The following is a 72089-nucleotide window of genomic DNA, read 5'->3' on the forward strand; positions in this document are numbered from 1 at the left end:
CTATCAAGGGGTCAAAGTTCAACGATTTGATCTTTGAAGACTCTACCAAACTCCTCCGCTAATTTTCGATCTAAACACTCAAAATTTTAAATGTAGATTACTTGGACATGGATCAAACTTTTTAATTTGATTTAAGCCCAAAAAATAAATGGTAAGGGGGGTCAAAATTGACCTCTGCAGTCTCTACCAAATTACTCAGCCAATTTCTGGTCTAAACATTTGAAATTTTACATAAAGGGTATTCAAAGATAGGGCAAGCTTTTTAATCGGTTTGGGTAAAAAAAAATTGAGCTGCTAAGGGGTCAAAGTTCAAAAGATTTGACCGTTGCGGTGTCTAGCAACTACTCAGCCAATTTTGGGTCTAAACATTTAAAATTTATACATAACGGTATTCACACATGCGGCAAGCATTCTAATCAGCTTTGGAGGCGAAAATTTGGCTGCCAAAAGGTCAAAGTTGAAAGAGTTGACCATTGCAGATTCTACCAAAATCCTCTGCAAATTTTGGATCTAAAGACTTGAAATTTTAGACGTAGTAACTTGGACATGTCAAAATACAAAATTTTGCCTGGAGACCAAAATAATAAATGTATAGGAGTCAAAGTTTTAAAAAATTGACCTCTGCGGTCTCTACAAAATTACTCAGACAAATTTTGGTCTAAACATTTAAAATCTCACATAAAGTGTATTCACACAGAGGGCAAGTTATGAACAGTACATAGGGCCCGAGCAAAGCTGGGCTGAACTGCTAGTATATATATATATATATATATATATATATGAGAGAGATAGATAGATAGATAGATTAGAGAATACACCTTTCATTAAAAAGGACAAAAAACAAATCCTTAGTTTGCGTTCCCATTCACTACTTATCTAGATATATCCAAGTTGCTGGAATCCATATTAAATAGAGAAATAGTCAACCACCTCAGCAGGAATAGCCTTCTTAGTGACACTCAATATGGTTTCCGCTCTGCAAGATCTACCGCAGATGTGCTGACGGTTATATCCCACAGGATAAGTGAATCTCTTGACAAAGGCTTCCTTTCTAGGGCAATTGCTCTTGAAATATCAAAGGCCTTTGACAAGGTATGGCATAAGGGTCTACTTCACAAGATTTCCAGCTATGGTATAACGGGAAATGTTTTCTCAATCATTAAATCATTTCTCTCCGATAGGCTCATAAGAGTAGTGGTCGATGGACAAAAATCGGAGGCCTGCAATATAAATGCTGGAGTCCCCCAAGGGTCAATCCTGGGCCCAACTCTCTTCCTGATCTACATCAATGACCTCCCTAAACACATACTTAAATCATTCGTTGACATCTATGCTGATGACACAACCATCTACGGCAACACATCAAAGGCTGTAAATGACAAAGTTCTCTCTGATTCTCTATCCTCTGATCTCGAGCGCGTGGTTCAGTGGGGGAAGATGTGGCTGGTTACCTTTAATGCATCCACAACCAAACTCCTATCCTTACATCATCAACGCTCTGATCCCCAGCTGGCATCAATTGTGATGGATGGCTCTCGTCTGGGTGAGGCTCCGTGTTTTGATAAGCTTCTGGGTTTGACCTTTACTCCTGATCTGAAATGGAACACGTACATCAAGTCTGTTGCCAAGGTCGCTGGAAAGATGGTGGGATCCTTCTACCGCTCCAGAAGATATCTCACTACTGATGCAATTCTCTATCTATATAAAAGCCAAGTACGTCCAAGGATGGAATACTGTTGCCATATCTGGGCAGGAGCTGCTAAAAACAGCCTATCCTGCCTTGATAGAGTACAAAACAGACTTCGTGGCTTAGTGGGGGATGCCCTTTTCTCTACCCTGCAACCTCTCTCCCACAGAAGAGACGTTGCGAGCCTGTCCTTGTTTTATCGTTATTTCCATGGCAGATGCTCGTCTGAATTCCAGTCTCTGGTTCCCCCTCGCCAATCTTTCACGAAAAACACCAGTCTAGCTGAATCCACTGTGAAAAATTTCCCCCACTCTTTATCTGTGCCTAAATCAAAACGCGGATTCCATGAACAAAGCTTCTTTCCTAGAACTGCACGTCTGTGGAACTCTGTTCCGTCTGCCTGCTTCCCTCCGGACTACAACTTGGATGTCTTCAAGTCCAATGTTAACAAATTCCTAATGAACCGCCCCCTTAAGTAAACACTTCAGCAAATCTCCTCACTAAATTAATGTACTTGCAATAACCCTTATCCCTGAGTGGCTTCCGGGCCTTGATAAGTGGTGATCACTGTGTAAAAAAAAAAAAAAAAAAAAAAAAAAATCATTAAAGTATTCAAGTTAAATCATAGAATCACAGTAATTTTTCATTTTAGGTGACAGATCAAGTTTGAGGTGGTTGTCTGACTTGTTTTCTTGTTTTCTCTCATCACTTAAAATATTTTCATCAAGGGGCTAGAAAAAGCATGTGTTTTACTCATTTTTTATGTGATGAGATAGAAGTATATATACAAATAAATATATATTGTTTTGTTTTTTCAGAGAGCGGGAAAATATTTTTTTAAGTTTCACTTGAAGAAGGTTAAAGGTCAGATTGGCCGAAACATTAATATACCAACTAAGATGACAATATAAGTTTGAAACAATTCAAATCATCTGAAAAGTTCTGAAACATGAAAAAAAAAAAAAACTTCAGTGCTTATTTAGAAATTCACTTTATAAAAAGAAAAAAAATATGGATAAATCTTTATAATGCACATATTCATCATGGAATGAACATGTCATAATCCAAAAATCACGTTTTTATTTGTCTTTTTTTAAAAGAAAATCAAATTTTATTAAGATGGTGAAGAGGGGGCCGGGAAACGTCATGTTTTCTAGAATGTGTTAAAATTCAAAGTTTGACAACGCAATTTGACTACTGAAGTCTACAGACCATGTTATTTTATTAATTGCTAAAAATTGGAAAAAAAAATTTAATTAAAAAAAACAAAAAACTACTTGATCAATTTATGTGATTTTTGGTATATGACATCATATTCCATGAGGAGTATGTAGATCATAAAGATTTTTTCATATTTTTTAATTACAGTAGAACCCCAGGATACAGCATTAAAAATTAGTAACAAAATACAGTACAGTATATAATACCCATGTTTATTAATCAAATAACATTATAAATAACACAGTAAGGCAGGGCAAATACGATAACCAGGGGGCCAGAAATACATCATATTCCACATCGTAACCTGAAAAAAAAAAAAAAAAAAAAAAAAAAACGTATCCTAAGGTCACCATATCCTGTATAGTGTAATTCTAAATAAGCACAAAAACTTTGTAAGAATTCAAGCACAGTTAATAAAGAACTTCTTTTTTTTTTTTAAAAAGCCATCTCATGTCCCTTTACTCGTTACCAACAAACTGAATAGTTAACAGTTCCATGGATATCCTTTTTTCTGCATATATACCAATAGGTGAAACAATTTAGATTTTGTTACTTATACAGAATGTCTCAACTAAATGTAAAAATGTACTCACACTTCAAATGGTGATAAAATCTTTATAAACATAGAGTGAAATGGAATAGCTTTGAATACAGAAGACAAACATAATTGAAGAAATATGGTACAACCATACTATCAGAGCAAAATTCGAAATTTTTAATATTGAATTTCAATGTAAGCCAATGGTTTCTACTTAATTCTAGTGTTACAGCAATGAATATATCCAAAAATTATGAAAAACGATAAGATAGAAAAAAAATGATTAAAGAAAATATTTTTTGATTAAAATTAGCAAAAATACAATGTTTGACTAAAAAAGTACCAGCGAGTTCCAAAGGGAGGTAAATACCGTGTAACTATTGCCAATTTTTAATAAATTACATTTTTAGCATAACTTAGTTACTTTTCATTGTTATATTATTTTTTTGTAAGAAGTCGTTGCCATATTTCTTTGGTAATAACCAAAGAAATATGGCAACGACTTCTTACAAAAAAAATTAAAAACTCATTTTTTTTTTTAAATAATGTGGTAATATTTACGTTCTTCTTACATGCCAATTAAGTAGATATTGCTTTTAGTTGAAATTGGTACAAAATATCTGTAGATACCATTTTTTTTTTTTTTTTTTTAAATCGATTTTTTCGTTTTTCTAAATTTTGTTATTATAATATAGGTGCACTGAATTATCTTTGCAAATGTTCCAAGTGATGACAATGATTGTCTAGACAATGCTGATAACAGTTGAAGTGTGAGTACATTTTTTGGGGGTGGGGGGGGAACCCTGTACATTTTCACTTTTTAAAACTAATTTGATTGTGTTAACTTCCACTTTTAAATGCTGAGGTTACGGGTTCAGATCCTAAAAGAAGATTTAAAAAAAAGAAGTTGCATTTATTTTTTAAAGTTTTATTAGTATCAATTTACAATACAATTTACGTACGTAGGAACAGTGTTAATGTAGCCATAGTTTCCTTTGTATTAAAATTCTTTGATTTTTTTATATCTGTTAAAAAAAAAAAAAAAAAATTAAAAATCAATAAGCACAGACAACTTTTGAAAAATATAAGGCAAGAGAAAAAAAAAGACATTTTTTTGCCCATTTCCCCCACCCCACACTTTAATATTTTTATTTTAAACAACTTAAAAAATCCGCTCTTGATTGGGATAATATTTCAGTGGTAGTACCATGACATCATATGCTAATTCAGCCCACTCTCCCCCAAAAATATTTAATTAGATTCTACTTTTTTTTTCTTTTTGATACATGTAAGCAGCCTGAAAAAACTGGACAGTAAAGATAAATTAAAATAGAGTTTAGAATAGGGGGATCAGTTTAGCATATAAATTTTATGGTTAAATGATCACCCAACTTCTGACCAAATAGCATTTTAAGGACATGTAACCAGTTTTCATTTTTGTTAAATCTTGGCTATTTTTTGTAATTTCTTAGAAATCAATTGTGTGTGTGTGTGTGTGTGTGTCAGAACTTTTGTATATTTTTTGTCACTTGCCACCTGGACTTAAAGAGTTAGTGACGATTATTCCAAAAAATTTTTTGTTTTTAAACCGCTCAAACTTATGCTTGTTCATTTATTTAATGCCAATTTTTTCTATTCCTATATCATAAACATTAAATTTCTTGCAAATGGCTAGTTTGCAGTTCTTAATTTTATGTCCTTAAATGCTATCCAGTTAGAAACTGCTAGTCCACAAATCAGCGATCATTTTACATAAGATTTATATGGAAAACTTATCGCCACTTTAGATTCTAGAATAACAATTTTTTGTTTTTAATTTTGGTCGCCAAATTTTTCAAAGTGTTTACATGTAAGTGCCTAAAAAAAGTATAATCTCATTTATATGTTTTAGCCAATTAGCATATATGATGTATGCGTACAAAGTGTTTTAGTTTAGTTTGGGTGTAGATCTTTTCCTTTATTTGGAGCATGCATTCGGAGTAGGGCCGACTGCGTAGACAACTTCTGCAACTCCTCTACTGCGCGGTTTGCTGCTGTAGACGTCTCACATGAAAGCCGTTGCAATTCCTCAATTGAACGCCGGGCTGACGAATGTGACATGCGGTGTTGTTCTTCTATTAACCGTCGAGATGTTGGTGACAGCCTCTGTTGGTCGCAAAGTAACCGAGTAGTAGAGGTTGTTGCGGATGGTGTTGACCCCGAGGAACCTAGAGACGTTGGCAGATCCTGTGGCAACTGCTCAGGGGAGCCAGAATTTAGTGAGGACAGCTTCTGTAGTTCTTCAACCGTGCGCGTCGCCGTCGAATTAACGGTCGTAGCAGTCGTCACCGCCAGTAACATCCGCTGTGCATCTTCCAGCAGTTGGACATTGGTTGATGAAAGCCGCTGTAATTCTTCTACTGTATGCAGCGCCGAGTTTGACGACTGCAGGAGTGCACCGGCAGCTGCTGCAGACAATCTCTGCAGTTCGTTCACGTTGTCGATATAGTTTTGGTTTTCAACGTTGTTGTGCGTCTTCTGGTGGTTTTTTAAGTTGGTTTGGTGGCCAAATGCCTTTCCACAGTGACCACAAACAAAGGGTTTCTCACCCGTGTGTACCCGGCGGTGGTTCTTTAAATTTGTGATGTGACCGAAACCCTTGTTGCAATGTCCGCAGACATAAGGCTTGATACCGGTATGGGTTCTCTCATGGTTACGCAAGTTCGTCTGGTGGCTAAACCTTTTACCACACATCGAGCAGGCAAAGGGACGCTCACCAGAATGTACCCGCAAGTGATTTTTAAGGTTTGTCTGATGACTGAATGCCTTCGGACATAGCTGGCACTTATGAGGCTTCTCGCCAGTGTGTGACCTCTCATGATCACGCAGTCGGGCTCGCACAGGGAACGCCTTGCAGCAGTAAGTGCAATGAAAATGCTTGCGTTCTGAAGGTGTATCTTCGTGGTGGGTCAAGTTCGATTGACGGGAAAATGCTTTACGGCATGTTTCACATTTGAAGGGCTTGTCTTTTGTCTTGCTTGTATCGGTAGGGAGCAGAGTCATACTCATCGTGGGTTGATCAGTTAGGGTTATTGGGGTGCAAAATCCAGTGACTGGTCTTTTTATATCGATGCCGTTGGGATTGTTGTTGATGTTAATGGTAGAGGTGGAGGTATCATTGGAGACGATTGGGATTGTTGTTGGAGTCGTGATGGTGGTAGTTGTGGTGGTGGTGAGAATAATGTTGGAGGTATTGTTGGTGTTGTTATTCTGGTGGACTTGCTCATGATTCTGCTGAGGATGAGGGGGTTTAGAAGTGTGCATATGAAAAGTAGTGTTTCGAGGTTGTTGTTGTTGTTGTTGGAGAGTGTTTGCTGTTATTGTGGTGGTGGTTTTATTGTGGCCACTGCTGCAAAGATCAAAGGTCATTGTGTGACCTCCGGCCGGATTGTAAATTGGTTGAGTTGTCTCCATGCTATCAGTCTGTTGATTTTTTTTTTTTTTTTTAATTTAAGAAGACCTTAGATTAACTATAAAAATTTTAAAAATAAATAACTAAGGCTCCTGCATTAACAAAATATCATGTTCTGCGATATCATTTTTTAGGGTTTCCTTCTTTAAGATTTTTTATTTAGATTTCTCAAAGAATTTTATGTTTCTTTTTTATTGCATTTATCTGAAAAAGAAAAGAAAAAATCTTTAAGCATTTGGTAAGATGACAGAGTAAAAAAGTCAGAACAAAGACTTAATTGGTAAGTAGGAATCACAGACCAAAATTTTACTTTCATTATATCTAAAAACTTTTGGTACTTGTGCAGATTCTGAAACGGATGTATCTAAGCATTCGTTCGACTTTACCTGAAACATGTTGTCAACTGCCAGATTATGCCGAGCGTTGCTGATGATCAAATCTTAACAATCGTACAAAACAGAAAAATAAAATAAATGGAAATCGTAGAAATAAAAACAGAAAAAAAAAAAAAACCCACACACACTGTAATTTTGTTTTTTTATTCTAATACGGTTTCATAGCAAACCTTTTTTATGCAGAAGGAGGGGGAGGGAGGAATTTACTATAATCATTTTTTTTTTTTTTTCATTTTTGAGATAATGTTTAGCAAACAAAAGTTTTTTCATTTTTCTTTTCAAAACAAATTATGTATGTTTTTTTTGTCTTTCAAAAAGTTTTAAAGAGTTAAAAAAAAATTATTTTCAAGTATTCTTTTTGTTCTGTTCAATTTTTTCTTTTCAAAGAAAATTGCAAAAAAAAATAAAAAAAAAAAAGGCTCAATTGTCAAAAATTTTTTTCTTCTTTGCTAAAGAAAATTGTAAAAGGTTTGAACACCTTCCATCACTTACAGAGCCTCTCTTTGCCATGATGCATCTAACAGCACATGTAAAGTAATTCTTTAAGAGATTCAATTAATTTCTTATTTTGACAAAAAAAACAAAAAAAAGCAAAAAAAAAAAAACTAAAAGAAAAGAAACAAAAGAAAAAAACAAAAGAAAAAAAACAAAAAGCTAAAAAAACAAAAAAAAAACAAAAAGAAAAAACAGCAAAAAAAAAAAAAACAACTACTTCTTTAGGTGTCTGCAGTTGTTTGTCTAACAGTAATAAATTCATAGTGCTGTTAGTCTCCATGCTTTCATGTAATATTTAGTTTTTTTCTCTTCCAATGTTTATCCAAAAGTCATCTGCTCATTATTGTGCATTGTGATTGGCTGATCAGCGTCTTATGTGAGATTACAGGCAAACATTAATGGCTGACATAATATTCCAAGCAAAGCCAGGCAGACGCTTAGATACGTCCAGTTCGAAATCTGCACAAGTACAAAACTTTTAATGTAGTTACATAAATTGTTGCAAAACAAATGGTACAAAATTTATTTTGGTAGCACAATTAGTCATGAAAATATTGTTCTTATAGTGTTTTTGAAATTAGAAAAATTTTCTGTCTTGTATGATAATACTCTCGAATCCATCCTTAATATTATGTTAATTCTCCCTTTGAAATTTCTTAATATTACTTGTGTATCTCTTAAACAGTTTAAATTACTATCTATTATATAAATCTCACCTATCTGTTTAAATGTATGTATGTCTACCTAAAACTTCCGACAGAGGCAACAAATTTTCACAAGATCGGTATCGTTTCGAAGCTCGACCCTTCGGACAACAAATATAGAAAAATTAGTTAAAAATATTAATTCCTCAACCCTCAACTAGGCACTTTTCTACAAGAGGGGTTCGCTTTTTTTGCTGATATTTTTGACAGTCATCGCCTCTTTTCAATTGACTAGTCATAATTTAAATCTTCGCCACTTCTTTTTTTTTTTTCACATTTTTTTCCTTCTTCGCGGTACGGGTTTGAGCCTGCCTGCCGATTACCACTTTTTTTTTCTTTTGCTCAACACACACCTACAAACACCCAGGCAATGCCGGGCATCCAGACTAGTTTCATCTAAACCAAATTATAAAACACTAGTTTGCTCCCCATGCTCTATATTTACATAATTTTTTTAACATATTATGAGAGGGGAACTTCTCCTTAATCTAATTTAAACTTCTTTAGAAGACAGAAGAACATTCTTTAAGTACTTATTATTTTGCTCAACCTCCAAACTAAAATAATAAAAAAATAATCAAATTCACAAATATCTATGCGCTTAGAAGTAATATAGATGATGTAGTCTCAGCAGGCTTCACTTCTAGACCTATTTCTCACCACAGTACTTGAGGATTGTGTGACTAATGCCCACAGTCCACTTGAAAATGCAGACCACCTAGTGGTATCAGTTGACATCACATTTAAATCCCAACCTCAAGGTGAGAAACCATTGCTCAAAACAACAAGGTCCTACTACTCTTCCCTACAACCTCTCTCCCACAGAAGAGACGTTGCAAGCCTGTCTTTGTTTTATCGTTACTTCCATGGCAAGTGCTCGTCTGAGCTCCACTCTCTGGTCCCCCCCCCTCGCCAATCTTTCACGATAAACACCCGTCTGGCTGAAACTACCGTCAATAATTTTCCCCACTCTTTATCTGTGCCAAAATCAAAACGTACCAAGAGTAAGAAGAAGGCCGATGCACATGACAGTGTGACGTCATTGTCAGATCGACTTGTAGGTATATGGTCTAGGCTAAAGGTCCTTATCAGCAGCAGTTTTGTCTACAGTTTTCAGTTTGGTGTCCAACATGGTTTATTCTTGCGTTGTTCCAAATTGCTGAGGAAACTATCCAAAAGGCCCCAAAGTACATATATTTTCTTTTCCTAAAGAGAAGGAGCAAATCTCAATTTGAATACGTGCCATTAGAAGGGAAAATTTTATTCCAACCAAATATAGTAAAGTAAGTAATGTTATTTGTTAATTGTTTGATAACATTGTTAATATAAATTAAATAAACAATACTATTTATTGCTAATACAGCAAATATTATGTTGATATTTTTAACTTTATTTTCTTATAAGGTTAAAAAGTCTATCAGGAAGGTTGAAAATTTAATTAAATTTTATTTAATTTTAAAAATTATGAACAAATAGTTTTACATGAGAATATTTGTCAAAATGTCTTTTTAATAATAAATAAAATCTTTCACTGAGTATTTCCAAATATTTTAAAGTTCTATATTTTTTTCTAAAGTCAGTTTGAAAATTATTCACCATTAATAAAATTAGCTGTGACTGAACGTTATATATTAAATTTGATTGTTTCTTTTTAGAATTATAAACAAATAATTTTTACATTTTTTTTAATTTTTGAAAAATTTATTTACTTGCCTTCCCACGAGGGCACAGTTAGACACAAGGTCGGTTTTTAATGTGGGAAAGTCTAGCTCCCCAAAAGGGCGCACTTTGGATAGGAATAAAAATAAGATAAAAATTGTCTCAGTCATGAAGGATTATTCCTCCACTGACCAAAAACAGAACAAATGAAGTGTAGCATCAGAACAGATACTACACTGTGATCCTGTGCCGAAGATAAATGTTACCAAAGACAAGATAAGTTACTAATGTTCCAACTGTGTTTTAACTTACGTTTCTCTTTACTTCAAACAAAAGTGGTGTCAAGTATATTAGAATGAAAACAAATATCGTTTGTTTTCATTCTTAAAATTATTTATTGTTTGTTTGCACTTTTAAAATTATTTATCGTTGGTGTTTAATATGTTTTTTTAATTCTTTGTTTCCTAAATTCATAATTCAGTTTTATCAGTATTAAATTGTATATTGCTTTAAAATTACTTAATTTTACATAGATAATGTTTATATTTTATATTGAATAAAGTTCAGTCTAAGTAGTAATCGAACTGTGTTCCTTTTTCTTTTTAAAAATGTTTTATTGCTCTTTTTCAAATAGCCCTCATATAGTACTGACAGTCTTACCTACATTGCCTGCAAACATTTTTCAGTTAACAGGCCTTCTTCTTACTCTCGGTGGCCGTGACTGAATGGTGCAAAGTGAGCATTGAAGCACGTTTCCACACGAAAGTATTATAGCAAGCCCCACTCACCCCAATGATTGTACAGGTGCTATTGCACAAAGACAGCATGCATTCCGCCAGTTTGTACGTCATAAGTCAAATACAAATAGGCAAAAATTTGTAGATGTTAGAAATCATTGTAAGAGTGAAATAGCGACAGCCAAAAGAAAGCATGCTGAAATAATCAGGAAATGCATAGAATCGCACAGAATAGGAACTCGTGATTTCTGGAAAATCTATGATAAAGTAATGAATAAACGGCAATCAGTGATTCCTCCACTGAGCAACAACAAGAAGGTTGTATGCACGGCAATGGAGAAGGCGGAACTGCTTGCCCAGAGATTTGCCTTCAACTCCACCTTAGAGCCAACAAACAACTCCCTCCCAAATTTCACTATCCGGATTGAAGACAGATTACATGATGTAAAAAATCACCCCTTCTCATGTCTGCGATATCATAAAAAACTTAGACACCTCAATATCGTGTGGGCCTGATCTCATCCTGCTATACTAATTAAGAAATGTTCAGCCGAGCTAGTCCCCATACTTTCTAAGCTCTATAATAAATGCCTTGCTGAATTTTGCTTCCCTAATAGCAGGAAGATGGCCTCTGTGGTACCAGTGTACAAGAATTCTGGTGAAGGAACAGACCCTCTCAATTATCGGCCCATTAGTCTCTTTCCCCTCTTCACTGAAATCTTTGAAACCTTAATTAATCAAACATCAGTTCACCACATCTCCTTGCAAAAGCTAATCTTCTCTCTGACAAACAGTATGGATTCAGGCAATGTTGTTCTACTGCAGATATTTTAACAGTCATCTCTGAACGCATTTACCATGTACTGGATAAGGCGGGCGAAGACAGGGATGTAGCCCTTGATATCTCCAAAGCCTTTTACAAAGTCTGACACAAAGGGCTACTAATAAAAATTAAAATGTACAGTATAAGTGGATATATACTGAATATAATTAGATTCTTCTTAGACAATAGAAGCATACAGGTTGTCATTAACAGACGTACATTCAAGCAGCATAACATTAATGCGGAAGTGCCTCAGAGGTTGATCCTTGGACCATTATTATTTCTGATATTCATAAACGACCTCTGATAATAATGTGTCCGAGATGGGTATATTTGCTGATGATACAACGCTCTATAATATGCATGAGGGAAGAACAGATGTACATAAATCTAAGAAAATGGCAGATTCGTTAGAAAATGACCTCCAAACTATAGTGGAATGGGGCTGCAAATGGATGGTAACATTTAATGCTAGTAAAACTAAGCTGCTCTCCTTTAACAATTACAAGACGCCTCTCCAACTGCCTATATCCATGACAAATAGCACCCTACCTGAGAATTCTACCTTCAAACTCCTCGGCCTAACATTTGCAGGCAATATGAACTGGAACAAATACATAGAGGACATTGCAAAGGCTGCTGCAAAGAAGGTGGATTTCCTTTATCGAGCTAGAAGATTACTCACACCCGAGAGTATCCTGTACATCTACAAGGCCACCATTCACCCATGCATGGAGTATTGTTGCCACATCTAGGCTAGTATATCTACCACTAGTCTCTGCCTCTTTGATAGGGTCCAAAAAAGTGTTGTCAACCTAATCAGACCCACTTTATCAACTAATCTCCAGCCCCTGTCCCATCGCCGCAGTGTTGCATCACTGTGCCTGTTTTACAAATATTTTAATGGAATGTGTTCTGATGAACTTGTTGCACTTGTACCCCCTCGACATACATATCCCGACAAACCCGCTTAGCAATAAGATCTCACCTCTTCTCTTCACTGTTGATGTCTCTAAATGCCAGAAAGCTTTCTATTCTAATAGTTTCTTCCCTCGAACAGCTAGACTTTGGAATTCCCTTCCTGCTTCCTTGACTGTACCCATATGCAGAAGTTTAAATGTAATATAAACAAATATCTTGTTACTCTTTCCTAGACATGGCCCCAAATAGTAGCCCCTTACGTCCAAGTGGCGATATTCTTTGTAAGGGATGAACACGAGTAAAAAAAATGTAATTCTTAAATACTGTCATAATAAATGCTCGAAAATTCTTGGAATTGCTTCTTGTTATTATACAAACACCGTGACAGCGAATTAGTAAAATCTTTTACGTAGTATTCTGTTACGTTTCGGTGTGCTGAACACGAATCTGAAAACTGGGTTAGGGTTAGGGTACATTTTTGGTATTATTATACAAACACCGTGACAGCGTTAGGGTTAGGGTTAGGGTTTAGGGTTAGGGTTAGGGGTTAGGGGTAGGGTTAATTCGCTGTCACGGTGTTTGTATAGTTTTACCACATTTTTTTCTACTAATTCGCTGTCACGGTATTTGTATAAATTTACCGTTTTTCTTCTAACTTATCTTGCCTTTAGTAGCAATTATTTGTTGTATGTTACATTGTTACACCTTTTCCGTTTTTCTGTTGTCCGAAGTTAACAACTGGGCACTTTATTCAAAGAGGTTAGGTTCTCCCTCGACACCGGGAACAGAGTACCACGTAATGCACCTTTCCACGAACTCAGAACGAGGCTTGATTTTCGGACCCAATCTTTGTACCATAACCGAAAAAGGAACTGGTAAACGAAAGAAAACCCAATAAAATTTTTTTTTTTTTTAAAGAATTGCTAGTCAAAAGTGCAAACAAGTAAATAGTTGCCATGTCCAACTCTAAAACGAATCCTTTTTTTTTTTTTAGATGTTTACTATTAATAAATTGCAGAACGAAATAAACTGAACGTTTTCACAAAAATACAAATAAATTAAGAAAAATTAGATAAATTTAAAATTCATGCTTACAGATTAAAAAACCCGAGTTGTTTTTTATCTCTTAAAAATAAAAGTAATGCTAAATGATTTTATAAAAACATTCATTTTTTTTTGTAGTACGGATGATCAATCAGACCATAAATGTTCAGTACGATTAGAGCTATTTTTTAATGAATTTATCCATTCCAACCGACTCCAAATAAGTTATTTTTGTCTAAAATGAATGGATACAATAATGGCCAGAAATAAACTAAAATTATAAATAAATATTGATAAAATATAAATTTAATGCGTATAGAGAGTCGATTAAAAAAAAAAAAAAACTTTAAAAAAAGATAAACAAAATAACAATTCAATTGTTGTACGTATTGCCATCCGTATCTTCAGGAAGTGGGTCAATCATGATTTTTTTAGAGCCACCAGGAAATTAAATTAAAAAATTAATTTAATGGTAAACTTACCAATAATGATTTTATCGGATTTAAAATTAATTTAAGATAAAGAAAAATGATTTTTAAATTTAAACTATAAACTTTTTATTTTTAATAAAAAGCATTGTTTTTGTTTTGTTTTTCAACTCGTTATTTGCTTTAGTTATTTTTAATAACACAATAGTTAAAGAACATTATTTTGTTATATATAAATAAAAATGAATATTTTTTCCACTTCGTTTTTTTTTATTAGATTGAAAACAATTAAAAAAAATAATAATGAACCAATGATACTTGCCATTATGTCGTTTTTCATTCGCATTTACACAAATAACGCAACCAACTAATAATTAAATAATATACTTTTTTAAATACACAGGACAAGCGCTCTGAAATAGCCTGGAGTAGAGATCGCAGAAAAAAACAAAACAAAGGAGAAACAGCCGAGATTATGATATTAATTATCCAGTAGGTTTCTGTAGAGAAACGTCCATTATTATTTACGAACAAGAATTTTTCACGAATGGTTTGCCTTGTAATTATCTCCCCTTGAGAAATCACAAGTTATCTGCCCTTTATTTAAAACACTCAGGTTACAGTGACTTGGCGGCGTTCTGCAGGTTTTCCCAAAGTGGGAGGCGAGATCCCTATGAATAGCGGGAGATTGATTAAAAATAAATGAATAAAATTAAAAAATTGGTAAAATAAGACTCCTGCAAACTATGCTATTTTACTATCTTTCCCCTTGACTCCAAAATGAATATATTTCACTGATTTCGATGACAATGAATGTATTGGAAGTGTGTGTAGCAGTGTAGCAGTAGCACATCCGTTGATCCTCATTAAATCCCGGGTAACGTCGATCTCTCTGTTAATAGCTTATATTAAATATATGGTGCTCATTCAGATTGGCACTTATGACACCAATTAAAATTAAAGAAAATACAGAAAAGTCTGTATGATGTACGTACCAACCACGGAACGAAGATGAAATATTCCAAAAATCACATAATTTGATCAAGTACTTTTTTTTTATTTATTCAAGCAAATCAAATTTTACGATTAAGCGAGTCGTAGTGTTTTCGTCGGCCATGATTAAATCCAGTGAAATAAAAAAAGGGGGGGACAACTCAAATCAAAGTTGTGGGATAAAAAAATAAGCCTTATGTTTAATATAGTTTAGTAGTAAAGTCGGTAAAAATCGGAGATTTTGATTTTCTTACTTTTTAAATAAAACTACTTCATAGATTTACGCGATTTTTGGAATATGACATCTTCGTTCTGTAATGAGTCCATACATCATAGAGACTTTCCTGTATTTTCTTTATTTTTAAATGCCGCCGTAAGTGTCAAGGGAGACCCGACGTTGCCTGGAATTTAATGAGGATCGACAATACTGTAGTAATTTTTTACTTACCAGAACTTGATGTGGAATTCAGTATGGCAGTCATTCAAGAAAGAAATATGTACCTGCTTGATCGCCTGACTTTATAGTGTCGTTTTGTTGTCATGTGGAATGGATGAGACAACATTTGCATAAAATCGACTAGACGATTATAAAAAAACACCTTATAGTCGATCCATAGTTGTTAGTTGGTCAGTTTTAGTTTGTGCGTTCACTGATGATTTTATTCTTTGTTACAATCACAAGATCGAGTTGTCATTGTAAGCAACGAGGCAATTTGTTGCAACTCTCAGATAAGTTTACCCAAAAGTCGGAAAAGAAGTTACCACACAAGAAGGCGATTTCATTGTTTTTTCCTTTTCATGATGAGTTCAGGTTTTGGTTTTCTGAGTTGCTTAACTCCCCCCCCCTTCCATTTCGTTGGCTAAAAATCTGACACTTTGCAACAAATTTCAAAAAGAAAAAAAAAAAAAAATGGATGACCCTGTTACCTGTAAAAGAATTAAAAAGAAAGTTATTCCTTTTCCAGAGAAAAATAAGGTCGACCGTAGAGGGTCTGTAAGAGGAATATTTGTCTTTAAATGTGTTTTTTTTTCTTTTGAAAAGGATATAGAAGGATTGCTAGAATAGCTAGAGAGTGTGTCATGAAGTATGGAAGAATAAGTGGCTGCCGAGGAAAAACCTAAATCGTTAGCTCAATTATTTCGAGCTTCTTTCAGATTTAAGAGAGAAATGCGACATCAACTGGGAGTTTTACAAAGAGTCAGTTAGAGAAATACATCCGAGATCCATATGGAAGACCAGAGTTCCCCTACTGTTGAGCAAACTATCAACCCTCAGAGTCAAAAAGCAGCTAGTATCTCAGAACCAACTAGCCTATTCAAACCCTAAATATAACATGGCTATATATATATATATATATATATATATATATATATATATATATATATATCAATGAATTAATTCAGAAATCATGTATAAAAGTAACATATGTGAGAAAACGATATTGTTTTTGCACCAATCTAATAGCTTAAACAGCTCAGAATAAATGCCACATCAATTACCATATATGGCACCACTTGTACTTATGCATGTTGGCAACCTTCACATAATACCTTCTGTAACTACCTTATTCTACAAAGAATCAGGGGAACTAATGCCAATAGCAGTTGATAAAAAAAAATGTCCAATACGAACTCATAGAAATTTACTTTCTTTTATTTAGCAAAAAAGAAAAAAAAAATGACAAAACTTCAAATTATGATTTGTATGATAACTTAATTGACTAAGCATAGTTTTTATTTTGAAGAAAACAACTTAAGTTGGTAGTAAGATGCCAATTAAGGAGTTACTGCCAGTTCTCGGAGTGAAAGTACGTTTCCTCCTGTCTTCTCTGTCTTATTCTTTTTTGTGTGATATAACAGAAGGATTCAAACTTATAAACCATCAAAAAATCTAAAGCGTTATTCAAGAATTAAAACAAGAAAAAATTTATGGAAAACTTTAGAATCTGATAGAATTTCTAAAACAGCAAGAGAAATTATGCTCGGGCGAAGCAGAAAAGTTGGAAAAAAGATTGAAACTACAGGAAAAAAAGATCTGAGAAATTGCTAGAACAGTTTAGTTAAAAAAAGGGAGATAATTTTGAAAATTAAAATACTTTTACATAGGAGTCAATAAAAAATTCAGTTGGTTATTTTATTTATGGACCAGGAGAAGAAATGACATTCGACGCATACTTTCACAGGTCCCAATAAATTTTTGGGATAAATACTGTAAAAACTGAGCTACATAGAAAAATGTAAGATTCCTAATAGGAATATTCGGACCAGTAAAATATGAAAAGTATGCAAACTTTATTCTCCCAAAGTATCCCAATGAAGTTGTAGCGAGCTGCTACTACTACGAGACTAGGCTGTATTCTCACCTTAGTTCTCTCTTTCTCCCTACTCTTTTCTCTTTTCCTTCCTTTCTTCTTATACGTCATCAGAGGTTCCAGCCAATGAAAAGCGAGAACAGTTTACGTGGTACATTCGAGTGAAGGAAACGTCCTAACTTCCATGGCGACTAGAGACAGAACACACGCCTCACTCCTCAGCTCCCGTTAGGTAGCCAAGAGGAGCATTGAACATTAATACAGACTTTACAAAATGCACTGTCTTTCTTTGTAAACCGAGTTTCGGGAAAACACACATATATATTGGATATATAGAACCTCATGAATTCATAACAAAGTCGCGTTACACGCCCTCATTTTTATAAGAAGACAATGTCTTCTTTTACCAGTATTTATTTCTATTTCAGCGCTCCAGTTCTCCCTGTTATCGGAGGCGTCCCGAAGTGGGAGCTTACCGAAATAGTGACCTCTAATTAGTACCCATATTAATGTGGTAATAATACCATAAAATGACATTCAAAGAAACAATACAAATATTAATCAAAACTAGTGAGATCTGTGGAAATTCCACAGCGGTATTTGTCATATGTAATATATTGTTGCTGAGCATTCTGTGGACATTCAGTATGAATGGAGACTCTTTGATATTATTGTAACTCTTTTGTTAAAACTGTAAAATTATTTATCTAAGTAATCTGATTAAGGTAGTGTAAGAATGTCTGGTTATTACGGTTTATCTCTAATATCCTTATAGGAGTCTGTGACATATTTCCACTGTATGGACTCCTGGCATGAACTCACGATATCATTATACCATCTTTAGACAAAACAGATACTACTCTTGGATTTTAGCCAGAAGACCAACAAGGTATATTTTAGTTTCCCATATGGCCCAAAAGCAATATCATTTTTTTTTATTAATTTTTTTTCTTTTACATTGCGATATCTTATTTATTAAAAAAGGAGGATAGAATGTGTTACTAGGAACATTAAATTAGCATGACTATATACTAATTTAATGTTCATTGTATGTTATTACCTTCTATTGTCCTTTTTAATAAATAGGATTTCCCGATCGAATAATGTATAATCTGGAAACCGTGACACACGTATGTACGTACGTATGTACGTCAAAGATACTATAGTATTAATATATAGATATTTGGCAAACAAAGCTCACTTTTTAATTATCGATGGCAATGTCTAAACCTGACAGAAATAAAAATTCAGAGGATTGTACAATGTATACCAGTTCAGTAAATAAATACTGTGAAAAGTTCCTGTAAAACAAGATAATGTCTGACATGTTTAAATGTCTAATATTCATACAAGGCTTAACCTCCATTTCAGAAAAAGAAATGAAGACCCAATTATTAACAATCAAACAGAATCAAAACGTTACTCTCCAAAAATTTCACAGAAGATTGCAAGTGGGTAACACAGAAACCGAAGAACGTGATATAACAAATATTAATGCGATAAAGAACAAGGCAAAAAGGTAACAAAGACCTTATTTTAAAATGAATCCATATTATAGCTGTGGAGAATTACATTTATATCGAAACTTTCTATTTAAAAACGAAAAATACCATGCTTGTAGATTCAAAGATTAAAAATTCTCCCAGTGTAAGTGCAAAACCAAAAGATTTTTTTTTTTAAATTGTGAAGGAGTAAAATTAAAATAAAAAATAAAAATGTCATACAGTACACACCTACCTTCTTTAATGCTGTAGGATGAGTCTCCTTGCTGCTTTGGCTGCTTACAGACTTGGGTAGAAAAGCACCAGTCAAAAATCCATTCTTCACAATCAGCCCGACAAGTGCAGGGCCAGGAACTAGCCCAGTATGTCGGACTGAGGTATGCCACCTAAGTATTACCTAAGAGGTCCACTCTCTCAAACCTTACCACCCGGCTTTTAGGTAAGAAAAGTTTATTGCCTATATTTCCTGAGATGCCTCTACCAGGAAATGCCGACGAGGATACCCAAGCAATTTTTGTTAGGCCAGAGTGCTCCTCCTTTATGGGTGCTGGTTGGATATCCCAACTTTTTGACCTTGTGTCACATCATGCTGAGGTGGGCAGCATGTAAATATCTACAGTACATGGCTGAACAAACAACAGCTGAGAAAGTTCAAAGAAAATGTATTAATATTAATAATAAAAAAAACATAAAATTTCAGGTTGATACTGAGTCGAACTTAATGATAATGAATGCTGAGACTTGGAAAAACAAGTTTAACACTAAAGATCTAAAAAAAAGTTTAACACTAATAAACTATAAACTTAAACACTAATAAACTATAAACTTAAACACTAATAAACTATGAACTTAAACACTAATAAACTATAAACTTTAACACTAATAAACTAAAAAAAGTTTACCACTTATTAATTAAAAAAAAGTCAAGACTTAATTGATTAAAAATGTATAACACTAATTAGCTAAAAAAAGGTTTGACATTAATTAACTAAAAGTTTAACACGAATAACCTAAAAAATGTTTAACACTAATAAACTAAAAAGGTTTAACACTAAGTAACTAAAAACGTTTAGCATTAATTAACTAAAAATAGTTTAACACTGATTAACTAAAAAAGGTTTAACACAAAAAACTTTTAAAAGTTTAAAAGTTATAAGCTAAAAAGTTTAACACTAATTAACTAAAAAAAATTATACCCTAATTACCTAAACAAAGTTTTAAACTAATTAATAAAAGAATAGTTTTACACTAATTAAGTAAAAAATTTAACACTAATTAACTAAAACATTTTAACACTAATTAACTAAAAAGTTTAACATTAATTAATTAAAAAAGGTTAACACTTATTAACTAAAAAGTTTTATATTTAAAAAAGTTAATACTAATTAATTAAAAAATTTAAAAAGTTAATATTAATTAATTAAAAATAGTTTAACACTAATTACCTAAAAAATAGTTTAACACTAATTAACAAAAAATAGTTGAATACTAATTAACTAAATAAAAACAGTTTGACACTAATTAACTAAAAAAGTTTGACACTAATAACTAAAAAAGTTTAACACCTATTAACTATAACTAAAAGATTTTAAAACTAATTAACTAAAAAGTTTTACAAGAATTAGCTAAAAAAGTTTAACACTAATTAACTATAAAGTTTAAAACTAATTAACAAAATGCTTACCCCTAATTAACCAAAAACGTTTTATACTAATTAACTAAAAAAGTGTTACACTAATTTACAAAAAATTTTTATCATTAATTACTAAAAAATAGTTTTATACTAATTAACAAAATAAAAAGTTTCACATAAATTAACTTAAAAAGTTTGACTTTAATTAACTAAAAAAGTTTAACACTAACTTACTAAAAAAAATTTACACTAATTAACTAAAAATGTTTGACACAAATTAACGAAAAGGTTTAAGATTTATTAAAACTAAAAAAAAATTAATACCAATTAGCTGAAAATAGTTTAACACGAATTAACTAAAAAATTAACACTAATTAACTAAAAAAGTTTAAAACTAATTACCTAAAAAGTTTAACATTAATTAAGTAAAAAATAGTTTTACACTAAATAACTAAAATGTTTAACACAAATTAACTCAAAAGTGTTTAACACTAATTAACTAAAAAAATGTTTAACACTAATTAACTTAACAGTTGAACATTAATTAACTAAAAAAGTTTAACTCTTATTAACTAAAAAAGTTTTACACTAATTAGTTAAAAATGTTTAACACTAATTAACTAAAAAATAGTTTAACACTAATTAGCTAAAAACATGGTATAGCTGGAAATGTCTTTTCAGTTACTAAATCATTTCTCTCTGATAGATTCATAAGCATAGTAGTTGATGGGCAAAAATCAGAAGCTCACAGTATTAACACTGGAGTCCCTCAGGGGTCCATCCTGGGCCCAACTCTCTTCCTGATTTACATTAATGATCTTCCAAATCACATCCTTACATCATTCATAGACATTTATGCTGATGACACTACCATCTATGATAGCACGTCTAAGACCGTAAATGACCAAGTTCTCTCCGATTCTCTCTCCTCTGATCTTAAGCACGTGGTACAATGGGGAAAGGAGTGGCTGGTTACTTTTAATGCATCTAAAACCAAGCTTCTATCTTTACATCATCAACGTTCTGATCCCTATCTAGCATCAATTGAAATGAATGGCTCTCGTCTTGGGAAGGCCTCATGTTTTGACAAACTTCTGGGCTTGACCTTTACTCCTGATCTGAAATGGAACACATACATTAAATCTGTTGCCAAGGCCGCTGGAAAAATGGTGGGATCCTTCTATGGATCCGGTAAATATCTCACTGCTGATGCAATTCTCTATCTATATAAGAGCCAAGTATGTCCAGGGATGGAGTACTCTTGCCACATTTGGGCAGGAGCTGCTAGAAAGGACTTGTCTCGCCTTGATAGAGTTCAAAATAGACTTCATAGGAGATGTCCTTTTCTCTTCTCTGCAACCTCTATCTCACAGAAGAGATGTTGCGAGCTTGTGTCTGCTTTATCGTTATTTTCATGTCAAGTGCTCGACTGAGCTTCAATCCATGGTCCCCCCTCCCTAAAATTTCACAAGAAACACTCATCTAGCTGAAAACACTATCAATAATTTCCCCCACTCTTTATCTGTGCTTAAAACTAAATGTAGATTCCATGAACAAAGCTTCTTTCTTATAACTGCACGCCTGTGGAACTGTCTTCCGTTTTCCTGCTTTCCAGCTGACTACAATCTGATTGTCTTCAAGTCCAACATAAACAAGTTCTTGATGAGCCGTTCCACTTAAGTTAACAAATTTACCGAATTTCCATTACTAACAATTACTATATTGTTCAATTGACTACTGTACACTCTTTATCTTGACCCTTATCCTCGAGTGGTCTTTGGGCCTTGATAAGTGGTGATGCCTATGTAAAAAAAACCAAAAAACACATAGTTCAGCACTAATTAACTTAAAAAAGTTTAGCACTAATTAACTAAAAAAAAATGTAACACTAACTAACTAACTAAAAAAAATTGCAAGAAGTGCTACCGGTAACAGATAAAAATTTATGCATGAAACTTGCTTAAATGTTTCCTTCTATGGAAAGCAAAATAAAATAAAAGTTTTTGTCATGTGAAATTCACAGAATTTATTGAGAACAAACTGGATGGAAGAAAATGATCTATTTAACATTCCAATAAGTAATTTCTACAATAAAATAGATCGTATGATGACAAATTCAGATAAGCCAAAAACAAAGTTAAAAGAAAACTTCTCAGAGATTTTTACAGGACTTTGATTTTGTTATAAAAAAAAAAAAGCCTTTCTGAATTTTTGAGATGAGGATTTGTTATTTGTGTTTTCGTGTTATTTGGATTCATCGGACTACTGTTCACACTGAAGATGAAAACTAATGATGAGAACCAATTAATCCTTATACTATGAATAAAAAGCCTTTGAATTATTGATCAGTCAGTCAAACCTCTGTTATCTGCAAGGTGATAGAAACCATTCTCAAGCAGACAATCATCGACAAACTGTTTGATTCCAATGCTATTTCTGCATCACAACATGGATTTGTGTCTATAGTGGGGTAGGCTATCTCAATATTTCATAAGAATCTTTCATTTAGTGATACAAGCACCAAAATTGGCAGAAATGACGTTCAGAATATATATTTTAAGAAAAGATTTTAGCCATAAAAAAATTCAAGATGGTTGCCAGTTTTCAAGATGGCTGCAGAAGCAAACCTGACAAACTTCAATTTTGGTGCTTGTATCACCAAGTGAAAGATTGTTTCAGCAATCTGTCCCACTACTAGAAAATTCTGTTTAACTAATCTGATCCTTATGGAAGAGTGTGTTACCACGATTATGATTATGATCTGTCAGATGAATTCACTGAAAAAGTACTATTCCCTGCAGATGATGTAAAGCTGGTATCAACCAGAAAGACACTGATCAACTTCAGAATCATCTCGACAGAATCTGATCTTGGTCTTTATTCTAGAACTTACCTCTTAATTCTTGTTGAATCATTTCTCTCATTATCTCAGGTCATGGTTGAAAGGAAAATCTGATACAAAGACACAAGTTGTATATCGCAGTAAATATCAAGTGGGTTACAACGAGAAGCAACTATGATCAACTTTCAGATCATCTCAACAGAATTTGATCCTGGACACCAAGCTTAAATTTAACTCTGACCTCTGCAAAATTCTGTCATCCTCTCTGCCTACTACTTAACCAATCATTGGTTTTTAACCTAAAGCACTCAATGTGAAAACTTTAAACACTTAACAAATAATGACTTGGTACCTTGGTACTGTTGTGGATGACTCTTTCAAACCAACACAACACTGTATGAAGATGACTAACGAAGTCAGGTTTTTAACCTGATAAAGAAATCCTTTATTAGCTTAACAGCAAACATTTTCTGTCCCTTGTGCATAACTCTGGTTTTAAGTAGGAGTATGAGTGACAAATCGTTATGTTAAAAAAGACATCACATGCGTATTCAACAGTTGTAAATCAGGATGGTGATGGGATTCTCTATGATTATCTACAAATAGGGATTCAAAAACTAAATCTGCAAAGGTTGCAAGAGGACCTAATTCTTGCATACAGCATCAGCAACAGGAATGTAAATCTACCTTTAGAGGGTTTTCTAACCAAACATTTAGTCATAATCTTCGCTGTTACTCACAGAAGATGTCTCATTGTCATTTTTGTCTCAACAGAAGAAAGACAGTATTCCTCGTAGCCTAGTAGGGGATGCCCTTTTCTCTTCCCTGCAACCTCTTTCTCACAGGAGCGACGTTGTGAGCCTGTCTCTGCTTTATCATTATTTTCATGGCAAGTGCTTATCTGGGCTCCAATCTATGGTCCACCCTCACCAAATTTTCATGAGGAACACTTGTCTAGTTGAAACCACTATCAATAATTTTCCCCACTCTTTGTCTGTGCCTAAACCTAAACGTAGATTCCATGATCTAAGCTTCTTTCTTAGAACTGTACACATGTGGAACTTTCTTCCATTTGTCAGCTTTCCAGCTGACTATAATTTGGTTGTCCTCAAGTCTAACACAAACAAGTTCTTGATGAGCCATTCCACTTAAGTAATCCAATTTACCAAATTTCCACTACTAACGATTACTACGATATTGTCCCATTGACTACCATACACTTAAACTCTTATCCTCAAGTGGCCTCTGGGCCTTCATAAATGGTGACTCCTATGTAAAAAACAAAAACAAAATAGAGCTAACAATAGAGAATTTGTCTTCCACAATCAGTCTGGCAGAGGGTGGAGCTTCCCAGGCTGTATATTCTGTCCTTAGAGAAGTTAGTTTGCTTGTTGAGGCTACTGAGGTATTGGTGTGGGGTCAGAGTGTGTAACATCTTGTGCACTGACCTACCATCCCCAGATTCTGGCCTTATACCATATCTTCCCGTGGTAGGAGAGAAATAAATACAAGGGTCGTTCCAAAAGTAAGGCCTCCTATTTTTTCTCAACTCAAAAAGTTGAAGAGTTATGAAGACAGGAGTGGTACCATAAAAATGAGCGACCGTTTGTGCTCCAGAATTTATTTTTTCTATGCAATCACATTCTCAATGCACATTCTGTAAGGAATTCAATGACACATCTCTGCTTCTGACACACGTCCATGACAGGTATTGCCTTCTTAGAGTCTCAAACCGTCAATATCTGCAACAGAGAGATGAAACTTTCAGGTTATGAATTCATAAGCTCAATCATCAAACCAATGCAATTTGCAATTCCCTCTGATCCATTCAGGCGGGATAAAATAGGAGGCATTACTTATGGTTCTTTTTTGTTTCTTCTCCCAAGAACCTCCTGGCAAAAGAATATTGTGATGATGCCTACCATATCCAGGTTTAAAGTCGCCTTAGACAAACATTCAGATCATATTTAGATGCAATATACGAGGTTCCTTAATTAAGTTTCCAAACTTGTTTGTACAGCCATTTAAAATTGTTGTAGACACTTGAAAATGCATTATGTTATTGCTATACATCTTAAGAGATGACTGAGCAATATTTATGATTTCAGGTTCAAATGAACAGCAACAATTACAGCAGGAATTGGAATACACAGGTGTGTGTCTATAGAAACAATAAGTGCACAGTTTGATTTCAGTGTAGGAACTGTATATTGTGAAGAACTGAAGATGCAGAAGATTTGTACAAAGTTTGGCTCAAAGATGCTCCATCCTTGCCACAGACTATTTGACCAAGGTGGACATCAAGACAGTTCCTCATCCTCCCTATAGTTCAGACCTTGCTCTCTGTGACTTTTGGTTATTCCTTAAGCTCAAAGAAAACCTTAAAGGCTGTCATTATGAGACCATTGAGGAGATGAAAAAAGTTGTGATGAGGGTTATTTACATGTTCACAGAAGAGGGCGTCCATGGGGCCTTCCAGAAGTTGTTAGAACGGTACAACAAGTGCATTGCAGCTGGAGGAGATTACTTCAAAGAAGACTAGAGTTTCATGTGTGTACTATCAATAAAAGTGCCCATACAAAAGAATGTCTGCAAACTTATTTAAGTCACATTGCTGCATTTGCAGTGTCTTTTTTTATTATTTATTATTTTGCTTGGTTTCTTTTTGATAAAATAGTCTTTTGTCGATAATAACTAAGTTCTTTAATGAAAAAAAATAATTGTTTTATTTTTATTACTAACTTACTAACTTTTCAACATGCATTTTGTCATTTTTTTTTTTTTACAATAAAATTGATTGATTTAGTTTCGGGTAATTGTTTAACCAACAAAGTTTGAAGGGTATATAAGCAGAATTTCCTTTTCTTTTTGTTAAAAGAGATAAATTGTGCTTGTATGTTTTTCTTTTTGTTTTTTGCTTTTTTTCTCGGAGGGTTGGGATCATGTTGAAAAGTTAGTAAGTTAGTAATAAAAATAAAACTATTATTTTTTTTCATTAAAGAACTTAGTTATTATCGACAAAAGACTATTTTATCAAAAAGAAACCAAGCAAAATAATAAATAATAAAAAAAGACACCTCACGAAACCCTACCACTAGCACTAAGTCTGAGTTGCAACGATGTTGGAATTTTTTTTGTACCAATAATAGTGCCCCCCCTGTTTACATTTATTATTTTTTATCTGGTTCTTGTATTTGATTTTTGTATTTTGTATCCTTTTTGATTCTTAGTTTTGTACATTTTGGGTTTGTACGAAACTCCCTTTAATTTGGAGAAAAGGGAAATGCTAGCTCCGTGATGACGTCACAAGCTCAGCGCGGATTTTGGCCTCTTTTGAAATTCTGCCGACGTGGAGATTAGACATTCGTTCCATTGCCCAGCGCTGAAAATGGAATTTTGACGAGCCTCCTTCAAAGAAGAAAACCCGGCAAGAATACCCCGGGTATGCGACGAGGCATACTTCTAAAAACTATCTATGTGGCTACGGTTTTGCACGTAATTTGAAGGAGTGTAATTATTTTAAGAAAAGACCTTATTTTATGTGACAAGGAATTTTGGAACCTCCTACAAAGAAGAAACCCCAGCAAGAATACCCCAGATATGCGACGCGGCCATACTTCTGAAATCCATCTGCGTGCCTACGGTTTGCATGCAAATGGAGGATAGAAAATTCTAAAAGGACTATAAACGAAAAAAAAAAGGAAAAGGCACGTGCCTGACTGGCTTTCAATTTGTGAGTACACTCCTAAAATTTACTACATATGAGAATGTGATTAGAAACTACTATTTTGAATCTTATTATTGTATTCGTTCATGGATACGACATCTTCATTATAAGAACCAGTGTTATTTTTTTCATTATATGTTACCTTGGCGTTTTTTAAATTTAATGCCTGCAAAGGGAAAAATTTGCAACTAAATTTATTGTGAATGAAATCTCTTCTTCGTTTCAAAGCAAGACCTTTATACTTTATTCTTTACCCCCCCTCTTTTATTTCATGCCGTTATGTTTTTTTCAGGTTAGTTACTTTAGCGTTGAATTTATCTGGAAGCCAGATAAATTTCCAACAACGACACCTTTCCCCTAAAAAAACATCCCTTAAATCTATTAATCCTAAGTATAGGGGCAACATCTCCCCAAAGATAAACAGAATTCTTCCTATATTAAAAAAATTAAAAAAAAAAAAAAAAAAAGCAGTATGATATACGTACTTGTGATAAAATGAAAATGTCATATTTCAAGAATTGCGTAAATTGATCAAATAGTTTTATTTTTAAATAAAAACATCATTTTTAAGCGATTAATAGAAATTCATAGGCATTACATAAATCTCTCAAATTTGAATTATTGAGTTATCTCCCTTTGTTTAGAATGTTTTCAAAATGGCGGACATTCAAGACAGGAGCTCTTCTGTTGCTCATAAAATTTGATTTTCTCATTTTTAAATAGAACGGCTGAATTACCTGCCCTTTGTTTATGTGTAAAATATTTGAGAGTTAAAAAGAAAAAGAAAAAATGGAAAAAAAATGGCTGCGCATATGGACGTTTCGTATCTAGGATCCGCCTTCTTCTGTTTTCTTTCGACCAGTTTCGGCCCTCGATACACGGATTACAGTAAATAAATATGGTAGGTATATGAATTTCGTACGTTTTTCTGCATGTCATCAAGGTGTACAATTTATTCAAACTAAGCAAACAAAGAAAAAATATTTTTAAAACAAATCGGAAGCCGAACCTAGTTTGAAGTTTTTTTTTTTTTTTATCTCAAGTCAAAACTCGACGTCCGTCATTTTTTTTTTTTTTTTTAATGAAAAAACAAACAAACAAATAAAAGTAATGGAATCTTAATTTAATCATAAAATAGAAACGCTTTACAGCAATTATTGTTACTTATGCATTTATATTGCCGTGCTAAAATAATATTATTTAGAAAGGCATTCTTAACATGGGGAGGGAAATTTTGTAACTATTCTGTATTTTCACCTAACAATTTAATAATAAAAATATATCGTCAAACTCGAATTTAAATTGAAAATACGGTTTAAAAAAAAAATAGAACATAAGTGCAAAAGCACCCAATTATTTTCAAGTACAAATTGACTTGATCATGATTTAAGACATTGAAACGTGTGTGCGTATACAGATCGGTCCCCATGGCGGACGAAGGGTTATGAAAACAAACCGAAAGGCATCCACACAAAATGAAACCCGGGTTCTAGAAACAAAAAAAAAAACTGATTTATTTGCATCGTATTTTCATTGTTACATTATGTCAATTGTTGCTTTTATTTTATTTTTTATTTTTTAAGTTATACTGACAGTTTTATTTTATTTTTGTTATAATTAGGTGTTAATGATGAATAAATATTTAAGAATTTTACGCTCGTGAACTTTCTTACGTGTATTTTTCTTGATTGCCCCGAAGAGGACAAGATTTGTAAATGGATTAATTTTCATTTTATTATATTGTTTTAGAAAAGGAGGGGGGGGGCGATATATTTCCGTCCAAGTTCAAAATTCAGCCTAAAAAAAAAACTACAGAAAAAAAACAAAACTTTAGAATGTATGTACTCGTCACGGATCGAAAATCACTGCACCAGCGTAGTATAAACACTCCCAACCACGACATGTTAAGAACGGCTTTCGAGGTTAGGGGTTGTTTATTCCGAAAGCCGTTCTTAACATGGGGAGGTTGGGGTACTTATAATACGCTGGAGTACGTCGTAAAAATTTACCCTTTTTTGGGGGGGGGTTGTATTACTGTACACATAGATTCGAAAAAGTTGTGAAAAAACAAATATATAACAAATAAATGTTATCAAAGGCAAGATAAGTTACTTTTCTGCCAAACTGGATATATTTTTTGTGTTTTTATTCAATGTAAAATGTTTATTCAGCTCGAAAAACATACAGTGGTTACCGATGTATTCGAAAATTCAAGATGGCGTCTCACACGCTCTTTAACACCGTAAGTTTGGAAAAAGATGTTATAAATAAAAAACTATACAAAATACTATTTAAAACCCGCCGAATATATGTCAACCTATGTCACGGTAACATATATTGAGCGAGTTTTTAACAGTATTTTATCCGGTTTTTTATTTATAACATCTTTTCCCACACTTACCGTGTTAAAGAGAGAATCAGACGCCATCTTAAATGTTCCAATACATCGGTAAACACTGTATGGTTTTCGAGCTGAATAAACATGTTACATTGAATAAAAATACGAAAAATATATCCAGTTTGGTAGAAAAGTAACTTATCTTGCCTTTGATAACATTTATTTGTTATATATTTGTTTTTGACAACTTTTTCGAATCTGTGTACACAGTAATACAAACCCTAAAATGGTTTCAAAACACCATACCCTCCCATGTTAAGAATGGCTTTCTAAATAACCCTTTCAGCGTGGTGGCTAGTGCCTATTCTACATAAGTAGCGCGATTTTAATGGTAAATCGTAGCCATTACAAAGCTGATTTTGATTTCTGTAGTTTGAATTGTCTTCCTTTATTTATTAAGTATGACTGATAAAGACAACGCCTGCCTAGTGCCTTGCCTCGTTCCGCATAAAATTTGATTTTCTTTCAAAGAAAACAAAACTACTCGATTTTTATTTACGTAGTTTTTGGAATATGACATTTTTGTTCCGTGATGAGTACGTACATCAAAGATTTTCTGTATTTTTTAAAAAGTTAGGTTGAATTCTGGACTTGCCCCCTCTATTTCTTTTTATTGTTCTGGTCCTTTTTATGGTTCAGTTACCACCTGGACTTTGGTTTATTGGTAGGAATTCAGTACCTTCTGTGTAGAGGGCTTAGACTACAAATAGTAGCCGAAATATTAGAAGTTAAAAAGCGATTTTTGGTAAATTTTTACGACGTGGACCCACCCACACCCACTGGGTAACTGACCCAGCGTCGTTTAACTCCTAAAAAATGGAGATCTACTTTTTTTCCTAATACTTTTAAACGACCTTTATAAATAATATGAAAGAAGAAATTTTGAATAAAGCATAACATTTAACATTTTAGGGTGGGGTATGATTTTTCTATATAAATTTAACGTAAAATGAGCATCCACTTTTTGGTCACCTATCATTTAACGGAGCATTATCACCCCTAGCATTTTTTCAAGTTTGGTGATTGAAAGGGGGGGGGGGGCCAAATTAAAAAAAAAATTGTGGAAGAGGGGGGATTAAATTTGAAACATAAATAACACGGTAAATTTATTTTTTTATTTATTTATGAGACCATTCTATACTTTCACGTAACAATTTCATAAACAAAACCGGTCCCACAAGTCCACAAACAACATGACAATTTTTTTTTTGTTTTTGCGTGGGAGATGGGGGGGGGGGAATACATCGGAAACATAAAATAACGATAAATTTCATTAAAATATTTTGGGTGTTGGAGGGGAAAGAATTAAATTTGAAACCTAAAATAACACGATAAATTGAATTAATTTTTTGTAAATATGGCCTACATACACTTAAAAACTTATTTTCTGGAGTTTTCTGGTGTGCTGAAAACGAATATCGCATTTAAAATTGAAGCCGGTAACTAGTTTTCACGATATTGTAAACATACTTTTTCGCATGTTTCATGCCTGCCATATTTGTTTATGCAGCGCGCAGAAACGGGGGTGGTGGTGACGTAATGAAATTACAAGATAATGCGGAGCTAATCTTTATTATTATAAATAACCGAAAAAAGGAAATAATAAATAAAATAAAACATTGATTTTTTTTTTTTGTACGCGCATGAGATTTTACAACGAGACTACATTGAACGTAACGTTTATTTTTTACTCAGAACTTCCATTTGAATTGTCTCCCCTTTATTTCATCGGATTTAATCATGGTCGACGAAAACACTACGATTCGTTTTGTCGTAAAATTTGATTTGATTAAAAAAAAAGAGAAAAAAAAGGTGCTAATGCAGAGAGTGATCCGCGCTATTTTTTTAATCGTATTTCCAAGTTTAATTAAAAAATTTTTTTATTCAATTGTAAGTTTAAAATACAGTAGGTACAAAACACCCTCCCCATGTTAAGAATGGCTTTTTAAATAACGTTATTATTTCAGCACGGATCACTCTCTACATGAGTACCAAAAAAAAAAAAAAAAAGAAAAAAAGCTATTTGATAAAATTACGTCATTTTTGGAATATGTCATCGTCGTTCCGTGACTGGTACCTACATCAATACAGACTTTTTTCTATTTTCTTTACTTTTAATTGCCAATCTGAATAAGCACCTTTAGATTTTGCAAAAATGCGTGTTTTACACACACGCATTTTGCTTAAAACCTTAAATGTTTTTGAACAAAGGTAAAACTACTTTGCAAAAGTTTAAAATGTCACAAGCATTTTCTCTTCAAAATGATTTAAAACGGATTCAATCATGACTAAAAATATGGGCATTAGACGGTGACATTTATTGGGCGAGTTTATACTGGTATTCTGCTAATTTTCGATTTTTGAGTGATTATCGAGACTCCGTGTCAGCCAGTTTTTTCTTGTTCTAACTCGCGTACGTACCTATGGTCGCCACTTATAACAAAGAATTGCATTTGAATTGCTTAATATCCAGAAAATTTAAATGCGATATTCTTTTTCAGCATACCCGAAAACTTAAAAATCGTCATTATAAAGGAAAATGTTAAGGAGGAAACAAAGTAAAAATTTACTAAATCATTTTTTTCACAGGAACATACGAAATAGGGAGCTAAAGTGGGTGCTCACTGTACGCTAATGTCTTATTAAAATAGTTCTGTTGGATTTTTAGCCGACGAAATGGTGGGGGGGGGGGGCGGTTTAGGCAACTCAAAGCACCAAAACCCGAACTCAATGTGAAAGGGAAAAACAATGAAATCGCCTTGTGTGGTATCTCCTTTAATGACTTTTGGGTAAACTTATCTGAGAGTTGCAACGAATTGCCTCCTCGTTGTATATAGAACCGTCAGTGAACGAATGAAAACTGACCAGCTAAACAACTATGGATCGACTATAGGGTTTTTATTTATTAATCATCTAGTCGATTTATGCAAATGTTGTCTTATCCAATCCACATGGGTGGACAACAAACGGACATTATAAAGTCAGTCGATGAAGCAATTACCGATTTCTTTCTTGCTTGAACGACCCCCCCCCTCACCGAATTCCATCGTTTCACCCCTTCACACTGCGTTCTCGTAAAAAAAAAAAAATACTACAGTTATCTCCCTTAGATCAGTGATGACATGACAACAGACAGCACCCAAAAATCGATCTATTATTCACTCTATCTTAACAAGCACCAAAAAACAGTGCACATTTTTAAATATAGATTTATTCAATTAAATACACGCATTTAAATGATAGTGTACTTCGGTTAAATTAAAAAAAAATTCGATTCATATTTCAGTTACCTTTTAGTATTCAATTAAAGGGCAGGTTTCAGTTATCGTTCTTCCTTAGCCTCTTTGTTTATAATGATGACAACTATATATATATATATATATATATATATATATATATATATATATATATAGTTTAAAAAATCAACAACAAAAACTACGTAAATATATATAAACGATAAAAACTAAACAGCAAAGTCGTCTATGGCATCATAGCGTAAAGACGCTGGAGTCCACTCCAGCGACGCTGGACTGAAATACATAAGGTCCAGGGTTCGAGTCCTAATAACAGTCAAGCAAGCTACACTGACGAGTGGTAGGGCCCCGAAACATGTATGTACGTAGATTAGTACTGCTTTAAAAATAAATAAATAAAAAACATTATATATATATATATATTATATATATAATTTTCGAACTTTCCACTTCGGCGTTTTACGTGTACGATAAAACTTTCTAGTCTTTGTTTTGATTTATTTTTATTTTACTAAAATATTGTTGAAGTTGTTCAGCAATAAATGTCGAAATCAATTTAAGTGACTGAAACGGGATTTAACACACTATTTTTTTTTTTTTAAGATAATCCTCGGCAACTGCAGTAAACGCGATTTGGATTTTATGCAGGCGTGTTATTCAGTGTAGAGAAGTTACATGTCAGATTTTAGTAAGAAAAAAAAGTTGTTTTTTTCTTTTAATTTAATATTTTCCAATATTCGTAGCTTGCGAAAAAAAAAAAAAAAAAAATTTGGCGATCAGCCATCTTGAAGACTTAACCGTGATTTCAACCAATCGACGACTCATCTTTTCTTGCAAATGCTTACATTTTACATTTCAACCTCACGTAAACATTCAAAATGGTAGTCATTTATGAAGTCTTTGCCAAAAAGTGGAAACATTTTAACATTGTAAAAAAAAAGAAAGTTTTTCACTAAAACTTGAAATATTAGGCATTTGTGCATGTGCACTTGTGCAGTGTAGACAACAAAACGAAAAATGTCCAATGTCGTCAGTCGTACCAAATTGTAATGTTTTACCAGTATTGTGTTTCCTTTTCGATTTTTGAGCGATTATCGAGACGGAATATGGCCACTATTTTGTTTTTCGTTCTACTCGACAAGCTTTTACACTATTTTTTATTTATAAGAAAAAACACTTTAAAATAAGTTAAAATGCATACAAAAAAAACTGATCTAGGTAGGTAGAAGAGTAACTTAGGTTGCCTTTGGTAACATTTATTTGTTGTATATTTATTTCTTTTTACCTCTTTTTTGTGTTTTGTTGGCTATTCTGGCAAATCCCCATAGTACCGAAATTATTTGGAGTGAAACTGATTTCGGCATTATTTTTTAACAACTTTTTTATTTTAATTATCTTTTTTATTCTTAACCATCTTTTTAGTACTATTACAACACGTACACTATAAACGCCGAAATTAAAAATCGTCGGGAAGACACATCCTCGATGTTCATCTCCCATCCACAGCGGGAAGATGTGACACAAGGTTGGAAAAGTGGGGTTCGAAAAGTCCAGCGCCCTAGAAAAGCACTCTGGTCCGCAAAAGATGCACGGATGGCTTCGTCGACATTTCCAAGTAGGGGTGCCTCCTCGGGCGATTGGCAACCTTTCCAAAAGGGTGTAGAGGAGGAGGCAAAGCCTTGGAGAATGCACCTTCTAGAACTGCAAACGACTATACCTTACATAACGGAGAATAAAACAACCTTAGCAAATGCCCCAGACTGGTAATCAAGAGACATCCCCTCCTCCCTTTCTGGTAATAATAAAAAATAAAGTTCGTTTCATTTTTTTTTTTTTTTTTCTTCGAGTTTCCTATTCGATTTTTAGTTTCCTATTCGATTTTTAAGGTTTATAGGCGCGGACGATTTTTTTAGCTGTGATTTTGTCAGGGTATTCTGACATTGACGTTGGCCGTAACATTTATTGGGTGGGTTTAGTAGTTTTTTGATTTTTGAGCGATTATCGAAACTTCCCAAATGATGTATCATGTCAGCCATTTTCTCGTTCTAACTTAAATATTCGGCACTATTCGTATTCCGAATTAAATAAAAGTTTTAAAACATTTATCCAGATAGGTAGAAGAGTAACTTATCTTTCCTTTGGTATTTATTTATTATATATTTGTTTTGTATTTTTTTACTACGTTTTTTTGTTTTTTATTCTAAAAAAAATACCACAAAATATTATTTTATTATTTATTAGTGCTTGTTGTTAATAATAATAATAATAATAATAATAATAATAATAATAATAATAATAATAAAGTGATCGAGCAAAACTTTTTTTCCTTTTTTGCTAACTGTTTTTTAATGTAATTTTCTTTTCTTTTACTAAAAGATGGTTTCAGTAGAAATAATGATAATAATAATAATAATAATAATAATAATGAAGTATCTTAAGCGTAATCAAATGCAGTTTTATTTTAAATAGTTTGGGCGACTGAAATAGGATTTAACATGCAGCTTATACCGTGGCTACACTTATACACAGGCAAAACGTGTTCGTGTGAAACTTTCCTCCGAACGTTTCGACGAATACGAATTGGGTCAATTGCTTTTTCTTGAAGTTTTGTTGAGGCAGATATTTCTTGACTCATTTCCCAACTCGATCAGCTGATTTCAGAGGAAATAATAATATTCGCTTCATCATCCTCCTCCTCCTCCTCCTCCTCCTCCTCCTCCAGTCCATCGTTGCAATTGGTTGACTTGTTTTCTTTTCTTTTTTTTCTTTTTTTCTTTCCTTTTTTATCAACTAAAAAGTTTCGCGCAAGTTATTTAGGTAAAATTGCATTTATCTGAGATTACAAAGTTGACAGTGAGTTCGCAGACAGGGGACATAACTCGGAACGAATATTTTAGATTATTTGTTCATGGCTGCAATATTTGTTGTCTAGCGATAGACTTTTTTTAAAAAATTTACTAAAAACACAATAGCAGTTGTTTTACTCGAATTTGGATAATTTTTGGATATATCACTATTTTCGACACAATCAAATACGTAATATTGTTTTGGCTGACCTGAACGGAATCCCCCTCATATATTAGTGTCTAATCAATAATAATCCACTAAAAAAAATTGCAAAAAAAAAAACCAGAGGCCGTTCTTAACATGGGGAGGTTGGAGGTGTTTATTCCGAATGCTATTCTTAGAACACCATTCGGAATAAGTGTTCTTATATGGGGGCAGTCTCGTTCATGTCCGCCTTTTTTTTTTTAAACATTTAAAAAATCGTTTTGTCAAGCATTTTTATTTTTTGTTTTAACTTTCCAAATAGATTATTATTATTATTATTATTATTATTATTATTATTATCGATTATCACATTTCCGTAATTATTACTACTGGATACATAAATTTAGTTATTTAGAATTCGACTTGGCACTTCTGCAGTATACGGACGGCGGCCATCTTCTGGAGGGCGATAACTGCAATTGGTCAAATAACACGGCAAAATAAGTAACAAACAAGATTTTTTTCCTGAACACAAAATATTTGAAAACCAAAACATTGTATAAAAAAATGTGTCAATATATAATTGTAAAAACATTTCTTGAAAAGTCTGGGTAAGAAAATATGGCGGACGTTTAGGAAATTGACCCCCACCTCTAAATTCCACAGGTTACACTTTTCTTTTTTCATGTTAATCTCGTTGATTACAAACTTTCAGATAAAAAATGTTGAAAAAATATTTTTATGACTTTTATCGTCAGACATCAGTTTTCAATTATAACGTTCTACTAAATTGAACACGTACTTTGTGACCATCATTGAAAAAAAATATTTCGACTCTTGCGCAACCGGTGTTTATTCCCGTCTGAAAAGGGGAGGGGGTAAATTTTTAGTTTTTTCCAACTCGATAACGACTTTTATAGGTTTTCGAGTATGCTGTTGGATATCACAGTAATGTCCTATTTTTTGTTGAAAAAATTTTCGGAAAATATTCAATTCAAACGAAATTGAATACAGTTTTTAAAAAAAAACACGTTATTTAGGGTTATGAGTAAAAACATCTGACGATTCAATGAGTCTAACTTTACTGTAATTTAACACATTTTACAAAAAGATCCATTCTTGGAATGAGCATTTGGTAAATGTGTAGTTTAGCGGCGTAAATTATTTGACAAACAAAAAATTATAAAAACTATTTTTATATAAAACACATTATTACACCCAAGGGTGTAAACCGGAAAAAATTTTCATTTTTATTTTTTCATGATTTTTTTTATTGGACTAAATGTACGACATTCAAGGCCGCAGTAATTTGTCCTTTCTAAGGTTTGACAGATTATTGGCCTTTTTTACGCTCTTTTTATTACAAAAAATTTGACGGCCAAAAACATGGTTCCATCAAAGAGCGTAAAAAAAAGGGTAAATTTGGCCTTAAAAAGGCCAATCTGGCAAATCTTATAAAAGCCAAATTTTAAAAGCAATATGGCGACCTCGAATATCATACATTTGGTTTAATAAAAATGATGAGAAAATAATAAAAATAAATTTTTTTTCTGGTTTTATTTCAGCCGAATGTGTTTTATATAAAAATAAATAATTTTTATAATTTTTTGTCCATCAAATAATTTACACCGTTAAACTACACATTTGCTAGGCATTTTCTTATAGTTGGGATTCTTTCAAGCGAAACGACGCGGGTGAAATAGATTAGATGAGAGATAGAGAGAGGTTGCCAGACTATGTTTGAAGCCAAATTTTTCAGGAAAAAAGGCCAAATTCAAAAGCGAAGCCAAATTTTTTAGGTAAAAAGCCCCCCCCCCTTCCCCAAGCAAAATTGAAAAAGAAAAATTTACTATATATATATATTTACTATTTGGGTTTGTATTACTATACACATAGATTCGAAAAAGTTGTCAAAAAAACAAGTATGTAACAAATGTTATCAAAGGCAAGATAAGTTACTTTTCTACCTAACTGGATAATCTTTTAGTGTTTTTATTTAATTTAACATATTTATTCGGCTCGAAAAACATAGTGTTTACTTATGTATTTGAAAAATCTAAATGGCGGTGGACTTTGTGTTGAATACGTAAGTTTGGGAAAATGAGTTAAGATTAAAAAACTACAAAATACTGTTAGAAACCCACTCAATATATGTTACCGTAACATAGGCTGACATATATTTGCTGGGTTTCTAACAGTATTTTGTATAGTTTTTTTATTTTGAACTCATTTCCCCAAACTTACGTATTCAACACAAAGTCCGCCGCCATTTACATTTTTCAAATACATCGGTAAACACTGTTTTTCGAGCCGAAAAAACACTTTACATTAAATAAGAACACTAAAAAATTATCCAGTTAGGTAGAAAAGTAACTTACCTTGCCTTTCATTACATTTATTTGTTATATATTTGTTTTTGTTTTTTTTGTTTTTTTTTGACAACTTTTTCGAATCTATGTGTATAGTAATAAAAACCCGAAGTTTTTAACCCCTATATGTCTGCATTTTTTTTTTTTTTTTTTTTTTGTAATTAGTTTTGTAGTGTTTTCTTGGCAAAGATGTTAACTATGAAATTGAAACTGAAAAATATAGTTTGCCCCCCCCCTGCTCCAAGCATATTTCGCGGTTTTAATTTATTAGAGAACGGCTTTATTTTTAATATTTAGGTAACTAATCTCATTACAATACAGTCAACAGTTTAGATATTTTTAACATTATACAAGAAAATGTTAAAGAATATTTAGTACTATGTTAATATTAAATAATTTAAGGAAAAGTTGGGGTAAATTTATACAAATACCGTGACAGCGAATTAGTAGAAAAAAATGTACCCTAACCCTAACCCTAACCCAGTTTTCAGATTCGTGTTCAGCACACCGAAACGTAACAGAATACTATGTAAAAGATTTTACTAATTCGCTGTCACGGTGTTTGTATAATAATACCAAAGGTAAATTTGTAGATGAGAACTCTAAGGTACTCCCCCCCCCCCCAAAAAAAAAAATAACGAATAGATTTACTTTTTTAGATGATTACGTTTGAACATCTTAAAAAACTTTGGTAAAACCATTATTTTAGAATTTAGATTGAGATCAGTCTCGCATATAAATTTAACATACAGTGATCACCCATTTCTAACAGGATAGCATTTTAAGAGCATATAACCAGAATTTCTTCTATGAAAGGAGATAAATTGTTTGTTTACAAGATTATTACTTAAATTACATACATTTTCACATTTTTTTTCTTTAACATCCTCCAGTACGATTTAAAAAAATATAGACTTCTGTTTCACAGTTTGAATTTACTTATCTAAATATATTTAATGCCCCTCCAAAATGATATCAAAGAGGCTACAGTTTCAATTTCATAAAGAAGGACTTCACAACCTCACCGTTAAGAAAATAAAACAAATAGAGGAAACACGCAAACATGAGTTAACCTCTTCAATATAGCTGAAAAATGTGTTCAAAATACTGTTCATTAATCACCATCACAGATCGGATAGATTGGCAAACACCAAAAATTATGAGAGAATGAAAAAGTGAGTTGGGCTTTTTACATGAATAAGGTTTTACTCATTCAGTTTTTTTCATAAGATATGAAAAACATCAAATCAAGATAAAAACAAATATCGAATTGAAACGCAGCAATGCACGTAAACATAATATATGAGGAGAGAATGTCTGAATAGAGGTAAATATGGTAGAAAGGTAACAGAATATAACTTGTCCACAAAGTTCAGGTTTTTATGGAAAGCTGCGGAACTTGAAAGCTGTAGAATTGAATATATGTACAATAATTAATGGAACATTTTAAATGGAGTAAAATGAGATTGTATAAAAGACACATATGAATATGTATTATTTATTACATATATATTATTTATGATGTCCTCTGATGTCCTATATGAAAGACTTCAACATTGGCCTGAACTCCTGGGAAAGCAGTGCTTCCGACAGGCCAACCTGGTGCCGCTTGGTACACGAGGGCTCTCTGCTCGCGGAGGCAAGACGAACTGAATCTGCAAAAGAGAAGCGCGCTGCGCAAAAAGCCCGAGATGCTGAAGTGGCCGTCTTCAGCCACTGGTGTCCAACATGTGGCAGGGGCTTTCACGCTCGGATTGGACTGATCAGCCACCTGCGGACACACAACTAGTTGTCTATGGTCATAATCGACTCCGATTGATGAACGCAAAATAATTATTTATGACAGTGCAAAAGACAGTATTTAAATTTGGTTAATGGTAGCAAAGAGAAACATGTCTATAATATGGCGAAAAAATAAAAGGTAATAAGTTGAAAGTTCATGGCAAATACTTAATTTCATCATTGTTTGTGGTGCTACTTTCTTTACTATAAAGATTGTCACTGTTGTGTAGCTTTATCATTTTAGTTGTGCATATAAAATCTTTGCAACAAACGCTGTGATATAAAAGGTAAGAACGAACTCTTACAATAACATCCAGCAATTTACTTTGAATTCTATTACAGGGCTTTGTTCTGATAGCAGTATTTAAAGAAAACATTCTTTCAACAGTTGCATTACTTGCAGGTGTTATTAGTGATGTTAAAGCATATCCTGCAAGTTCCTTAAAATTATCATGTTTGGCCACACCTTGCCAGAATTTAAGAAAATCTGAAGGAATGTCCTTCTCTGCAAAATATGGTTCTTCACACCATTTTACCGAACAAAATTTTCTGTATTGTGTCTCAATTATGCAGTTATTTTCTATATGTGGAAATGGAAGCCAGCCTTGGTTCTCCCCAGAATGTGCTGCTGTCATCGCGCACAGAAATCACTTTTTCCATAGCTACCAACGTAATAGATGTACTGAGACTAAAACTGCTATTTATCTACTCTATTTCTCTATGATATTCTTAGAGAATTATTATTTTAGTCTCCACAATACCAAATTTACTCAGGGAGTTGGAGGTATCAACTTAAAATATCTCTAAAATATTAATTTAATTTTAGTTATAACTCTAAAACTAGACTTTGTTTCCAAGAACAATCTCTGTGTCATTATTAAGAAAAATGTGTCTATTAATCTAAGATAGTTAGAAAATCTATAATTATTGATTTTTAATGAAACTTTTGGGACTTACTCAGGAAAAAAGCATTATTATTTTTAAATACTTCTTTTTGAATACAACTTTAAATAGCTATGTTGTAAGTATTAGAGTCTCTGAAAATACTTAACAAACACAAATAGTTCACAAGTACATAAATACACATTTATTACGAATTAACAAATGTAAAGAATAAAATAACATCACAATATAGAATAATAAATCAGTACTCACTTTCGAAGTGGCTAGAATTCTACTCTGTCTCAAGGGGGCATAGTCCCCACGAGGGGTAAAAATGTACCTTCCCTTCTAAAGGCCAGGACTCTGTGTCCCTCAAGGGAAGTAACTCTCCAGTGTATATCTTAACCGGTTTTTTTGCCCATATTCCCCTACAGTACTCCCCCCTCCTCAAAAAAAAAAATATGGAGCACTTTAATTTTACTATTAATTTGGACTACTTTGACTACGGAATTCTTGTCAAGAATATTTTTAAAGGAAAGAATAAATTTTAAATTGATAAATTATCCCTATATTATTAATCTCCATATATAATATTTTGATTGCAGGAATTCCCCTCTGGACCAAAGTACTGTAGGTTTGCAACAGCAGATGCCACATACAAATTTATGTTTAGACTATTAGCGTGGCTACCGAGAAAGAAGGCCGATGCATATGACAGTGTAACGTCACTTCCTAATTAAGTTGTAGGTATAGACAGCTTCCGGTATTCAACCACGTGGTCATGCTAACAGGCATAAAAAATATGGCTACCAATATGTGTTACCGATTATCCATGTATGTTCTAAAGAAAAAGAACAATTCTCCATTCAGAAAATAATTATTATAATTGCACATTTGGGATAATTTTAATCAAAATATCGTAAGTGAATTCGTGTTTGAACTTTTATTTTTATTGGAGAAAGTCGAATATTTAATTTTATTTATTTTATTTTTTTTTTTACTGCAAAACAAACAACAATTTTTATATAATTTAATAATATCCGTTCTTTTAATAATAAATAAAACTTTTCACTGAGTATTTTCAAATATTTCAAAGTAAGCATTTTTCACGGCAGTGTTTTTTATGATTGCTGAATTATCAATATTTTAGCACGGGCGTAATTCATTTCTTTGAAATATATTTAAAACTTTAATTTTTTGTTTTTTATTACATTTTAACTGTAAATAATTTACATAACGAGTTTGTCTTACTGTACATATAGATTCGAAAAAGTTATCAAAAAAACAAATATATAACAAATAAATGTTATCAAAGGCAAGATAAGTTACAAACATGCCAACATTTTTCTTTTTTGAATATTTCATTTTATTTATTTATTTATTTTTTTACTGCAAAACAAACAACAATTTTTATATAATTTAATAATATCCGTTCTTTTAATAATAAATAAAACTTTTCACTGAGTATTTTCAAATATTTTAAAGTAAGCATTTTTCACGGCAGTTTTTTTTTTTTTTTACAATTGGTGAATTATCAATATTTTAGCACGGGGCGTAATTCATTTCTTTGAAATATATTTAAAACTTCAATGTTTTGTTTTTTTTATTACATTTTAACTGTAAATAATTTACATAACGAGTTTACTGCAAAACAAACATTTTTTGGGTTTGTATTACTGTACACAGATTCGAAAAAGTTGTCAAAAAACAAATATATAAGAAGTAAATGTTATCAAAAGCAAGATAAGTTACTTTTCTACCAAACCGGATATATTTTTCGTGTTTTTATTCAATGTAACATGTTTTTTTCAGCTCGAAAAACATACATTGTTTACCAATGTATTGGAAAATTCCAAATGGCGCCCGACTTTCTCTTTAACACGGTAAGTTCGGGAAAAGGTGTTATAAATAATAAACTAGACAAAATCCTATTAAAAAAATACACCAAATATGTCAACCTATGTCAGGGTAATATATATTGAGCAAGTTTCTAACAGTATTTTGTCTAGTTTTATATTTATAGCACCTTTACCCAAACTTACCGTGTTAAAGAGAGAGTCGGGCGCCATTTTGAATTTTCCAATACATTGGTGAACACAGTGTGTTTTTCGAGCTGAATAAACATTTTACATTGAATAAAAACACTGAAAACATATCCAGTTAGGTAGAAAAGTAACTTATCTTGCCTTTGATAACATTTATTTGTTATATATTTGTTTTTTGACAACTTTTTCGAATCTAGTGTCTACATTTTAGACACATTTAGTCGTTATAATAAAATCCTACATTTCATCCTAAGAATAACGCCATCACAATCGCAACCATCTTTAGAGGGAGTAGTTCCTATTTTTCCCTCTAAATATGAAGTCCTGCTACCGCCCCTAGTATACATAAGGAGGAAATATACACATTATACATATATTGTGCTTGCACCCTTTGTAACTGGATCATAAACTCATAGACATAGCATAATCTTTCTCTTTTCCGATTCAAAAACAATGTCTCCCCAGTTTAATTCCGCTCATTCTGATTGGTGTAGCTCTGACCATTCCTATATTTCGGATTAATGGTATTTGTATACTAAACGAACGCTAATGTACCATTCAAATATGGCATCACAATATCTACTTTTGCCCTCTGATTAAATTGCTGCATTCATTTTCTTACATCTTACGGTGTCAACAATATCTACACCAGTTTATATTTCCTCTCTCTTGATCGCTTTTTACATTTCTTTTGATGCTAAAGGAAAAAACAAACATAACACGACGATGCCAGAAAAAAAAAAAAACAACTAAAAAACATTTTACGGAGTGAACACTACCTACAACAGTTTTTATTTCCGCTCTCTTTCTCTCGCTTGTTTTTTAGATTTCATTTTCTGCCGAAATAACAAAAAATAAATCATTCTACGGTGTCAACATTATCTACACCAGTTTTTATTCCTTTCTCTCTCTCTCTCTCTCTACCTCTCTCTCACTTTTTACATTTCTTTTTATGCCAAAATAAAACACATTTTACGGTGTCAACATTATCTACAGCAGTTTTTATTTCTGTCTCTCTCTCTTTCACTTGCTTCGTACTTTGTTTATGCAAAAATAAGAAATCTGACGGCATCAACATTATCTACAACTTTTATCTCCTCTCTCTCTCTCGCTCATTTTATACATTTCTTATTCTGAAAAAAGAAAAAAAATGCCAAACATTTTAATTTTACAGCATCAACACTACAACAGTTTTTATTTCCTCTCTCTGTATATATTCTTCACAACGCTCCTCTCTCTCTCTCAAACTATTTTCTGTATTGATTAACTTGCAGATATTTTTCTATAATAAAAAGAAAGTTTGCCATACTAATTCCTTAAAAAAAATGAATTGTTTTTATTTTTGTGGTGGTGAGGTTTCCATTTACACAAACTGAGCCACAGCAATGTGTTCCCGGGTATAGCTAGTTAAAAATATGCATATTACTGCTATGTGTGTTCTAAGTTGTGAGTCGGAGTTACCAATATTGTAGGTATTAGGGTCTCTGAAAATGCTTAAACATAAGCACAAAAAAACCCCAAATAGTTCACAAGTACATAAATACACATTTATTACGAATTGAAAAATGTAAAGAATAAAGTAACATCACAACATAGAACAACAATAAATCAGTACTCACTTTCGAAGTGGCTAGAGTCCCTTTCCCTGAGGGACACAGAGAGTCCTGGGTTTTAGAAGGGAAGGTACGTTTTTACCCCTCGTGGGAACTATGCCCAAATTGTTTTAGAGGCTCATTCCATGGAAAGTAAGGCTTGCTGTATTGTGACATTAGAGATGAAATTCTTGGATTGTTACAAGGTGGATTGCTGTGATGACATGTGTGAAAGCCTGTTTTCCTCTATTAAAAGTGAAAATCGAATGTTTAAAGACACTCACTGGTCTGAAAAGGGTTGATACAAGGTGGAACGATAAAAGTATCGCCCTAAAGAAAACAACACTACAGCTTTATTTTAAAACTTATTGAAAAAATCAAATCAGATAACTCGATTATGTAGTAGAGCTGATATCTATTCAATATAGCCGCCTTCAGCCTAAATCACTGCTTCAATACAGGTTGGAACTGGGAGGATGGCAGCAATCAGGCTGATTTTGGTGTTGTGGGAGGTCATGTTGGTGATGTTCTTGATGTATGACAAAACAAAATAGTTCAGCGAGTTTAGGTCGGGGGAAGAGGGGGCCAGGAAGAGAAGGGTACAAGATCATAGCACTCTATTTGAAGCCAAGCCGGAGTCTCTTTGGACTTGTGGGTTAGCGCCAAGTCCTTCTGCCACACCCAGGGTCTGCCAGCGGCCACCTGATTGCACCAGAGTATCACCACACTCCTCAGCACATCCAGGTACACTTTAGTGTTGACTTTCAAGCTGACTTCAAAGATGTGAGGTGGCATGATGTGGCCCTTACGTGAAACCACACCAAAGACCATAAATGTAGCTGGAAACTTTGTTGAGCTGTTCTCTCAAGCATTGAACCATCCGGATTTGCATTTTGAGGGTGCTGGCAATGGTCCTGTTGTCATAACTTGGATCAGTAGAGAGCATGAGCTGGACAGCAGCACATCTCCAATCACGCTCATTAAACATTGTGTCGTTTTCAGACTCAGATTGCTCTTGGAATTTGTACACAACTGGCCAATTAGATGATCTGCAACAAATAAAGAAAACTGGTTTTCATCAAATGGAAATGGAATCATGTTGTCTTTTCTAGGGTGACAATTTTATTGTTCCACCCTGTATACTATAAAACAAAACAGCTAAACCAATCGTGTTTAAATCTTCATTCTATAAGAAATAATAAATTTTCTGAAGCATGCAAATCACCTAAACAACTTATAACAAAAGCGTATATCCTAATAATAATCCCTTCACAAAAAAATACTATTAAATCTGTGCTCGACATTAAATGACTTGCAGAATTTGAAATGCTGTTAAATAAAACACTCACTCAAAGACAATCTGATACCCCACAGTTCTGCTCGTAAATGATGCTGACCAGTGATGAGGAGCGGTATAATTGCAAATAATGAAAACTTCAAGAAATTGACAGTGAAGCACACAGCTTAATTTGACTCAACATAAGAATATTCAACTAATTTGGACACCAGTAAGATTAACAGATTAATAGCTCTTTTTTGATTTTGTGTATGAGTATGCACAGCCGTTCTTGGTAGAGCGATCTATTAAAAAATGAAACTCGTGTCTGTTAACTAGTGTGTTGATGGCTATGATTTAAACAACGTAACATCCTGCACAGAGATTCATATATACAACACTACAACTTTATTGAAAAAAATAAATTCAGGTAACTTGATTATGTAGTAGAGCTGACATCTTTAAAGTTGATTTTTTTTTTTTCTTTTAAGATAATTGTTATATTTATCAACTTGCATGAAAAGAGCTATGTAAAAGATGCTTAAAACCGTTTGAATTATGCAAATACCATCAGTAGTTCAAAAGTTATGAGAATTTTAAGTGCCAAAATGTAGGCTTTTCCATGGATATTTTTCTTTAGAAAAAGTGAGCTAAATTACGGACCTCAACATTTCAAGAAATTCAGTAATTTCGCCACCATTTATTTATTTTTCAAATTGTTCTCATGAAACTTGGCAGTCTTATGTAAAATTGTGTGCGCTTTCTGATTGTGCAGTCAAATCTGATATATCTCCTTTCCATAAGCCATGAATTATAAATTCAGATGTACAAATTTCAATTTTTTTAAACTGCCACATGGTATCATACATGGGTGTTTATTTATGAACAAAACTAAGTATTATACTGGTATTTTAATATAGCTTTATTGAGAATAGGCATTTTCCTGCCTCCTCACTAAAAGAGAGCTTAATCTGGGGTGTAGTCATTGAATCCTTAAAGAGCATTCATGGCCGGTATTTACTACTCCCCTCAAAGAAAAAAGATTGAGTAGATATGAATTAATCTCAGAAATAAATCAAAGAAAATTTTTCATATAGATTTTGGATTTCTGTAAAAGATGGAAATTCCAATAGTCGACCAGAACATTTTGATACCAGTCCAATTTTCAATTTTGTAAATCCTCTCTATCTGGCCCCAAATATACCCCTATTTTTTGAGATGCAACCATAAAGTGTACTCTACATGAATCCTTGATGTAGCTTTCACAGTACCAGGATACCAGGAATCCTGATAAGCAACAACTATATATTCACCAGTTGATGGTAATATTTGTCATTTCTATTTTGTTGTTTTACTAAAAATTCAACTCTGTAAACAAAGAAATAAAATTTTTTTACCTTGTTTCCACCTTAACATCTAAAATGATCACTCTGAAAACAGAAGCATGAACTTGAACCTTTCATAAATAAAATATATCTGCCATTTTGCTACTTCATCTGTCTGAGAACCAATTACATTCATTTAAAATAATCATTAAATATTTCTTTAACCTAATACTAAGTAACCCATTTTTCCTTCTAATTTGGACTTGTGGGCTGGCACCGAGTTTTGCTGCCACACTCGGGTCTGCCAGCAGCCACCTGATTGCACCAGGGGATCACCACACTCAACACATCCAGGTACACTTTGGGGTTGACTTTCAAGCTGATTTTGACAATGTGAGGTAGCATGATGTGGTCTTCACTTGAAACCACACTAAAGACCATAACTGTTAGTTTTCTGATGCATTGCCTCAAGTGTGAGCTGTCCAGATTTGCCTTTTGAGGGTGTTGGCAATGGTCCTGTTGTCATAACTTGGATTAATAGAGAGCATGAGTTGAACAGCGATGCATCTCCAATCTTGCTCGTTGAACGTAGTGTCACTTTCAGACATGATAGAAGGCTCTTGGGATTTATATACAACTGGCCAACTAGTTGATGGTCTGTAACCAGAAAAGAAAACTAGTTTTCATCCATCAGAAATGGAATCATGTCGTCTTTTCTAGAACTACAATTTTATGATTTCACCCTGTATATATATTTTTTCATACTTTTAACATTGCATTGTGTTTTTACTTGCATCATTATGATCTGATGGAAGTTCTATATTGTATGATATTTCGGGAAAATTTACCTTCTTCAGATATTTGTTTGACTTTAGTTCAAACGTGCATGTGAGAGTTGTTGTAAACGTTGACACATTGGTTGTCGTTGAATCACCGAAGATAACCAATGTTGAGCCTGGCCAGTACCAGATGAGTGATCATTCGGGAATATCTGGTGCTGTATGTAGGAGAATGTAGACATCTCCTTGTAAGAACTGCAGAAACATAATGTTGTCATCTCTCCTAACTAGGATATACATTTAACTGGGGACTGCTTGTGAATTTGATATTCCCTAGATGTATCCTCTTTCAGGTGAAGACGGTTCAAACTCACTTAGGAATAATACTGCTGACCTTTTTTTTTTTTTTCATATTGTATATTAGTTTATTTATTTATATTGTATATTATTGTATTCATTTATAGGATAGTTGACTGATGGTTTGGTAATATTTTTTATTCAGTAATTTTGTTACTATTTCAAATTTCTCGTAATTACATTTAGAAGTATCTAATATTTCTTGATGCTATTTTTTTTTTTTTTTTTTTTTGGTACTTGTTTAGTTTGGAATGAAAATATTGAAAAAAAATTATATTGTATGTACCCGTTATGGAATGAAGTACTCACAAAAAAAATCAAAGGAAAATCAAATTTTTATGAGATCGATCGTATCCTTCCATCTTGCTTATTTTGTGGACGGGTATGGGATGCCTTTAAACAAAAAAGAGATTAACAAAGGAAGCAGTGTAAAAAAAAGGTTAAAAAGGACAGAAACTTTGTAAAAGAAGCGAAAAAAAAAACAAAACAATATTTAAGTATTTTTTTCTACCCCTATTTCCAAATCTCATAAATTTTTGACAAACTTTAAGCGTTGATAGTGTTATCTCCCATAATGACCCTACCCTCCTTGTTTCCGTAATAGGCAAGATGCTGAGATACAATCAATCTCATTAAAATTTCTTCCGAAAAAAAAAACTATTTGATCAAATTAAGTGAAATGTTTTTTATGAGAACTTAATTCCATAACAGGTACGTACCATATAATTTTTTTTTTTTTTCAATATTTTCATTTTTTAATGTCTATTTAGTCATTTACTTTAGTATTTAGTCGTTTTATCTATTTACTTTAGTATTTAGTCGTTTTATCTATTTACTTTAGTATTTAGTCATTTTATCTATTTACTTTAGTATTTAGTCGTTTTATCTATTTACTTTAGTATTTAGTCATTTTATCTATTTACTTTAGTATTTAGTCATTTTATCTATTTACTTTAGTATTTAGTCATTTTATCTATTTATTTTAGTATTTAGTCATTTTATCTATTTACTTTAGTATTTAGTCATTTTATCTATTTACTTTAGTATTTAGTCATTTTATCTATTTATTTTAGTATTTAGTCGTTTTATCTATTTACTTTAGTATTTAGTCATTTTATCTATTTACTTTAGTATTTAGTCATTTTATCTATTTACTTTAGTATTTAGTCGTTTTATCTATTTACTTTAGTATTTAGTCGTTTTATCTATTTACTTTAGTATTTAGTCGTTTTATCTATTTACTTTAGTATTTAGTCGTTTTATCTATTTACTTTAGTATTTAGTCGTTTTATCTATTTACTTTAGTATTTAGTCGTTTTATCTATTTACTTTAGTATTTAGTCGTTTTATCTATTTACTTTAGTATTTAGTCATTTTATCTATTTACTTTAGTATTTAGTCGTTTTATCTATTTACTTTAGTATTTAGTCGTTTTATCTATTTACCGCCTTTTATTTGCTTATGTCTTTCTTTAAATGTTTTTGTTTTCTCTTCCAGATAAACATGTTCGGAAACCAAAGGCTTTGGTTGGATTGGTTCTCTCTGCACAATAAATGTCAGGCAATTTTTCCAACATCATTCGCTTTAAAAAAACAACAGTTCAGAAACGGACAAATCTTGTAGAGCATAATCAGCAGGTTGCAAAGTATCACAACGCATGAAGAAAATGTCCATTTGAAAACAAAAAAAAAAACTTTGTAAGTTTTGGAAACCCGTTCTTGTCAACATGTGCCTATGATGCAAACGACATGCCTTACAAAGGATATCTTACAAATTTGTTGCATAATTGTATATGATATGAATAACATTTTAACAACAATTACAAGAAAAGGAAATGTGATATATTATTAAAACATACTCTGACCATGTTCAAAACTTCTGATCAGTTATTGTTCCAGTTGTCAGCCATAAAATATATGTAGATATATATATATAAGTTCTATTTTTACAAATATATATGTATTTATAATAAATGCATACTTATAAAGAAAATATATTGAGCCTTTAATGCTGTGATTAAGAAATCATTTTGTACAAAAATAATAAGATATCTGTCCTAATTGCCACTTGCAGTTAGCATTCAAACCCACTTATCTATATATATATATAGAGAGAGAGAGTGCGATAAAGAGTTGTTTATGGATTTAAATGTGTTATATATATATAGATATATGTAATATACATTAAATCTATATAACTTACATTTAGCAGCAGGCACATATTTATCTAATATATATATATATATATATATATAGAAAATAGTTGTTTATGGATTTAAATGCATGCTAGATATATCAAATGTATATTATATATACATCAAATCTATATAGCTCAGATCAATTCATATAGAAATCTGTTTATAATGTCAAGTAGAAGCTTGATACTTAGTATTATTAAATAGAGCTTATAAATCTATTTATTTTAAGATTTTTATTATATTATGAACTTGGAATAGTTTATACCCAAAATAACTGAATGAATTTACATATGTTTCTAGAGAATCTACGCAGTCAACAATGGTTATCCAGGCCGGTTTCTCTAACAAACAGCCTTCTTTTATTGGAATCCTTAATCTAAGACACAAGCAATCCAGAAAAAATAATCCAGAAAAAACATAGTGGAACTCTACACAAAGAAAAAGCAAACGTTCAAACCTTAAGATTAAAACTGTGTTTAGTAATCATATTCAAATAAGATTGTTACGGTTTTGAAGAATATTTAAAGCATAATAAATCCAGAATGTTTTTTTATTACTAATCTGAAGAGAAGATAAACGAATGCACACAACCGAAAAAAGACAATATCCTGGCTGTATACAGATGTATATATACATATAATTATTACTATAATTATTATCTTAATACCTACAGACACTAGTGTTTCATCTTTTCGGGAATCATCAGTGCAGGAAGTTACAATTACAGCCGGTCAGGAGATTCAAACCCAGCCACGAAGCCATCTCTGACTCCACATTAGCGAGGAACAAACCTCACGGCCAACGTTAACCGCGAGAAATACAGTTGAAATTAGCGTTTATATAATAATCTAAATTATATAGCTTTAATGTATATTATATATACACAGCATAAATGTCAAGATGGATGAGTGATCTTATGATTATAATATCATGATCTGCGCATGTAAGCTTAAGTGATTGACTTTAGTTTCAACTTTGAGCATGCAACAATAAGAACCGCATTCTTAAAGAGGCTAGCATAATCATTATTATAATTATTATTTTAATACCTACAGACACTAGTATTCATACATACATGCACATATATATATATATAATCAATTATATTTATATATTGAACAAGGACTGAAGAAAACTAATGTCGAAAATTATTTAATTGCACTTTTTAACATAATTTCCGTTTGATATCTGTTGACCTTCTGGATAAAACAAATCCAGGAATATATTTTTATCTTGTCTTTCAATTTTACTGAACTCACTTCTAACTTACACACACACACATAACGATGAAAAAGCCAACGTGCGACATCTGTGGCAAGGTTTTCTCGAGACGTGACAACATGGAGCGGCATAGGACGCGTCACCTACGGCGAGAGGTGTACAGGTGCGATATATGTGGCAATGATTTCAGCCAAAAGTCTTACCTGAAGCTACACCGCCGATTGCACACGGGTGAGCGCCCATTTGGATGTAACGTATGTGGCCGTGCCTTCTCTCGAAATGACCATTTGGTCATTCACATCCGCGGACACCAGGGTATTAAGATGTTTCACTGTGATGTATGTAACAAGTCCTTTGCTCGTCGCTCGTATCTGACCGTACACCAGCGTATCCATAGCAACATTCGACCGTACGAGTGTCACATCTGCGGCTGTGCCTTCTATCGTGGTGACCACCTGGTTCGCCATCGAGTAAAACAGCATGGCGAAGTGAAGGTATCCACACCGAGGGTTAATAATAATAATAATAATAATATTACCTACGTTAGTAACAATACTACGCTGACTACGCTGACCCCTGTGAGTAGTGGTATGACTGGTAATATTATTAATCACCCACCTGGCACTTTGTATACGACACACCAACAACCGACATCGTTGCAGCAAGTGCAGACCGATCAAGGACAGATTCAAGTGGTTACTGTCCAGACAACCTCGGAAATTGAAGAAGCAGAGATCCAGCAAGCATTTAAATGTTCCGACGGTACTTGTAGTATTGTCCAGAATCCTAATCTCGTTGCCGTGATGACCAACGGTAATAAAACATATGAGATGATTGTTAATCCGAATCTCGCACAGCCTGTTACCGCAACGTATTCCGAAGATGGACAAATTCAGAAATGTATCTATCAAGCAACAGCTGATGGGACCAACAAGTTTGTGACTACCATCCCGGCAGCAGGAGGAGGGACAACGCTTCCAATAATGAACAAGCCCGTGACAAAAATTGCAAACCCCATGGCCTTCAAATGTGAGTTTTGCCCAAAGGGTTTCTCAAGAAAAGACAACCTCGAACGGCATAAGTTAACCCACGTGAACGAGAAACAGTTCACCTGTGACGTTTGCCAGAAGAGCTTCTCTCGACGGTCGTACTTGAGCGTCCACCGTCGAATCCATACAGGGGAAAAGCCTTTTGTTTGTGACCGGTGTGGCTTTGCTTTCTCCCGCAAGGACCATCTCCTTAAGCACAAGAGGGCCAACGAAGGTCAGCTGAAACTGAGCTGTGTCCCTCCCAAACACTCGTCCGTCATCTTCAAGGAAGATGAAAATACAGAAGTCGGAGAAACTGTAGCTGTTGTTGTTACAACTGACACCAATGTCATACCTGACGGAGCAGTGGTCGTTGCTCAAGCTGACACAGAGGAGGATATGAAAACGGTAACTATGTACCAAACCCAGATAGCTGATGGTACCCAGATCGATGGGACCATAACAACTGCGGGCGCAGCTCAGATGTACCCTATTATGTCTACTTTCCCAACCACAATTGAAATTTCGCCGTCTACAGCTCAGATTTTTCCAACCATCCAAATGTACCCGGCTGCTGCCCATATGAATATGCCACTGCACGCAAACGTATCTCATGAGATTATCATCCCGAATTCTCAAATTGCGCAAAAGTGACCTTCGACCCTTGATACATATAAAAAAAAAATTGTTATTAAGACTATTAATAAATTGGTTTGTGGATTTTTTTCTTGTTTTTCTATCACTGTTGCATGATTAACTATAAAGTAATTTTGTGAAATATAAAACCTTATTGAAAACTGAATATGAAATACTTTATAAAGTTTTTTTTTGTTTTAATTTTATTTTCTTATATTAAGCTTTATCATTGTAATTTGTTTTTGTACAATTTTTTTTAACCTGAATTGTTAAGCTTTTGTTTTGCACTTTTTACATTTTGATTCAGTTTCTTTTTGATGATACTGACCGGATAGGAATAATGTTAAAATGGAAACATCTTTCCTTGCTGACTTAAACAGAAGCATCATCTTGAACCTTTCATAAATAAAATAAATCTGCCAGTTTGCTACTTCATCTGAGAACCAATTACATTCATTTAAAATAATCATTAAATATTTCTTTCTTGACCTAATACTAAGTAACACATTTTTCCTTCTAATTTTTTAAGCCCATTTCTTAGTTTGAGTACTGGTATAATTGTTTACTGGATATTTCAATTCAGTAATCATATCTGGTTTTATTTTGAACCCTCCAACTTGCGATGCAGGTTTGGGTTGCTGTTGTGAGTTTTCCTCTTAGTAGCTGGAAGCTTGCTTGGGATGAATTGATGAATAAGAAAGGCATAATATTTACTAGCATGCCGTTCGGCATTGCTCGGTTATAAAATACGCTTAAATATGATGTTTTATGCAGATTTCATATTTATTATTATAGAATCAATTCTTTATTGATTATTATATTGTACCCAATATATATCCTAATGAACCGCCCCCTTAAGTAAACACTTCATCAAATCTCCACACTAACGTACTGTACTTGCAATAACCCTTATCCCTGAGTGGCTTCCGGGCCTTGATAAGTGGTGACCACCGTGTAAAAAAAAAAAGAAAAAAAGTGATTTCAAAAGTTTAAAAGAAATATGACTTGAGTGCCATTAACTAAAATCGAAACCAAAACATCTAGCTATCAGATACAGTTCTTTATGGTAAAATCGTGCAGGTGTCTCATCTAGATTTAAATGTGATATATATATAATTTACCAAATATATTTATTTTATTAAATACCTACAGACATTAGTGTTTCATCCTTTCAGGAATCATCAGTGCAGGGAGTCACGATTAACACCGGTCGATAGATTCGAACCCGGCAAAAGAAGCCATCTCTGGCTCCATTAGCAAGGACCTAATCCATTCAGCCACTGTTAACCGCGAGAAATACTGTTGAAATTTAAACATTTATTTTTAAATGTTTTTCAACGTCTGTCAACGTCTAATCATTATATGATGATCTGTGCATACGAGTTAAATTGACTGACTTTATTTCAACTGAAAGTGCTTAACGATAAGAAGCGACTTTCTTAAAGGGATTGATATAATTATTTATTATAATAATTATTAAATACATACAGACACTAGTGTTTCATCCTTTTGGGAATCATCAGTGCATATATATATATATATAATCTATTATTATATAAAAGGAACCGTGTCTGTGAGTTTGTTCCCTATGAACTGAAAAAGAGCTGAGTCGATTTTTATGAAATTTCACACAAAGGTACCTTATGTTCCTAGCAGTGTTCTTAGATAGATTTTGTGTTGGAAAGTATCGATAATCGAAATAATCTGATGAAAGAAGGAACAGGCGATTTTTACTAAAGTTAACATCTTACACAGACTAACATCACATGTACATTTGAGAAGTTTTATTACCACACAAGTAGAAAGGCCCAACATATAAAATCAACAGTAGGTTCTTTGATATGACAAGGGCATATTCAAAATGAATGTTTCTGTTTACAGCACAATTGAAGCATGATACCCGACTTTTTTATTTTAAATATGTATTGATCGCCCCCCCCCCTTTATTCTATTTATATATATATATATATATATATATATATATATTGATCACCCTTATATATAAAAATATTTTTATAAAATGAACAGTAGGTTCTCTGTGGTGCAATATAGGCTACAATATATTGTGAACTTAGTCACTACGAGTGGCATATGAAACGTCTTGCAGGTGCATCGTGATAGGCACCCAATTAAAACAGGCAATCAATCAATTTGATTGAAAAATGGTCGATTTCATTGATTCTGATGACAATAAAAATATGGGAGTGTTAAACATTCATTGGTCATTATTCAATCCCGGGTAACGTCATGTCACTCTGCTCGTATATATATATATAAAGGGCAAATGAACTCTTTTTCTGGGTCAACGGCCAACTAGCACCGTGTATATTTGTGTGTGTATATGTGTATTGGGGTGGAGAGGGCTCCCGTAAGCCGTGGTGAAGGCAACCTTTCTAGGAGAAGCAAATCTCTGATTTAAAAAACCATAAAGCGGAAGACCATTACCCGCATTAAGCTGGTCTGCAGTTTAATTTGTTGCTGGCTATTTTGCTCTTGCTTGTTGCTGGATCTCAACATTTTGAACCGAGAGAGAGACTTAGCTGTCGTACAAAGCTAAGACTCTGTAACATCATATTTGTATAGATACTCCCTCAGGCATTTGGGCTCATGGATTTTAAATGTCTGAGGGAGTGGCACTCGTCTGGCAAGACGTTGCAATCATCATCATATATATATGTACAGGACAGTTGCATTTGCACACATACACTCATCTATATATATATATATATATATATATATATATATATATAAATAGTTTTGCAACAAATGAGAAAAATTAAATGTTTTTTTTTATATAGTTTTAAAGGTTAAAATACTTCCAAGACTATATATATATATATATATATATATATATATATATATATATATATATACAAGATTCAAGCAAGCAAGAACACCCGGATGGTTCAGAGAATTTTATAATTATTAGGATTAAATTCCATAAGATCACCAGCCAATATGTTTTATAAATGCATTGATTATAATTGCCTTATCTCAACAGTTATGGATGCACAGGCCCTCATTGCCACTTTTACGTTTCATAAAATAATTATACGTTAATATTTTTTTTGTTACGTCTTTTAAAATGATACGTTCCATGTTACTTGTTTGATGCTGAACCATTAAATGACGTTGATTTTATATAACTTTATATTTTGCTGTTCAAATTTTCTTTCATTAATGTGTTTTGTATTTTTCAGGTTTTGTCCAAAATTCCCCTCATTTTAAAAAACAAAAATGAATAAAAAAAAAAAAATCTGTATACCTGTGACAAAGTGAAGATATCATATTCCAAAAATCATGTAAATTGATCAGTTTTATTTTTATAAAGGAAATTATTTTTAAGCGATTAATGGGAATTTGTAGGCATTACAACAAATCTTGGAAGTATGAATTATTATTGAGTCATTTGTTTTTTTTTTTATTTAAAATATTTTTCAAAATGTCAGGTGAGACAAGCACTTCTTGAATATAGATAGAATTTGATTTTCTTATTTAAAAATAAAAGTGTGTTATCAATTTAGGTGATTTTTTGAATATATTTGATACGTCAAAGGTACATAGATCATAGAGATTTTTCTTTTAGTTTTGTTTTTTAATAAATATAATTCTGTACAAGGATCTATTTTTCTTCCAGTTACATCCCTTCCCTCTCTCCTGATCAGATTTTTTTGGTGACCTCCTCGTCTTTCTTATTTAATTTTTACTAACAAGTTAACACTTATTGAGACTAAAAGTCAGTTGAGAACAAGGGTTAACTGTGTTTATTTCACTTTCTTCTCAGCTCGACTCGCAGCAATTTTTTAACATGAAAGATATTTTTTTTTTCTAGAAGAATTTTATAATAACATGACTTTTTTCTGCTGACAATATTCATGATCATTAATCATGATCCATGAAAAATATTAATGATAATCTGTTTCTTTGTTTCCGTACAAGTACCACGCACCAACATACGTTGTCCAGTTTCATTTGCAATGCAGACCAAGATAAAGAATAGGAAATAACTCCAACTTGCATATTCTTTCTAGCAACAACATTTTTCCTCATTCGCTCTTTATTGCTGTGACGTACCTCACGTGATTGTCTTCTCGCTTCCTTCACGTCTCTCACGTAATTGTTCTCTTTTTTTCATAGTTGTTTTTGTTTTTCTTTTTCGGCGACGTCATTTCACATGTGTTGGTTCCTCGACAACATTACACATGTACAGTGTACAGAAACAAAGAAATAAATCATCATCACAATAATATGCATTTACATCCACGCTATTTTACACATCTACATAGCTATCTTAGGCTTTGTTTTTGTGATTCAACAAAAGCAGTTAATGCCTATCACAAATCAGCCCTTTAGTGTGTGAAAAATGGGTGAATATAATTGCCTTCAATTTTAACTGTAACTCATTTATTTATTGATAAAATTTGAATATGAACAAAATTTAGTCTTTTCTCTTTATAAACATATTAGCTGGAGGCGCCCGACATTGCCCTATCGTAAAAAAATATGAGTACCCATGCAAGCACAAAAAAAAAAAACTAAAATTAGCTGCAGTAGCCAGGCTCAAACCTGTAATGAGATAGTGGAAAAGGACGTAAAAAAAAACAAAAAAAAACAAACATTGTCTTGCCCACTCGCTTTGTGATGTCACGGGCCTTCGAAATATCCTCTTTTAAGCATACATCGAGATTGCGAAGCATGAATGATTTTGCAAAAATGTTGACGCTAAAAACTAAATTAACCCCCTCCTTGCGAAAAAACGGCCCAGTTGATGATCACAGAATAATTGTATTGGGCCAAGTTTTGCACGTTTGTCGTCCGAGAGATGAATCTTCCTAACGATACCGATTTTTTTCAGTGTTCATTGTGTGTGTTGAAAGTTTTAGCAAGACATACAAACATTCACACACACACACACACACACACAGGTGAGATTTATATAATAGATGATTCTTTTGTGTTATATATTTTTATTTTTTTCAGCTTATTTCAAGTTAGGTTACAATTTTTGTTGACAGATAAGTTATTCTTTGCACATAAAACAGTTCCGCCTTAAAGGAAAATGGTCACTTATCAACATACTGCACTTAATATCAGGTTTTAAGTTCTCTGACATGAAACAAATCAAAGTGGAAATCTTTAGTGAATGAAATTTTAGTCCTATCATCCAATTGTTTCCATTCTTTTTTGTTGCTTCAAGTCAGGTTTTTTATTGTTATAGTTGAACCGGCTTCCTCTGAAGGAGGAAGTGTCTAGAGAATATCAAATTCACAAGCAGTCCCCAGTCGCATATGTATCCCAGTCAGGGGAGATGACAACGTTCTGTTTTTATAGATCTTGCAGGGAGGTGTGACGTCCTCCTACATGCCTGGCATTCCCAAATGGTCACCCATCTGATACTGACCTGGCTCAATGTTGCTTAACTACAGTGATCTAATGAGGACCGATATGTCAATGTGATTATGTTGTATATATCTTTATCATTGATTTACTATTAAAAGAAAAATCTAGCTTGATCTCCGTTCTTGTCTAAAATTTCCAGTATATTAAAAAAAAAAAAAATACATATGATGTGCTCACCCATGACGAAATGAAAATATATTCCAACAATTACAGAAATCAATCAAGTAGTTTTATTTTTAAATAAGAAAATAAAATTTAATGAGTATCGGAGGCGTGATTTCTTGCTCAACAACTTGCGAGATTTATGTTGTAATGCCTATGAATTTCCATTAATCGCGCAAAAATGAGTTTCTTCATAAAATAAAACTACTTATGTGATTTTCGGAATATGTTATTTTTGTTTTGTCACAGGCATATACACCATGCAGACTTTCTTTATTTTTGTTTTTGTTTTTTTATGATATTGGTGGAATTCTGGACAAAAACCTTGATATTTTTTTTTTTTTTTTTTGACTGTGCTATAAATCATATTATGAAGATTCAATGTGTTAGCTGTTGAAATGAATCTTACAGTGAAACTTGCATGTCTGCATTATTTATTTATTTATTTATTATTATTTTTTTTTTAGCTAATGGGATTTTGCCCAATATTTAGGAGGGTTTGTTCTAAAAATTATTATTTATTTATTTATTTTTTTTTTTACTCATGTTGACCCCTAACACGACATATCACCATTTGGATGTAAAATGTACTATTTGAGAACCATGTCTAGGAAAGATTAACAAGATGTTGGTTTGTTATGATTAATTAACATTTACCACAAGGTAAGCTTACATTTATAAGATTTTTTTAGTTGTTTGAAACCTACCTTTTTAGTTATAAACTTTAAAATTTGATGTATGGACCAATAACACATAAGAAATTTCTATTTTATTATTGAAATTATTTGAGATGAGTAATTTATATATATATATATATCACCCTTTTCTATTTATGTATATATATATATATATATATATTGATTGCCCTTTTATTATATGTATTGATCACCCTTCGGGGCTCGTAGTGCAGTGGATAGAAGCGTTGAGTCTCTACAGTTCCAGGTAAGCATTGTCTGAAGATAGCAGTTTCAATCCTACCCAGAGCCTGCCAGAGAATTAGTTGGTCAAAACGTGGTGAGACAACAACTATGGAAGGCAGTAATTACTGAGGATACAGTTAAGACTCAGCATTCCGATCCCGTCATGGTTAACCACCTGACAAAGGCCAAAGAATAGTTGGCCGAAACGTTGTGAAAAAAAAAAACAACTATGAAGATGAGGATAACAGTCCACAAATAAATAAATTTCAAATTTCCAACAATTCGAACAACAATAATTTGGTGATTAATTGTACTACCAAAGTAAATTTGATTTCATTATTGATGTTCAAAGATCCACACATAAGCTTTTAGATGTAACTAGCAGGCCGCCCGGCATCGCCTGGTAGGAAAATACACTTAAATATGATATTTTAATTTATGAAGATTTAATCTTTATTATTATATAGCAAATTCTTTTGATTATTATATCGTACCCAATATATATAATAATGATTTTCAAAAGTTAAAAAGTAAAAATAACTTTGGCACTGTCAACTGGAATCAAAATTAAAACATTAAGAGTTCCGGCCGTAGTCATTATTTAGCATTTCAGCCTTCGTTGTTACCGTCTGAACTATTGTCAGATAAATAAAAAAGGTTTTAAAATAAGCGACTTCAAGATAAAAATGTTTATTTACATAGGCGTAGAAGATAGTCAATTTACTCTTGCCAAAGTCAACTAATTTTTTTTTTTTTTCAATTTTGACCCCTTACCAGCTATTTTTACAGGCTAAAAACTAAATTGAAAGTGTTCTTGGGGTCTACATATTTTAAATATCTATACATCAAGTTTCAAATCTGTAAAACAAATATTTAGAGGAGTTTGGTAGAGACGTCTTGCACACATAGACAAGGTCACATATATATATATATTAAAACATGTCTATGTGTTAGAACATTTTCATCCTAAAGTCTGCGCAATTATGCACAATGTAGAAACTATGTATAAAAAGAATTAAGTGGTAATAGTTAAATGGAACTAATCATCTAATAAGAAACCATTAAAAAAATTAATAATTAATGAATGCTCGTTTTTCAAAGAAATATGCAAATTAGTTAATCTTCATGAAGTTGCTCGCATGTTCATGACTGAGTATATTACGAAGTTCATTTATTAGGTTGGTGCAAAAATGTCATTTTTATATACATAGTTGAACATCAAAAAACAATATTATTTTTGCACCAACCTAATATTTTTTAAATAGAAAATGAAGGCTTTTAATATCAATTTCAGAGCTAGAAAAAAAAAAAACTCAACTTTATATGTATAAAGATAAAATGCTGTTTTTGCATACTTACTATTAGTAGACTTCCCCCACATTTTTATAATCCATATGAAAAGATGGGAGATTTTTGTAAATGGTTGAAAGGGAAGCATCATATTTTGTAATTGAGTGCGAAGAGAGATTAATTTGAAAGTAAAATTCTTTTAACTAATACTGTTTGAGGGGGGGGGGAATATATTGGACATTTATCAAGTGCTTCAGTTGATCTAACATTTTGGATTGTGAATCCACGTGACTTATTTTTCGCCATTCCTTCCGATCCAGGGGAAGTTGGTTGATGGACACTCAACTGTTGAGAGATGTCCAATCAAAAACATTTTCTCTCCACCTTCTTGGCTTTCCTCTGCCTCTTTTTCCATCTAACATATCCTTTTGACAGGCCAGCCAGTGGTTGATCGTTTAACATGGCCAAAAGGTTTAAGGGTTTTACTTTGGGGGGGGGTATCAAATAGAGGGGGTAGGGAAGTAGTTTGACATTAAATTATAGGGCTTTAGACTTCTCTAAAATCTAATTACATTTCTATTAGATTTATTTCACTTTAGCTTTATTATTATATTTTAGTTCATTTTTTGTTCATCTGAATTTTGTGCCTTTTTACACTTTTTTAAAATTCTTATTTCCTTTTTGTCACTTTAGCTTCATTATTCATATTTTTTTTTTTTTTTTTTTTTTTTGCTATATTTTCTGTGGCTTTTTACATTTTTCTAAAATCTTATTACATTTCTGTTACTTTTATTTAGCTTTATTATTCTTATATTTTAGTTTTCTTTTTGTGTAAATGTTTTTGGCTTTTTATAGTTTTCTGAAATCTAATTACATTTCTATTTTTACTTGAGCTTTATTATTCTTACATTTTATTTATTTCCGTCTAAATTATAGGGCTTTTTACACTTTTCTAAAATCTAATTACATTTCTATTAGATTTATTTCACTTTAGCTTTATTATTATATTTTAGTTAATTCTTTGTTCATCTTAATTTTGTGGCTTTTTACACTTTTTTCTAATCTAATTGCATTTATATTAGTTTTATTTTATTTGAGCTTTATTATTCTTTTTCTTTTACGTCTAAATTTTTAGACTTTTCACACTTTTCTAAAATTCATTACATTTCTATTAGTTTTTTTTTTATTGGAGATTTATTATTTTTATTTTACGTCTAAACTTTTAGGCTTTTCACACTTTTCAAAATATTACATTTCTATTTGCTTTGTTTCATTTTAGCTTTATTATTTTAATACTTTACTTTTTCTTTTGTGTAAAATTTTTTGGCTTTTTACATTTTTCTAAAATCTAACTACATTTCTATTAGATTTATTTCACTTTAGCTTTATTATTATATTTTAGTTCATTTTTTGTTCATCTTAATTTTGTGCCTTTTTATACTTTTTTAAAAATCTTATTTCCTTTTTGTCACTTTAGCTTCATTATTCATATTTTTTTTTTTTTTGCTATATTTTCTGTGGCTTTTTACATTTTTCTAAAATCTTATTACATTTCTGTTACTTTTATTTAGCTTTATTATTCTTATATTTTAGTTTTCTTTTTGTGCAAATGTTTTTGGCTTTTTATAGTTTTCTAAAATCTAATTACATTTCTATTTTTACTTGAGCTTTATTATTCTTACATTTTATTTATTTTATGTGTAAATTATAGGGCTTTTTACACTTTTCTAAAATCTAATTACATTTCTATTAGATTTATTTCACTTTAGCTTTATTATTATATTTTAGTTCATTTTTTGTTCATCTTAATTTTGTGCTTTTTTACACTTTTTTCTAATCTAATTGCATTTATATTAGTTTTATTTTATTTGAGCTTTATTATTCTTTTTCTTTTACGTCTAAATTTTTAGACTTTTCACACTTTTCTAAAATTCATTACATTTCTATTAGTTTTTTTTTATTGGAGGTTTATTATTTTTATTTTACGTCTAAACTTTTAGGCTTTTCACACTTTTCAAAATATTACATTTCTATTAGCTTTGTTTCATTTTAGCTTTATTATTTTAATACCTTTTCTTTTGTGTAAAATTTTTTGGCTTTTTACATTTTTCTAAAATCTAACTACATTTCTATTAGATTTATTTCACTTTAGCTTTATTATTTTTATATTTTAGTTTTTTTTGTGTAAAATTTTTTGCTTTTACCTTTTTTTAAAAATCTTATTACATTTCTATAAGTTTTGTTTTATTTTAACTTTATTATTGTATTTTACACTTTTCTAAAATCTAATTACTTTCCTATTTCACTTATATTTTAGTTTTTCGTTTGTGTAACTTTTGTGGCTTTTTATTCTTTTCTAAAATCTAATTACATTTCTATTTTTTTCTTTTTCAATTGAGCTTTATTATTTTTATATTTTAGTTTTTCTTTCATGTGAATTTTGTGGCTTTTCCACTTTTTAAAAATCTTATTTCCTTTTGGTCACTTTAGCTTCATTATTCATATATTTTAGGGTTTTTTTGCTATATTTTTTGTGGCTTTTTACATTTTTCTAAAATCTTATTACATTTCTATTAGTTTTATTTAGCTTTATTATTCTTATATTTTAATTTTCTTTTGTGTAAATGTTTTTTGCTTTTTATAGTTTTCTGAAATCTAATTACATTTCTATTTTTACTTGAGCTTTATTATTCTTACATTTTATTTATTTTATGTGTAAATTATAGGGCTTTTTACACTTTTCTAAAATCTAATTACATTTCTATTAGATTTATTTCACTTTAGCTTTATTATTATATTTTAGTTCATTTTTTGTTCATCTTAATTTTGTGGCTTTTTACACTTTTTTGAAACCGAATTGCATTTCTATTTTTTTTAATTGGAGCTATATTCGTATATTTTTCTTTTATGTCTAAATTTTTAGGGTTTTCACACTTTTCAAAATATCATATTTCTATTAGCTTTGTTTCATTTTGGCTTTATTATTTTAATACTTTTTCTTTTGTGTAAAATTTTTGCTTTTTATATTTTTCTAAAATATAAGTACATTTCTATTAGTTTTAGTTCACTTTAACTTTATTATTTTTATATTTTAGTTTTTTATGTGTAAAATTCTTTGCTTTTACTTTTTTAAAAAAATCTTATTACATTTCTATAAGTTTTATTTTATTTTAGCTTTATTATTGTATTTTTTTTTTTTTCATCTAAATTTTATGGCATTACTACACTTTTCTAAAATCTAATTACTTTCCTATTTCACTTATATTTTAGTTTTTCGTTTGTGTAACTTTTGTTGCTTTTTATTCTTTTCTAAAATCTAATTACATTTCTATTTGTTTTGTTTTTTTTCAATTGAGCTTTATTATTTTTATATTTTAGTTTTTCTTTCATGTGAATTTTGTGGCTTTTCCACTTTTTAAAAATCTTATTTCCTTTTGGTCACTTTAGCTTCATTATTCATATATTTTAGTTGTTTTTTTTTGCTATATTTTCTGTGGCTTTTTACACTTTTCTAAAATCTTATTACATTTCTATTAGTTTTATTTAGCTCTATTATTCTTATATTTTAGTTTTTCTTTTGTGTAATATTTTTTTGCTATATATAGTTTTCTGAAATCTAATTACTTTTCTATTTTTATTTTACTTGAGCTTTATTATTCTTACATTTTATTTATTTTATGTGTAAATTATAGGGCTTTTTACACTTTTCTAAAATCTAATTACATTTCTATTAGATTTATTTCACTTTAGCTTTATTATTATTATATTTTAGTTCATTTTTTGTTCATCTTAATTTTGTGGCTTTTTACACTTTTCTGAAATCTAATTGCATTTCTATTTTTTATTAGAGCATTATTATTTGTATATTTTTCTTTTACGTCTAAATTTTTAGGCTTTTCGCACTTTTCAAAATATATTTCTATTAGCTTTGTTTCATTTTAGCTTTATTATTTTAATAGTTTACTTTTTCTTTTGTGTAAAATTTTTGGCTTTTTACATTTTTCTAAAATCTAACTACATTTCTATTAGTTTTAGTTCACTTTAACTTTATTATTTTTATATTTTAGTTTTTTTTGTGTAAAATTTTTTGCTTTTACCTTTTTTAAAAATCTTATTACATTTCTATCAGTTTTATTTTATTTTAGCTTTATTATTGTATTTTATTTTTTTTTTTCATGTAAATTGTATGGCATTACTACACTTTTCTAAAATCTAATTACTTTCCTATTAGATTTATTTCATTTATATTTTAGTTTTTCGTTTGTGTAAATTTTTTGGTTTTTTATATTTTCCTAAAATCTAATTACATTTCTATTTGTGTTTGTTTTTTTTTTATCAGTGGAGCTTTATTATTTTTATATTTTAGTTTTTCTTTTGTGTAAACTTTTTGGCTTTTTATAGTTTACTAAAATCTAATTACATTTCTATTTGTTTTTGTTTTTTTTCAATTAAGCTTTATTATTTTTATATTTTAGTTTTTCTTTCATGTGAATTTTATGGCTTTTTTCACTTTAGCTTCATTATTCATATATTTTAGTTTTTCTTTGTCTAGATTTTGTGGCTTTTTACACTTTTCTGATATATAATTACATTTATATTAGATTTATTTCAGTTAAGTTTTATTATTCTTATATTTTAGTTTTTCTTTCATGTAAATTTTCTAAAATCTTATTACATTTTTTTTTTTAATTCAGCATTATTATTCTTATATTTTAGTTAATTTTTCTTTCATCTTAGATTTTGTGGCTTTTTACATTTTTCTAAAATCTAATCTTTTACTATTATGTCACTTTATTCTTATTGGCTTGTTTTAATATTATGTTTTTTATACTTTTTAGCTATTATTTCAACTTAATTTTGTGGATTTTTACATATTTCTAAAATACTGAGTTTTTAAATATTGTACATCTTTGTTTATCTATTTCTGAGGTTCCTTACATCTTTTTTGTCTGTCGTTTTTGTTTTGTTTTTCCAAAACTAATCTTTTCACATAATTCTTTTAAGATTTTTATTTTTTTTATTCATCTACATTTTTAAAAAACTTTTTACGAAAACGAATCTTTAAATTAAACCATAATCTTTTAATATTATTCCTCTTAATTTTTATATTTTTCTTAGTTTATCTTTCATCTATTTTTGTAGTTTTTTACATATTAAAAAAAAAGACTGATTTTCGTATTATGTCTCTTAATTTTATATTTGGTTTAGATTTTTTACATCTATCGTTTGTAGTATTTTACAGTTTTCCTTTTGTTTGATTTTTTTACACTTTTTCTAAAATCTATTCTTTTAATATTATGCTTGTTACATTCTTATCAGTTTTATTTCACTTAAGCGTTAATGACTTTTTACACATTTTCAGAAAACCAAACTTTTAATATTATGCTTTTTTATTCTTATATTTTTGTTCGTTTTTCTTTCATCTACTTTTTTGTAACTTTTTGCATTTTTCTAAAGCCTAATCCTTTAATATTATGTCTCTTTATTATTAATTTGTTAGTTTTAATATTATACCTCTTATATTTTTTAGTTATTCTTTCAACTAAATTTTGTGGATTTTTATACATTTCTAAAACTCTACGTTTTTAATATTATACATCTTTATGGTTATACTATATTTCTTATGTTTCCTTTACAGTTTTCCTAAACCTAATCTTTTCATCCTATGTAACATAATTCTTAAGATTTTTACTGATTTTCCTTACACCTACATTTTTAAATTTTTTTCCAAAAACGAATCTTTAAACTCGACTTTTTAATTTTCTTTTCTACTTTTATGACTTCTTAAATCTTTACTAATTTTATTTACATCAAATTTTATGGCTTTTCACACTTTTCAAAACATTTTAACATTACTCCCTTATTTTCATCTTTTGCCTAGTTTTTCTTTTATCTAATTTTGGTGCACATTTTGTAAGAGCTCATCTTTTTAATATTATGCCTCCTCATTTGTATTCTTGTTAGTTTAACTTAGATTGCATTTTTGTCTTTTTACACATTTTCTAAAAAATAATCTCCATATAGTCTCTTTATTTATATATTTTATTTTTCATTTTATTTTGTTGCATTTAATATTTTTTTCTAAAAACCAAACCTCTTAATATTATGCCTTGTTATATTTCTATTAGCTTTTCTTTAATCTACATTTTTGTGGCTTTTTACACATTTTCTAAAAAACCTAATATTTAAAAATCAGGTCTCCTTATTATATTTTTGATAAGTTTTTTTTTTTGTTCAATCTTATTTACTAAAAAGTAAATATTTCAATATACACCCTTCTGAAATTTACATTCTTTTCATTTTTTAAAAATTTTTTACACGTTCTCTGCAAAGCTAATATTTTAATATTAGACCTTTTTATTTTTTATTTGTTAGCTATTCTCTCATCTAATTTTTGTGGATTTTTACATATTTCTAAAACACTAAGCTTTTAATATTATGCTTCCTACAAGCACACACACATTATTCTTATATTTTGTCAGTTTTCTTTTCATCAGATCGTTTGTAGCTTATTATGCTTTTTCTAAAACATGATCTTTTAATATTATGCCTTGTTATTGTTTTTATATTTTTTGTGGCTTTTTACATATTTTCAAATAATCGAATCTTTTCATATAATGAATTGTTTATTTTGCGTTTCTTTTTTGTGGTGTTTTACACATTTTCAAAAAATCTAATTATTTAATATTATGCCTTTTTAGTTTTTTCATTTTTTTCTGGCTTTTTACTAATTTGCTAAAAATCTATTTTTTTTAATATTATGCCTTGTTAGTTTTTCTTTTATTTTTTTGTGGCTTTTTACACTTTTCTCAAATCTTATTACATTTCTATTACTTTTATTTAGCTTTATTATTCTTATATTTTAGTTTCTTTTGTGTAAATTTTGTGGCTTTTTATAGTTTACTAAAATCTAATTACATTTCTATTTGTTTTTGTTTTTTTCAATTGAGCTTTATTATTTTATATTTTAGTTTTTCTTTCATGTGAATCTTGTGGCTTTTTCCACTTTTTCAGTCTTATTTCATTTTTTTCACTTTAGCTTCATTATTCATATATTTTAGTTTTTTCTTTGTCTAGATTTTGTGGCTTTTTACACTTTTCTGATATATAATTACATTTATATTAGATTTATTTCAGTTAAGTTTTATTATTCTTATATTTTAGTTTTTCTTTCATGTAAATTTTCTAAAATCTTATTACATTTCTTTTTTTTTTTTTTTCAATTCAGCTTTAATATTCTTATATTTTAGTTAATTTTTCTTACATTTTAGATTTTGTGGCCGTTTACATTTTCCTAAAATCTCATCTTTTACTATTATGTCACTTTATTCTCATTGGCTTGTTTTAATATTATGTTTTTTATACTTTTTAGCTATTATTTCAACTTAATTTTGTGGACTTTTACATATTTCTTAAATACTAAGTTTTTAAATATTGTACATCTATGTTTATATATTTCTGAGGTCTCTTACATCCGTTTGGTCTGTCGTTTTTATGTTGTTTTTCCAAAACTAATCTTTTCGCATAATTCTTTTAAGATTTTTATTTTTTTTTTATTCATCTACATTTTTAAAAAACTTTTTACAAAAACGAATCTTTAAATTAAACCATAATCTTTTAATATTATTCCTCTTAATTTTTATATTTTTCTTAGTTTATCTTTCATCTATTTTTGTAGTTTTTTACATATTAAAAAAAAACTGATTTTCATATTATGTCTCTTAATTTTATATTTGGTTTAGATTTTTTACATCTATCGTTTGTAGTATTTTACAGTTTTCCTTTTGTTTGATTTTTTACACTTTTTCTAAACTCTATTCTTTTAATATTATGCTTGTTACATTTTTATCAATTTATTTCACTTGAGCGTTAATGACTTTTTACACATTTTCAGAAAACCAAACTTTTAATATTATGCTTTTTTATTCTTATATTTTTGTTCGTTTTTCTTTCATCTACTTTTTTGTAACTTTTTGCATTTTTCTAAAGCCTAATCCTTTAATATTATGTCTCTTTATTATTAATTTGTTAGTTTTAATATTATACCTCTTATATTTTTTAGTTATTCTTTCAACTAAATTTTGTGGATTTTTATACATTTCTAAAACTCTACGTTTTTAATATTATACATCTTTATGGTTATACTATATTTCTTATGTTTCCTTTACAGTTTTCCTAAACCTAATCTTTTCATCCTATGTAACATAATTCTTAAGATTTTTACTGATTTTCCTTACACCTACATTTTTAAATTTTTTTCCAAAAACGAATCTTTAAACTCGACTTTTTAATTTTCTTTTCTACTTTTATGGCTTCTTTTCACACATTTCAAAACATTTTAACATTACCCCCTCATTTTAATCTTTTGCCTAGTTTTTCTTTTATCTAATTTTGGTGCACATTTTGTAAGAGCTCATCTTTTTAATATTATGCCTCCTCATTCGTATTCTTGTTAGTTTAACTTAGATTGCATTTTTGTCCTTTTACACATTTTCTAAAAAATAATCTCATATTTTTATTTATATATTTTAGTTTCCATTTTATTTGGTTGCATTTTATATTTTTTCTAAAACCACCCTCTTAATATTATGCCTTGTTATATTTCTATTAGCTTTTCTTTAATCTAAATTTTTGTGGCTTTTTACACATTTTCTAAAAAACCTAATATTTTAAAATCATGTCTCCTTATTATATTTTTGAGAAGTTTTTTTTTTTTTTTTTCGTTCAATCTTATTTACTAAAAAGTAAATATTTCAATATACACCCTTCTGAAATTTACATTCTTTTCATTTTTTAAAAAGTTTTTTCACGTTCTCTGCAAAGCTAATATTTTAATATTAGACCTTTTTATTTTTATTTGTTAGCTATTCTCTCATCTAATTTTTGTGGATTTTTTCATATTTCTAAAACACTAAGCTTTTAATATTATGCTTCCTACAAACACACACACACTTATTATTCTTATATTTTGTCAGTTTTCTTTTCATCAGATAGTTTATAGCTATTTATGCTTTTTCTAAAAATCTAATCTTTTAATATTATGCCTTGTTATTGTTTTTTTATTTTTTGTGGCTTTTTACACGTTTTCAAAAAATCTAATCTTTTCATATTATGAATTATTAATTTTGCTTTTCTTTTTTGTGGCGTTTTACACATTTGCTAAAAATCTATTTTTTTTAATATTATGCCTTGTTAGTTTTTCTTTCAATTTTGTGGCCTTTTACACATTTTCTAAAAGTCTAATTATTTAATATTATGCCATGTTAGTCTTTCTTTCATTTTTTGTGGCTTTTTACACATTTGCTAAAATCTATTTTTTATTTTTTGTGGCTTTTACACATTTTCTAAAAATATAATTTTAATATTATGCCTTGTTAGTTTTCTGTCATTTTTTTCTGGCTTTTTACTAATTTGCTAAAAATCTAATTTTTTTTTTTAATTATATACCTTGTTAGTTTTTCTTTCATGTTTTTGTGGCTTTTTACACTTTTCTCAAATCTTATTACATTTCTATTACTTTTATTTAGCTTTGTTATTCTTATATTTTAGTGTTTCTTTTGTGTAAATTTTTTGGCTTTTTATAGTTTACTAAAATCTAATTACATTTCTATTTGTTTTTGTTTTTTTCAATTGAGATTTATTATTTTATATTTTAGTTTTTCTTTCATGTGAATTTTGTGGCTTTTTCCACTTTTTAAGTCTTATTTCATTTTTTTCACTTTAGCTTCATTATTCATATATTTTAGTTTTTCTTTGTCTAAATTTTGTGGCTTTTTACACTTTTTAAGTCTTATTTCATTTTTTTCACTTTAGCTTCATTATTCATATATTTTAGTTTTTTCTTTGTCTAGATTTTGTGGCTTTTTACACTTTTCTGATATATAATTACATTTATATTAGATTTATTTCAGTTAAGTTTTATTATTCTTATATTTTAGTTTTTCTTTCATGTAAATTTTCTAAAATCTTGTTACATTTCTATTTTTTCAATTCAGCTTTATTATTCTTATATTTTAGTTAATTTTTCTTTCATCTTAGATTTTGTGGCTGTTTACATTTTTTCTAAAATCTAATCTTTTACTATTATGGCACTTTATTCTTATTGGCTTGTTTTAATATGTTTTTTATACTTTTTAGCTATTATTTCAACTTAATGTTGTGGATTTTTACATATTTCTAAAACACTAAGTTTTTAAATATTGTACATCTTTTATATATTTCTGAGGTTCCTTACATCTGTTTTGTCTGTCGTTTACATTTTTAAAAAACTTTTTACAAAAACGAATCTTTAAATTAAACCATAATCTTTTAATATTATTCCTCTTAATTTTTATATTTTTCTTAGTTTATCTTTCATCTATTTTTGTAGTTTTATACATATTAAAAAAAAACTGATTTTCATATTTGGTTTAGATTTTTTACATCTATCGTTTGTAGTATTTTACAGTTTTCCTTTTGTTTGATTTTTTACACTTTTTCTAAAATCTATTCTTTTAATATAATGCTTGTTGTTACATTTTTATCAATTTATTTCACTTAAGCGTTAATGACTTTTTACACATTTTCAGAAAACCAAACTTTTAATATTATGCTTTTTTATTCTTATATTTTTGTTCGTTTTTCTTTCATCTACTTTTTTGTAACTTTTTGCATTTTTCTAAAGCCTAATCCTTTAATATTATGTCTCTTTATTATTAATTTGTTAGTTTTAATATTATACCTCTTATATTTTTTAGTTATTCTTTCAACTAAATTTTGTGGATTTTTATACATTTCTAAAACTCTACGTTTTTAATATTATACATCTTTATGGTTATACTATATTTCTTATGTTTCCTTTACAGTTTTCCTAAACCTAATCTTTTCATCCTATGTAACATAATTCTTAAGATTTTTACTGATTTTCCTTACACCTACATTTTTAAATTTTTTTCCAAAAACGAATCTTTAAACTCGACTTTTTAATTTTCTTTTCTACTTTTATGGCTTCTTTTCACACATTTCAAAACATTTTAACATTACCCCCTCATTTTAATCTTTTGCCTAGTTTTTCTTTTATCTAATTTTGGTGCA

The 72089-nt window shown here is 31.0% G+C and overlaps 2 protein-coding genes across 3 annotated transcripts; one reads left to right on the top strand and one right to left on the bottom strand.

The window, feature by feature from the left end:
* Window positions 1-4236: 4236 nt before the first annotated feature.
* Window positions 4237-15217, bottom strand: LOC145242610 (uncharacterized). Of its 2 annotated transcripts, none has more exons than XM_080105724.1 (2): window positions 15099-15217; window positions 4237-7101 (listed from the first exon to the last, which is right to left on the bottom strand). In XM_080105724.1, exon 2 carries the CDS (start codon window positions 6897-6899, stop codon window positions 5379-5381), a length of 1521 nt encoding a protein of 506 aa, XP_079961850.1. In that variant the 5' UTR covers window positions 6900-7101; window positions 15099-15217; the 3' UTR covers window positions 4237-5378. The 2 variants fall into 2 exon arrangements, with proteins under 2 accessions (XP_079961850.1, XP_079961849.1); XM_080105723.1 differs by lacking the exon at window positions 15099-15217 and adding an exon at window positions 14426-14678.
* Window positions 15218-27764: 12547 nt separating this feature from the next.
* LOC145242613 (uncharacterized) lies at window positions 27765-56395 on the top strand. The gene is made up of 2 exons (XM_080105726.1): window positions 27765-28013; window positions 49660-56395. The coding sequence occupies exon 2, from the start codon at window positions 51646-51648 to the stop codon at window positions 53260-53262; it is 1617 nt and encodes a 538-aa protein (XP_079961852.1). The 5' UTR covers window positions 27765-28013; window positions 49660-51645; the 3' UTR covers window positions 53263-56395.
* Window positions 56396-72089: the final 15694 nt, after the last annotated feature.

Source organism: Euprymna scolopes, chromosome 21, assembly GCF_053919585.1.
Source record: "Euprymna scolopes isolate OS-2025 chromosome 21, ASM5391958v1, whole genome shotgun sequence".
NCBI lineage: Eukaryota > Metazoa > Mollusca > Cephalopoda > Sepiida > Sepiolidae > Euprymna > Euprymna scolopes.

What these genes read in the sequence shown, in the direction of transcription:
- LOC145242610 (XM_080105724.1), bottom strand. Translation starts at nt 6,899, where the DNA reads ATGGAGACAACTCAACCAATTTACAATCCGGCCGGAGGTCACACAATG.
- LOC145242613 (XM_080105726.1), top strand. Translation starts at nt 51,646, where the DNA reads ATGAAAAAGCCAACGTGCGACATCTGTGGCAAGGTTTTCTCGAGACGT.